The sequence below is a fragment of the Trichosurus vulpecula genome, chromosome 4 (assembly GCF_011100635.1).
Source record: "Trichosurus vulpecula isolate mTriVul1 chromosome 4, mTriVul1.pri, whole genome shotgun sequence".
Taxonomy (NCBI): Eukaryota; Metazoa; Chordata; class Mammalia; order Diprotodontia; family Phalangeridae; genus Trichosurus; species Trichosurus vulpecula.
The window spans coordinates 248498775-248570863 of record NC_050576.1 but is presented as its reverse complement, the minus strand read 5'-3'; the positions used below and the strand labels follow the sequence as shown (position 1 = coordinate 248570863).

The 72089-nt window shown below is 38.0% G+C and overlaps 1 protein-coding gene across 1 annotated transcript; it reads right to left on the bottom strand.

Moving 5' to 3' along the window:
- Positions 1-15481: 15481 nt before the first annotated feature.
- Positions 15482-44817, bottom strand: LOC118847064 (neuroligin-1). The gene is made up of 4 exons (XM_036755685.1): positions 44697-44817; positions 23456-23668; positions 17875-18664; positions 15482-17194 (listed from the first exon to the last, which is right to left on the bottom strand). Exons 1-4 carry the CDS (start codon positions 44815-44817, stop codon positions 16372-16374), a joined length of 1947 nt encoding a protein of 648 aa, XP_036611580.1. The 3' UTR covers positions 15482-16371.
- Between the last annotated feature and the right edge of the window lie 27272 nt (positions 44818-72089).

Genomic DNA, 72089 nt, shown 5'->3' with positions numbered 1-72089 from the left:
GTATCTACTGTGCAGGTGTATTACCCAGAGTTCACTGGGAAATAGCCCAAGGTGAGGCTACTGGGAGGAGTGGTTTTGACTGTAAAATGTCACTAAGTTAACTAGCTGTCAGGGATGACTGGGAATATGTAGATGGCTCTCATAAAATGTCTTGTTAGACAAAATAAATGTAAGAGAGTATACATTTGACTATATCTAGGATATACATATCAGTAAGGTCAGTAAGTAGTGAATATTGTCATGACCCAGTGCACAGCCAATTTTTAGTACACGGGAAGTAGATAGGCACAGCTGCCCACTGTATCAGGAGGAGAGATAAGTATTTTTCTAGGGCATGCTGCCCTGCTTTGCTAGAGAGAAACTGCTAGGGTCAATGTTTTGAAGCTAGGGAAAGATGTGATTTTAGACCTGGATGTGATTTTGGAATTGGGGTTCATGCACAGGCACCCAAGTAAAGGCTGTCAGAATTAGGGTCCAAGCACAAGCACCCAAGCACCCCATCAGAAGGATGAAGAAAATGGGTTTGAGAGGTGGTGTGTGGAGTGGGTAGTAGGTTAAGTACTAAGTTCAGAGTCTTGAGTTTGAATCCTGCTTTAGATTTTTACTAACTTTGTGATCATGGACTTGCAGTGTCTGTTCTTGTTTCTTCTGATCAAATGGGGATGATAATATTTGAAATACCTATCATATTTTGCAGTTTTCTTGTGAGGAAAATGTTTTGCGAACCTTAAGGACTATTTTATCAGCATTCATTATTTCGGCTGAGAAGCTTATTTTCTTTTCTTAGACTTCCTGAATGTAGCTCAATCTTTAAAAATTTCAAAATCTTTTACAATTATCCATCTGTAGAAATCACACTGAATTTTCCTGTCGATAGACAATTGTCATATCATGGCCCATCTTTCCTCTTTTTGTAATTTTTTCTTCTGATTTCCATGATTCTTTCTTCTTAAAATGTCCACTGTGATCTTATTTTTCCCCTGATAAGTCATTTCTTCTCTCCTTCTGGCAATATTATTTCTTATCTTTATAATTTTGGAGTTTAATTATAACATCTCTAGATGTATTACATCACGGATTCTTCCATGTCTTTGTCCTGTAAATTATTTCTATTTCTATTTTACCAGTTCTAGGAGGTTTTTTTGAGAACTTCCTAATGTAGTATTTTTTTCAAAGTTCTCATGGATGTCAGTAATCCCAAGATTGCTACATCATGATCACTTGTGTCTGCATGCTTTACAATAGTTTGGATTTTCAATGATTTTTGAGTTCTCATTTCTAGCTCTTTTCCTTATGTTTGAGTCCATTTTATACTGCCATAAATATTCTGTTTGTCACTTCTATGGATTTTCTGAGATTTCCTATTAGACTATTGAAGTTGATAAATTGCTTCATTAATTCCACTTTTATATTTCTCTCATCTTTTAATTCTTGCTAATTTCCTCACATGATTGTCCATTTTTCCCATGCTCTTTTCTTAGAATTGCCAATTCCCACTTAATTTAATTTAATGTGTCTTTTATCTACCTTGAAATGTTTCTTGGCATGTCTTGTAGAATTTTTTTTCTATCTTCATTGTCTCTGGTATTTTAGTCAGTCCATTTGTTCCATGGTATTCAAATAAATATTGGTGCTCATTCCTCCTGACCCCTGCCCTGGTTTGGTTATTTTGTCTACATTTTTAATTAAAAAATAGTTTGACATTTTTTAAACTAACAAGTTTTTTTTTAATTAATCTGTTCCACACACAACCCCCTCTACATTTTAAAAGTAATTTTTCCTGTTCCTTAGTATTTCACCTCTTTAAAAATTATTATGAATTTGTCAACAAATGCAGAAACTTCACTATACAAAATAATTTTACATGAAACCATGTACAGTAACCTGCAGTTTTTAAGTACATTAAATTTAAGAATGCAATTACAAAATTGCCCTATTGTTATTATTCTACAAGGTTTTTTGTTTTCTTCTGTGTATTTGAAAACAATCTATGGCTATCCTTTTTCCTCTCCCCACCTTTTGGGGGCATGTCTAGTGCTAGTAACCCTGTCCCCCAGAGAGGATATCCATTATTTAAAAAAATAACTAACTATGCTCAAGCAAAATAAATCAACACATGCTCCATACATGAATGTGTGTGCTCTATTCTATACATTCATCTTCCAAAACGGGGGAGGCATACTGCATGATTAATGTTCTGAAATTATGACTTCTTTGTTGATTAGAGTTCTAAAGTTTGTCAAAGTTGTTTTCCTTTCAATTATTTTTTTTTAATTTTGAATAATTATTGTGGTCATTGTATAAATTGTTTTCCTCATTCCTCTCATTTTGCTCTGCAACAGAATCATCTGATCATCTGCATCAGCTCATACAGGCCTTTCCATTTTTCTCTGATTAGTTATATTCATCATTCTTATGGTACCATATTATTTTATTATATTTAAATACCACAATTTGGCCAACAATTTCCTGACAGGCACTTATTTTTTTTCTAGTTCTTTGCTATAACAAAAAGTGCTGCTATAAGTATTTTGGTGCATGTGGGTACTTTCCCTCTGTCCTTGACCTTTTGGAGTCACTTGCATAGTAGAGTATCACTGAGTCAAAAGCTTTATAGACTTTCATGATTTGTAGGATATAGCTCCAAACTGTTTTCCATAATAGTTGAATGAATTCATATTTCTGCACACAACATAATTAGTGTGTTTGCCCTTCCGCAACTCCTTCAACAATCGCCATTTTCAACTTTTGTTATCTTTGCCAATCTGATGGGTGTGAAGTGGGACTTCAGAGTTATTAGTGATTTGGAGCATTCTTTCACAGGATTGCTGGTAAATCACATGTCCGTTTGTAAATAACTTTTGGCCCCCTCTCTACTGGAGAATGGCTCTTTTTCTTTCCTCTTTGGTATTGTTATTTATTATTTCTTGTGGGCTGCATGAGGAGCCTGACTTTCTCTGCTTCTCTTACTCTTGGATCAGCACTCTTCTTTGCTCATTTTTTCCCCTTTTGATATAATTTTATCCCTGGCAAGCTTTAACAGGAACCATTTTGAAGACCCGAGAAGAGCAGTTGAAGAGATGTCAATGATTTTGTTTTCTGAAAGCAAACCCTTAATCACTCACTGTTCACAGTTCTTCAATTGCTCTTAGGAAGGCCTCAAATAGCCCGGTAGGGATATTTTCATTCCTTCCTATAACAGTCGTGATACTGGAGATCCCTGAGATACATACACTCTTTTAGCAACAGCTACATACCATTTGCCAGCATAATGACACTTTTCTCTATGCCTATGCAGTTTAGCATGGAACTATCTGTTCAAAAGAAGGTAGAGGATTATCACAGGGAGTACACATGGGTAAATTAACATGTTCATGTTTCCACTCTAGAACTTTGGGAATTGTCCTTTTCCACACATATCCATTTGCTTTTTTGGCTCTACACTAGACTCCAAATCAAGGCTCTATGGAATAATATCTTGAGGTCTATTCCATTTTTTCCTTTCACAAATATCTCTGTGTATTAAATTACATGTAAGACAAACATATACTTATTGAATCTTTGAGGTGGACCTCATCAAGTCATGATGAATTTCTTTCCTCCATTAGATTTCCATTGCTACCTTTCTCTGGGCTAGAAACATTCTACTGTAATTCTGAAATCTCACTCTCTTAGGGTGTGAAGAACATAATCCCTCTGAGGGACCCTGGAGACCATCCATCCTAAGCTTCCTGTTCTAAGATTCTTAGGACCACAGTAGACTTAGAAGAAAATTCTAAGCAAGCCAAAGCAACTTACTATCAGGTTACAAAATTGAAAGAAGGGGGGAAGCTATACCCACTGTCATCTATACAAACTACCTTGTCAGTTTGATGTTGTGAAAAGAATATTGGACTTTGAGTCAGGAGAGGCTTGCATTTGTATACTGCCTCTGACACTTACCAGTTGTGTGATTCCGGGAAAATCACAACCTCTCTGTGCCTCACCTTTCACATCTTCAAAGTGGGGGTAATATTATTGCATTATCCATTTCTTAGTACTGCTATGAGGAAAGCATTTTAAAAACCTGAAAGTGCTAAAGAAATGTGAGTTTTTCTTTTTAGTCAGTAAATAAACATTTATTAAGCACCTATTTATTATCCAGAGTGGGGCCTCATGAAAGCAACACATTCAAGGGCATCTAGGAAAACTCCCCAATTACTAAGCTATGTGTAATCCATGTGTACAGAAGTCTCTTGCTCAGTTAAGTGTTGAACTGAATGGCCAATGACGTCTCTTCCAACTCTCAAATTTTCTGATTCTGTGTCATTGAAATCATAAATCAGTCAATCCGACAACAAGTATTTATTAAACATCTGCTGTGTGCCAAGCACTGTCCTTAATGCTGGGAGTACAAGTACAAAGAGTCATACAATCCCTACTCATAAGAAGCTTACATTCTAATAGGGGTGACAACAAGTACACACACATACATATGTATATTATATTCAAATTAATATTTTTTAATTTTAGATTTATGCTGTATAATATGTATACAGCATAAACATAAAATTGGTATATACAAATTAGTATCCAGAGCTAGGAATGGTCAAAAATCAAGGCACATTTTTGGGTGCTGATAAAAAAAAAGTCTTAATATCTCTCCTTCCTGAAAATTTCTTTTCCAAAATTAAAAAACCTCTTCTCCCAACACATTTCCCTAAAGTATTTTGTTGGCTCAAACCAATTTCCTTATTAACAATGAATAATGTCACAAAAGCTAAAATACATTATTTTCCTTACATAAAATTGAAATGCTTTTGCACGAACAAAATCAATGAAGCTAGAATAAAATGTGAAACTGTCTACTAGAGAAAATATCTGCATCAAAAATCAACCAACCAATCAGCAAGCATTTGTTAAATATTCCAATTACTGTGTTTGGTGCTGGGGATAATAATATAAAAGTGAAACAATCTCTGTTTTTAATAAGTTGACATTATAAATGAATTAAGATGTAACAATGAATCATGGCCAGAGAAGAGAGCTTTGGTTTAGCTAGTTATAGGCAAAGGGATTGTGATTGGAGTCATAGTATAGTAGATTGTCACAGCCTCTCTAGAAATAATGGTAATATTAATATCATTATCCTGAGCATGATGTGAAAAACATGTGAATGATAAGATGGGGTTGGGGAGGAATGGAGGACTATATAGAATAGGAAAGATGTGTTTGTAGATGGCTAGATGGGATAAAGATGGTCTTGGGAAGCTAGTTAAGAATTAATTCAGTCATCCTCTAGTCTAGGCAGTTCTACCTCAGGGTTAATTCGAGAACCGAGTGGATTTGCTAGAGATGGGGGAAGGACAGGCTCTCAAGGTCCAGTGAGGAGCATCACAAGAAGCCAGATGTGACAGGGAAGAGAGAATAAGCTGTCATAGTACGTGTCTTACTTTACTCCCTGAATGCAAATACCAACCCTCCCCTCCTGGTACCTGGTATGGGTTACTTCTTGGTATCAGTGGTAATAATAAGCCCTCCATTTACTCCCTTTCTGGTGAAGGAGAATAAAAACTTACCTCAATTCACCTCCAGAATCCAACTTTCATACTGCCTCTAACTGTAAGGGCTTTGCAAATCTGAAGGCATCATGTTTTAGTTGCCAGTAACATTTTAAAAACAAACCAACTTGACTTGTATAATTTTATTAAGGAAAATATCATTGCATCTCCTCTCCCTTCCTTTGCTCCACGGCCAAGGTGAATGCATGGTGACCTTGTAGGTCAGAGATTGCCTATTGGTATTTGCACTTATTGGAATATTGTACCAGTGGGGTTACTCTAGTAACAAATGGGAAGACCTGGCCCTTAGAACACTCTCTGATCAATGCATCCAATTGGCAGCTCATGCAAACTTGGATTTTATGTACATGGCGAACAAGTTTCTGGCCCATTATAATATCACAGGATCATAGACTGAGAGCTAAAAGGGATTTTAGAAACCATCTAGTCTAATTTCTTCATTTTACAGAAGAGGAAACTGAGGCCCAAGGTCACATAGTTACTAAGTGTAAGCTTTTCTAGTGATATTTCCACACCTCATGGGGTCATAAATTTAGGGCTGGAAGGGACTTCAGAGCCCTTCTCGTGCAATTCTCACATTCTGTTGAACAGAATTGGAAAGCGAAATTACGCGGCATCCTTTTTCTGTAATTTATTTATTTATTTTTTTGACTTGGCATTCTTACAAGTATTAACTTTCATAGGTGGGATTTGAACTCAGGTCCTCTGACTCCCAAGGTTGAACTCTTTCTCACGCTGTGTACTGCCTCCTCCAACACTGCATCACTTTGGGTCTTTTCCCCCTGTCCTTTGAAAATTAGATTGTTGGGTGAGAGTCAGTTCTATATCAAAAGCACAATTATTTCTGTTTGAAACTATCACTGTGCCTGAAGTCCAAACTGAATCTCTCTTACAGCCACATCTTACTCATGACTGTATAACAGACATTGAGGAAACATTATCCTCAGGAGAAGGGCTGCATGTGATTCAGAAACTGGGACAAATTATGTTGGCAGTATCATGTAATTGACCAAACACTGAGTTTGGAGTTAGATGACCAAATCTTGGCTCTGACACTTACAAGCTATGTCACCCTGAGAAAATCACTGACCTCTCTGGGCATCAATTTCACCTGTAAAAGTGAGCTGGTTTGAACCACATGATATTTGAGGTCCCTTTCAGCTCTAGATTCTATGACAGGCAGGAGAGAGTTACTCCTAGTAGCTACCTCAATGACTTTTTTCTCTCATTTACTGGGGGGACTTTTGATTGATTCACCTCAACTTACCTAATTAGCCTAGAGCTGGTTCTGTTGTGAAGAAAGAACCTCATAAGGTAAAGAGTTATTAGGCATCAAGTCCACCTTTGTTATTGGCATATTTTTTTTGTACCTGTTCAATAGAATTCCTAAGATTTCAGCCACAGACACTTACAAGCTAGGTGACCTTGGGCAAGTCAGTTAACCAATGTTTGCCTCAGTTTCTTCAATGGCAAAATGGTGATCATAATAGCACCTACATCCTGAGATTGTTTTAACAACTGAGATAACATCTGTACAGTGCTTAGCACAGTTCCTGGCACATAGTAACATCCTATATACGTACACACATGCATGAATATACATATGCATACATGCATTTATGAATATACATGTGCATTATATATGTACATATTTATACACACATGCACACACACATAATCTTGCTTTCTCTGAAGCTCAGGATGTGTCCTTTGGCTCAAATATATTGATTTTTTCTTTTCAAGTTTTGGAGCTGGCAGGAATCGTCAAAAATATTCTCTAGTGTCCTACTTTATAAGTGAAGAAACTGGGAATTGGGGGTGTGGAGTGACTTCCCTTAGTGAGCGAAAGGACTGGGACTGAAATTAAAATCTGAGCCCCAGGACAATGGGTTTTCTACTACACCCCTGGATTAAAAAAACAAAAAACAAAAAAAAACCCAAAACAATAATTTGGTGTCCCAGATGGCATCCAGGACAATCTGAGTCATACAAAGCTGGGGTCTTTTCCCAACCCTGTAATTAAGTTAGCATATCCTTTGCTGTGTGTCATGCAGCTGGCTAGGAATAAGTCTCTCTAGTTTACAATATCTCTCCATCTTCTGATACCCTCCTGCTCCTCCTCTTGGACTGAGCTCTCAGTGATGTCAACACTCAAAGGACCATTTTTTCAAGGAGTCTAGCCTCTTTTGGAAGACTGTTTCTTATCCCACAAATCGTTATTTCTAAGGGGATGGAGGGGATGGAATGAGAAGAAAAAGTGGATGCCATGACCGTCTGAGGAGAAGGATGCACCGCTTCTATTCTGAACTGCAGGGGGCAACAGTGAGAGTCACAGTGAGTCACACTGATTATACAAACTGCTCCATTTACTTCTAGGGTTCAAGTAGGTAGAGAGAAGCTTCCTAGTATGACTCCCAAGTGCAAGGGATAAAAGGGACAAATGCTACTTTAGTGTAAAAATTCCAGACATGAGCACTTCCTCCTTCAGACCCTGGGCATTCTGCAAAGTAAAAAGCAGCATAAAACATCAAAATATAGCAAACATTTAGTATCAGATCAATGAAACAGAAACTTGTGAAACATAAAACAGTATTTTGGAAAGTGGCGCGTCTGAGGACATGTTTCTGAATTGTCCAATATATTTACAGTTACCTAATTTTAGCCATTGTGGTGTAATGGAGAGGGTCTTTGTCCTTGGGGTCTGGGAGACCTGTATCTGACTATTACCAGTTGTGGGACCTGAGCAAGTCATTCCTCTACTCTGCCTCAGTTTCTCACCTGTAAAATGGGAACAGTAACGTTACCTATCTAAAAGTTGTTGCAATGATCAAAGGATATAATTTATTGTGCTTGGCAAGGCTTAAACACTCTATACGTTTGGGTTTTTTTTCTTATTAATGCAGTTTTTAAAAATAAATATTTTAAGTAATAAAGTACCTAGAATTAAGAATATTATTGCTCTTGAGGGCATAAGAGGAGGAATGTTTCTATAAGGGTATTTATATTTATTGTTTTCTCATTAAGGGACTATGTAAAAGACCAAATGTTTCAACTTATTTTTTAAATCACTCCAGTTTTGTTGATCTGAGTGAGGAACTCCTTCTACCAATATGGACTGACCCTTTCTCTGCAATTTATAGTCTTGTGAACTGCCTAAAGCAGAGGTGTTAAACACATGTCCCAAGTCACTCCCCAGTCTGAACCAGATTAAAATATAGTTGGGAATTATTTAATAAAATAAATAAAAACACAATAAAACATAGGTAATGTAAATATGGGGTTTTTAAACTCAATATGTGTGGTAGAGAACCTTATGTATTCTTTAGTAGCCTCTGTTCCTATTCAATTTTGACACCACTGGCTTAAGGGCATGCCAACAACATATGTCAGAGTTGAGACTTAAACCCAGGTGTTTCTGGCTCTGAGGTCAGCTCTCTATCCACTGTTCCACACTGCCTTGATTTGTCTACACTCCATATACTGTGGGAGGTGTATGTTTTTTGACATTCTTGCTTAACCGTAGGTTGTCACATGCCTTTAATATAGGAGCCTATAGCTGTGAAGAATCACTGGTTAAGAAAGTTTAGTAGAGAGTTGAGTTAGGCATAAAAATATTAAAACATTCTAGGGCTTTGCTAATACTTAGTCTTCAAGTGATTTACTTAGCTACATTTGACATAAATCAAGGGCTCAAAGGAGCCAGAAGTATCATGATTCCAATTAGACTGGATGTTCTCTTAACAAATGTAGGAGAGGAACAAGAAAAGCACAATGAAAATCTTGCCTTGGCACTGTACCTTGAACACAATAAATATTTAGTAATGTAGGTCTTAAATAACTAATTACTGTGTTTCACTGAGTTAAATTGAATTGAATGGGGGAAGCATCGATCTGTCTTTAAAAAATTAAAAAAAAAAGATCTGGGGATTTTAGTGGACCACATAATCAGGCGAAATCAGCAGTATGCTATGACAACCAAGGAGGCTAGTATCTTACGCTGGGGTTAGGAAAGTTATCATTCTTCACTCCTCTTCTATGATAAGTGCATATCTGGAATTCTGTGTTCTGTTCTTAACATGCATTTTAGGAAAGACACTAATGATCTGGTGGGCATTCCAGAGAATGGAAAATGATCTCAATTTCCTGGTATATGATCATCAATTGAAGGAACTGTGGATGTTTAATATGGAGGATAAAAATCTTTGGAGTGACAAGATTGCTAGCTTCAAGCTTTGAAAGAACTGTCATAGGAAAGATTGATTAAACTTTCTTTTTCAGCTTGGCCCAAGAGGATGGAACTAGGAGAAATGGGAAGATGTTGCGAAGAAGGCATTTTAGGTTTGATGTAAGGGAAATCTTTGTAACAATTAGAACCATCACACAAGTGGATTGGATAACCTCTGTACGTAGTGGGTTCTGTCTTATTGGAAGTCTGAAAGCAAAGATAGGATGACTATTTGACAAAAAATTTCATAAGGGCATTCTCTTCTAGGTATGGATGGTCTCTAAGGTTCCTTCCAGCTCTGAAATCCTGTGATTCTAAAACAGAATTGGCCAACTTTATCAAGGCCCAAGTTTAAAAATAGTCAACACAAGTTGAAAAACATGGTAATGTTTATTAATGATGATATTTTTTTTAAATGAAAGCCATGGATGTCCAAACACAAACTGAGTCACTTACAGTAAACTGAAGGCACACTCTCCCACATTTTTATTTATTTTTATTTTTAAAAATTTTTTACAAAAAAGTCATGACATATGCTTTGTTCTTTTCTGGTTGGTGGAAATGAGGCATCAAGAACACTAACAATCCCATTCAATACACCGTGTAACATAGATTTCAACTTTGCCAATGGCCGTTAGCAAATACTCCCTTGGTATTAATTTCATCTGCAGATTTTTTGTTCTGTTACAGTACTTATAAAGATCCCTTTAAAGCTTTAATGACTATGATTCATTTCCATGTAGAAAAATCCAGCATGTTGGCTCCAATGGCCTCAAATGCTTGCCTAGAGTTTTGTCAGTATCCTGGAATAGAAACATGGGATATTTTCTGGGAAACATGGTGCTGGGGAGCCCATGGTTTTGTTTTACTCCTCAATGAGCTGAAAGACAAGAATCATCTCATCGAGTTAAACATTTCCTTTCATAATGATTGACCATCAGTTAAAATTTGTATATATAAAAAAGGTCCTGCGTTCCCAGCTTTGTCGTGTACAGATCAGTTATCTGTGTTACTTTTCGGTGGAAGCGGGAAAAGAAGGAAACCTGTAGTCACCACCAAAAAGGCGGGGGGCAGCGGGGGGAAGAGGAACAGCAAAAATAACAACAAAGCAAAACTACCCAAACACCATCTAGTATACTTCATAGCATGGATCTGGGCTTGTCTACCATTAAATCAAGCTGAATTAAATGGGGGAAAAACCTTTCTAAAAAAAGAATTCACCTCACATTATTGGCTCTTTACAAAACCGTAATCCTCTAAGATTCTTTCTAAATTGGATTTCCATAGCATTTGCAAATACGAAATCAATTCTACAGTAGTATAAACAAAACCCAGGAAAAAGGCACTTATGCACAGCGGGAGGTTGGATAGTCAATTCAATCTTCTATGCAGCCCTTTAAAAATACCTTGTCAATTGAAGCTCATTTCTGGCCAGGTTATAAATCCAGCTAAGTTCCAGAATGAAATCAAATCAGAATGCTTAGGAAAAGGGATCAAGAGGGGGCTACTGTCCATTTTATGTCAATTGGAAACTTCTAATGAGACTTCGGATGGGCATGTGAAACACACTGTTATTATGTCAAGTGCAAAGGAAGTTGTTGGAGAAAGTCTCTCAGTTTACTGACTTAAAAAAAAAAAAACCAAACAATTGTCTCAAGGGAGAGCTTGACAAGATAATTAGATGAATGATAACAAAATCTCAGCAGGGAAGTGCCCATAAATTGAATTTATTTGGGAGCATGTTTTCACAAGTATCACCAAATTATCTAATTTTCGCTTACATTAAAAAGTGATAGCCTATAACAACTAATTACTGGAAAAGGAGGAGAAGGCCGATACTTTGAACTAATAGCACATAAGAAAACAAAATTACAAACATCAAAGAGCCGCCATGATGGTTGACAGCTTCCTATGAATTCCTTTGGCCATTTTGCCTCTAAAAATATTTCAGTGAAACTTGCCAAGGCAAAGAATTCCAGTAATTCCCATATAGCACTGTACTTAAAGATCCGATACACCAATAACATCTTCAGGTTCTTTTCACTTGGTCAGGAATATCATTCTTCATATTGGCATACATATATATATATAAATGATACACTCATTAAAGGAGGAAACATTGGAGAAGTAAGGTTTTTTTAGAGCATAAATAACAAATGATCCCATCACGTTTCCCTATAGGAAAGGCATGACATATAGATGGCTTAGTTCCTTGTTCTGCAGCTAACTTCAAAATGTGCCTCTTACATACATTGATAGAACACCTTGTCTAGCCTGGATATTTACAATCAGGAATGAGTAAAAAAACAAACAAACATGGTTTTACTCAGATTTCCCACCCTGAATTGCTAGTTCAGACTCTACAAGTTATGCATTGGGTATTTTACTGCTTTTGTATTCAAAGGACATTTGAAACCATATGTCTACCGTTGTTTCAGGATCAGAGCTGGACTTTGAATAATAATAATAAACAAAAATATAATGAACAAAAGCTAAGAAAAACATTAAAAAATGACTTCCTTATTGCCACCTGAACATTCCAAAGCAACCTCTAAAATCTTCTGGTATATTTTGGAAAATAAATGGATATAATAAAGAAAAATGAAAACAAGAGCAATATTTTACTTGACATAAATTTTGAACTCCTTTTCTAAATATCTTGTTTATCTGAACTTGAATCTTATTGAGAGGCAGCAGAGAACAATGAAGAGAGAGGTTTGTGTACCCAGATTTTGCAGAATGCTGGGTACATAGTAAGCTCTTAATAAAAGCTTTTTGACTGACTCCTGTACTTGTAGCCAGGAAGATCTGTGTTCAAATCCTGCCTCAGACATTTAGTGACTATGCGGCCCTAGGCAAATCACTTAGCTTCTCCTGGACTGTTTCCTCACCTGTATAATGAAAGAGTTGGCCTTTCATGGCCTCCAAGGATCCTTCCAGGTCAAGATACCATGGAACAGGGGAGAAACCCAGATCATAATCCACTTTTTTTTTAGTAAAAACAGATCTAAACAAATATATCTCAAATGAAAATCATTATTAAATGAATTAAAGTATAATTACTTATTTCAGTCTGTTTCATTGGAGGAAACAGCTTCAGCATTGATATCACAAATTCATTTGAATCCTAGAGAAAAGTATTCAAAATATTCCTTACTCTCCTGTTTGTGTTTCAGCTTGAAAATATTTTTAAAGTTCTGTTCAGTTGGAACACCATTTTACTGGTAGGAAACTCATGGTGGTCATTATAACAAAGTAGCTGCAGTCTTGTTCACCATACCTGCATCATGGAGATTGTTAAAAACAATTGACAAACGTATGTCGTCTTAAACTTGCACAATTATGATACTTTAGGGCAACAGAAATACAAATTCCAAAGGAAGAAAACTGTAGGACCATGCTTTGTTATTCTAATCCATTTCTTCCCATAATAAGAAAAGTAAAATAGATATCAGACATTGTACATAAATACATAGAGATTAACAGGTAACTAGATTATGAGGTATGGATATATGGCCACCATTAAAAGATAACAGAATGTGACTTTGGTTCTGCCAAAGTTACAAAAAAAACCCCACAAAATCACATTTATTTACTCAGATCTCATGTTATGGTCTTCAAAGTTTGCATTCGTTTTTATCCCTTTGTATAATGAACATTGAAAAATGCATTCTTCCTATGAATCAGTGTTTCTGATGGCAAGCAATTCTCTTGATTTGTTCACAATGATAGCTCACAGGCTAAATGCACAACCATATCAGGCAGTCATTGCATAGGGACCACTCTGGATTTTGAAGACAGTTTTTCATTGATACTGCTACTGGAAATTATCATTTAAACTTAGGGAATCATGTACACACAAAATCCTAATGGTTCATACACTTTTGGGGGGGTGGTGTGGTGGTTGAGAAAGCATTAAAAAGTAAAGGATGTGTGCAAAATGGTGGGCTTTATCTTTTAGTGTCAGTTTTAATGTTTTTCTCAGTACTCATCTACCCTCTTAGAAGGATAACATTCGATCCATTATTATATGAAAGTTTAATCGCCCTCCTAGTATGAACCAGGCCATCTCCATTCCACAAAACAGAGGCCATTTATTTCCATTCAGCCTCTTCCCAGATGACCAAAAATGGAGCCTTTATTTCACCATATTTCTAGTTAGCAATGCATTAGCTTGTTTCAATAATGAAGATCTGAACAATAGAAGACACATGCCACTGATTCTTTCTGAGGGTGATGAGTTCATCACCTTAAGCTTTTTATGAGGAATTGCATTCGATGTGCCTAGCCTCCAAGAGTATCTTCCATTGGTCTGATATGCCTTCCTTCCCTACCTATGCCTTGTTAGAATTCTTGCTTTATTCAAAGCACAGCTTGTGTGCCACCTCTTCCAAGAGTCCCTTCTTGGTGCCCTTCTCCCAGTGACTAACACTTTCTCCCCCTTGCAGTGAGTTTGTATTACTTAGCACATATTTGATATTTATTCATATGTTTACATATTGCATCTTCTGCAGATCGATGTAAGCTGTTGGAAGGTAAGGACCATTCTGTTTTAACCTTTGCATACCCAGCACCCAACCCAGGGTCTTTCTTATACACAGGAAGCACTCGCTAAATGTTTGTGGAATTGAATTGACTTGTAGGAGTCATATGGTGGTCTTTAAAAATCTGACTAGTCTAGAGAGATGACTCATTAAGCTGTCATCATTACTTTTGTTTAAAAAAAATGACAAAACAGCAAGGAACATTTTAGCTCTTTAATGAGCAAAGATTCAGGTCTCTTAGCATTGGAATAATAATCATTATCCAGATTATCTTTATTTCACTCAGTGACCAGGAACATGGCCAAGAAGTACAAAGTAATTTCCATTAAGTAGTATACAATTTGTGTGTGTGTGTGTGTGTGTGTGTGTGTGTGTGTGTAATAAGCTTTCATTCTTGAAAAAGAGTAACTGAAAAAGAAATGTTTCTGTTACTGCAGTTAGTTTGTCAGAGAAAGTTCTTTGCATTATCTTACAAACTATCAAAATTGCTAGTAATCTGAAAAAATGTAAAAAAAAATCACATAACTTTAGTCTAATAGAAATATAGTACAGGTCAGAGAGAAAGTATTTATCAGGGATGTGCTCTTAAGTCCATCTCATTTTTTTTCTTTTAATATAAATGTACATCTGATTACATATACAAACATTTGGAAAGGTCTGTGATATACTGGTACTGGTAAACAACAGGGGAATGGAGAGTTTCCTGTGATCTTAGAACAATTGCTGAAAATCACACATACGGGAATGACTAAACCCTCCAGTTTGGGTGACTCTCCTTTTGTAACCTCTCCACCTACACTGGATGCTAGCTAGAGATCTCATCAGCAAATTCTGGTGAATGGACTTTGGTGATAACGATATGAAATGTGAGGAGGGACGTGACTTTTTATCGAAATAGTATTAGTAAACATTTTGTCATGCAACATGAGTAAATCAAGAATCGAGAGCTGTAATCAGAGTGGCAATATTGGGGCATCCTTATATCATAAAATACCATTGTAAATAAATCTTTGGACACACTTCACCTTACCAAGAGGAACGAAATACAGTTTTAACCAAAGCACGGCAAATTATAAATCCTTCAACACAAGTCCCATTTGGGCAATATTTCTATAAATTATTTAGATGAAAACATAAAAGAACATTAAAAATACAGAAAGTTGTTTGTTTTCTCTCTGGGACTCATATCAGTGAGTGTTCACTCCTATCCCTATAGTTTCATCAGCTACCTTTCATAACTAACACCTTTTATTCCTGAAGCTATTCTAAATTTTTCTATTGCAATAACTTCTGCCCCCTTACAAATCTTCTTTGGATTCTGCCAATTGATGGAGGAAGCTTCTATGAAAAAAATCCAATGGGATGAGAAGAATTTTAATTGCAGCTTAATCAGCAGCACAGCCACCAAGCATATCAATGATCATGCACGTCGTGCTAAAAACCCCCAGTTTCCTTGATCCCCCACCAATTTACTGACAGCACTTATGTGAAAATGTTGACCCTGCCAGGCTTCACTTTGCTGTTTGACCAGCAGGTTTCAGCATGAGCCTTGCTCTACTAAGGCCGTTAACAGCACTGGTGTTTTGTGTACTTATCCAAATAAGTAAATATGGACTACACAAGAAAACAGTTCCAAATAAAAACTGGTGAAAATTATCTGACATTCCATTAGTGTGTCCCTTGTGCATATTTATAGATTTTTTTTGTTCTTAAATTTCAGTCATAGTTCTTTCCTGTTTGGTGTTGCACATGCCTAATTCCATTATGTAACTTAAATCTTCAAAAAATTAATACTTGAATGTGAATGAAAAAGTATCATTCAGAACAACTGCTTCAAGCAATCGAGATCAGTTTTTTTAAGTTCATTTGTGTAACTATATACAATTCATTTTTTCAAAACCTCAAAAGTTCTTGATATGTATATTCACATAATATTCCTCCTTATTTAAATAGTAAGTCTTTGTAGGTTGAAAGCCAAGCAATCCCCAGTAATTGCTTACTGTAATCCGTCAAAAAATAGAGTTTGTTTCATCTTGTCTGGCTATACCCTGGTTGTTGAATGTGAGTGGGGGTGGGGGTGGGGATGGGGCAGAGTATTGTTCTGTCCTCCAGTAAATGTATTGAACGTGTGTAAGGGCTGGATTCCTGGTATAGTGTTAGGAATCATTGTAATGGTGTTGGGGGTCATTAAGGGAACATCGTCAGGAGACCTCCTCATAGCTAGTGTGTAGTCTGGGGGACAGGCGGTCCGGAGAACCACCTCATGTGGATGGATAGACTCACATTCATGATCCAAGTCTGTGTGCTTCATTTGGAGGGACATTATCTCCTCTTCTTGTGCGTGGGTAAGGTCATTGGTTGTCGTACGTTGAGGGCTACATCTCCTATGAACATCATGTCTCCTCTTATCCTTCTTGTAGTAGAGAGCAGCAAAGGCCAAGATGTTCAGAAAGAGCAAAGATGCCCCAACTGCGATGGTCACACTCAACTCTGTGGAGTAGTCCCGTTGATCAACGGAAAATGGACTTGGTTGCTGCTTGGGATCATCTTGCTTGGCTGTAGGAAAGGCTGATGTGACAGGTACAGAATTTTTCCTTGTTGGCCTGAAGGTAATATCAGTTGAGGGCACTTTAGTTGTGGTAGAGGTATACTGAGAAATATCATTGAGATTGTGCAGATGAGGTACCAGCTCCAGCCAGAGGTTTACCTTATTGGCCCTGTAATGCTCTTTTACTCTTGGTTTTAATCCAATATGGAGATAGAGTTGATCTTTCTGTGAATACCTGGTCCATGCTACTTCTTCAAAACGATTGGGTTTTGTGTGGATAAATTTTGTGTCTTGAGGGACTGGCTGATTTGGATCACTATGGGAATTTTAAAGAGAGAGAGAGAGAGAGAGAGAGAGAGAGAGAGAGAGAGAGAGAGAGAGAGGATATGTTAAAGTAATTGAGAACTAGATTGACAATGTTTGTATTAAAAATAAACATGTTACCTCACTTCAGTGGTAACTATAAGCAAGACCTTATATACAAAGTTACAAAGTCATGGTTTCGAATTCATGTGAGTCAATTTTGGGATAAATAAGTAATAAATCAATAATTAAAATAAATCAGTCTACTATTATGTGTTAGGCACTGTAGTTTTCTATGAGAAAAACATTTCCTTTACCCATTATGATTTATTAAAAATAGTTCTGAAAAGAAAAATAAGGGCAAATGTTGATTTTGAAAATCACTGATTTTCTTTTTCCTTCCTTCTTTCTTTCCTTCCTTCCTTCCTTTCCTTCCTTCCTTCCTTTTTTCCTTCTTTCCTTTCCTTCCTTCCTTCCTTCCTTCCTTTCTTTCTTTCTTTCTTTCTTTCTGGGGAAAATGCTTCCTTCCATTTTAAAGACCAACTTTACCCTATCTTATTACATGCACAAATATAGTACCATATGAATTTTCTTTTCCCTTTGCTTAAAAGAACACTATTTGTTATTAAATATTAAGAAGTGGATGCTATCATTAAATTGAAATTTAAACTCATTCTCTTGCATGATACTTACCCAGTTTTAGCAAAATTTGTCCAATAAGTCATCACTACTGCACTCAGCATCACATCATTTTTAGAGAAATTACAAGGGAATAACTCTGTTGGACCAATCATGGGGATTCCCAATACATAAGGAACCTCATCTCCATGAGCTGCATCAGCCCAAGCTGGGACTTGATCTGTTTGGCAATGATGGTAGAAGGCATAGAAGTATGTAGGTGAACCAAAGTTTGAATGAAGGTCTGCCGTAGCCACTGCTGGTGCCACCCACTGATGATCAGTAAATAAAGCCAATAGCGTCTTGCGTCTAGTCTCAGGATTATGTCGGTCTGCCCAGTCTGTATACATAAATTTAATAGTTTCCCTCAAAACGTCTTTGCCTTCAGGATATCCATACAAATTATCCACAAAATTGGAGACAGCAAAGTCAAAATCACTAGCTGAAATCCCATCTTCACTATCTACTATGTTTTCAACAAATTTTAACCCTTCCCCTTGATTAACACCCAACATTATATCATAGTTGAGGAATTCCCCTTGTTCCATCAATATCTGAGGGTCATCTGGTATTACATCACCATCAATCACTGGTCCAAAGGCTATGTGGTATCGAGCTGGTTGGATATCTTGGTCAATAAGTTCTTTATAAGGCTTCTTCTGCAGACATTCAACTAGCTCTACAGTATCAGACATGTTGCAGCCAACTTTCGTAGCCAACATCCTGGCATATTTTGCAGGCTGGAAGCTAACAGCCCAGCTGGAGAGGGCTGTTCCACTTTGAGCTATTGCCCGTTGAAAGAGTCCTATGGGAAAATAACAAAGAGGACTGAGATGACCTTCAAACAGTTTGAATGATTATGATAAAATAATAGCAGATAAAATTGGATCCTGTCATTTGTAAGAGTCAAGAGCATATATAAAATTTGTCCTAAACCTCCAGTATCCACTCAGTAGCCATGTTGCTAGATTAAAGCTTTACTAGAGCAAAGAAAGTACATGGAGCCATTTCTAGGACATGGCAGAACAGGTGATGTCCCAGAGCCCTATTTTTTTTGAGATGGGTAAAGGGGAGGAAGTTGGACTTTGAGAGCTGTGGAGTGATCAGGAAAGTTGGAAACAGGAGGAGGAAAAGGAACAGAAGTGGTCTTTTCTGAGCAACACATTTTCCAATCTGCACAAAACTACCTTCATCAACCAAAGCCAAGGTAAAGTGAGTGGCACTGGTATTGGCTTTCTGACAACATACAACCTCTGGCCACTTGTTGCCCTTTTGGCTCCTTTTTACCCTCCTTCAAAGATCCTTTCTAGACATATTCTTACCTGTATAGGAAGGTGGTAGGGGTCTGCACCTTTGATTAGCCTTAGGGCCCCATGAGGATTCTCCCTGGTAATAACCCTGGAGGTGTAGCTAACAAAATGCTTCAGGTAGACTTTTCTCAATTACATGTCTTAAACATTCTAAGCTAAATATCTATTAGAGGAATCTGTATTGACAGAATGCTGTGACTATCTTAAAAATCAAGGCCAATGATTTCATAAAGATGATTCAACTTTCTAGTTTCTTGGGCATAAAATATAATTTTCTAGCATGAAGAATGAGAAATACCCCATATACTATTTTTGCTTACTTGAACTTGGGGTTATGAGCCATTGATTAAAGGTTACATAATCCTCAAAAATCTCTAACAGGACTTATTAAGCAGCAAGTCTTTGCTTTAAAATATAATTTAAGAGCATATGTTTTCAAGGAAAAACAAAAAAGTACATTTTACTTAATTTTCAAAGTACTACTTTCTGGTGTGGATACTTGATCTCACTTATTCACATATTCAAATGAGCTGAGAACTCTTCACGAGGATATTAAAAGATTCAAAATTAGAACCAACCTTTCAAAAATTTATTTTTCAAAACAGAAATGAATTGAATCCAAAAATATTTCTTTTAGGAAAAAAATTCATAATGTCTAACAGGAAACCATTTAAGTTTATTTAGACTTCCTCAAATCTTGAGGTATAGCCTGCCAGTGGGTGGCAATGGCCTTTCATGCCATAGGTGTTTAATAAATGTTTGCTGAATTAAGATCAAGGAGAAGGTAAGTTCCTCGAGGGCAGGTACTGCTTCTTTTTAAAGTCCCTCTTTGTATCCACCTTGCTTACCACTTATCTGACACAAGCTAGGCACTTAATAAATACTTTGTTGGATTAGAATTAAATTGAATTAACAAAGTTAATTAGTTCCAGAACAAGGCAAGGTATTGAGTAAAATTCCAGGGGACAGTTTGTTGCTTAGCAGCGGAGTTGAATGGCTCAGAGATAACTACAGTTATTCTGGTTGGGAATAAGGAACAGGAAGCAAAGCCTTCCAGATAGGGGTTTAATGATGTTAAGTGTGGATGGGAACAGTTTTGATATGGTACAGTTATGGTGTCTTAAGGACATTAGTGCAGAATATTGGATGGATTAATGTTATTTGGGGTAAGTCTCTTCTTGAACACATTTATAACTGGATCTAGATTTTGAATCAGAAAGTTCATAGATTCAGATATGCAGGGGGCCCAAGAGGTCACTTATCCATTTGATCTTACTTCCAGTTTGTACAAATGAGAAAATGAGGCTAGAGATATTAAGTGTCTTGTTCAAGATTGTAGAGGTAGGAAGTGAGAGAGGCATGATTTGAACCAGGTCTTCTCATTCCAGTCAACCTTAAAGCTGTCCAGTCCACTATACTGTGCCAAAGGAGTAACATTTAAAAGTCCAGTGTTTTACAGCATCAGCTACTCCAAAATAAGTCATTTTGTGCAAATTAATTTGTGCAAACAAAATACGAACAATTCTCAAAAAAATTAAATGTGGTAATTGCCCAAGTGCTGAAATATTCTTGAGCAATGCTAATGAGTAATTTCCAAACCCCCCTAGGTTAAGGTAGACCATTTTTTTAATATGAAAAGCTCAATAGACCACGTAGAATAAAAACTTGGATGTGGCAGCATCCAAAATTTGTGATGTCAAGTCGTTTGTTGTATTATGGGAATTGGTTTGACATAATTTTAATATGTGGAGATGTATAAATGAGAAAGTCTTATACAAAATAGGAAAACAGTCTTAAAAATGTCATTTTCAATAGAATTTCATAATAGCTTGTTTTGGGGCCCAATGATGACACTCATTTTGTAATCTCTCAATTTCATAACGGAAAGGATATGTTCCAATTGACGAAGACATGATTTGACTAGCGGTAGAATGAAACTACAGTATAGAAAATTGCTTTATAACAAGGCTGTATGTTGCTTAAATCCTATTTTTAGTTTCTGAGTATTAGGATAGTACTAAGGAATATTATAAGAATAATTTTTGTTCCATTACTGAGGTTCTAATGCCTCATAATGCCACGGGGGTATTTGAATTCTCCAGGGCAATGTCAGTAGTTTCCAAGCTCCAGAAGACTCTACCAAGCTGTAAAAGATTTGTGTACAAGTTCAGTGTTGGATGGATGTCCAAGGGCCTGCCTAACTAAGTTTGGAGAGGCTTTTCACTGGAATGGTCATGGTTGAAAGACCACCTACTAAGTCATGGAGGGAACAATTGACCAACATTTTGTGTCATCCTTGAAGTATTCAAATAATTTTGGTTCCAGACAATTAGTTCCACACAGAAGTAGGAATGTGTTGTTAACATTGAGACTGGGTTTGGATCTATTTTTTGCTCCATTCATTTCAACTCTTCTGTTTGTAATGGATTGAGTTCTCAGCTTATCTCTTCAGTTTCCTCTTTAATTCTAGCAGGCAAGTTGGGAAAAAAAAATTGAAGCCAAATAATACCAAAGGCAAGAAATAGTTCCCTCCTTTAAATGCAGTTAAACACTAGATTTAGTATGGCCTGGAATAAACAGTTTTCTCAAGAGGACATTTTCATTCTTTAGAAAGACACTATCTTATTAAAGAAACAAACATTGTAGAAATAATCCGAATTTCTAAGAAGTGCTGCCACCCCCCCATTAACATCTCAATAAAGTCAATGAGCATTTTACATAAAACATATGAACAAGTTATGGCTCAAACAATAGACAATTCACTGAATACATACATTTAGTTGATGACCAGTTACCTTGCTGTAATTCCATATGAGGAAATTTGTGGTACCACGCAAAACCAGATACTCTGTCTTCTCTCACATAAGCTTTAACTTTACCAATAAAAATGCTTTATAAGTTAAACCCAGCATTTAAGTACCTTGGTGGATCTTTGCTTCATAAATTTGTAATACAGAAGAGTTACATGACATCACATTAAAATATTCTCTTTATCTTATTCTCTCTCTGTATACATATTTATGGATGTGCATATATCTCTATGTAAAGGAATGTAATTATATATGTGCATATATACATGTATATAGTTCTACAGTGCATATACATACATATATATAGTTCTAAAGTTTGTGGTTGTATATGGATGTGTGTGTGTGTGTGTGTGTGTGTGTGTGTGTGTGTGTGTGTGAGAGAGAGAGAGAGAGAGACAGAGAGACAGAGAGAGAAACAGAGAATGATCAAGAAAGGCAGGAGAGAGACTTCACCAAGAATATTCTTCTGTGTCTTCTCTAATATTTCAAATGAGACCAACTAGATGTGAGTTGAGTTGGCAGCGATGGTAAAATGCAAAAATATTAAATAATAATGTGATTGGATTGGGAATACACCTTTATTTAAGAAGAGGAGGGTGCTGAGACCTGTTAATGAAAGGGAAAATTTCTTCATAGATATTCCATGTTCCCTGCCTTCTCCAAACTAAAAGAAGGGGAAAAAAGTAACAGCTTTGGAGTTGAAAACAGGGCAAAAAAGTATAAGATAAAATGTGTGTGGGAAAAATATCAAAAGTTCTGCTTATAACCTGGATGCTTTGACAATTTTGGATCATGCATGCAAAATAATCAAACATTCTCTTCTTGGATGATAACTGAGAACTATGTGAATTCCAACAAACTATTTAGAGCCTAATTTTGATCTTTATGCTAAAAAAAGAGAGACACTTCTGAGCATCTCAAACACTTCAATGGATCTCTCATTTTATTGATTTCAGAGTTCCCTTTTATGGTAGAGGTTGCAACCCATCCATGCCTATCCATGATTTTTGTAAATGTCCTTCCATAAGTTCACCACAAGGGGGCTATCCAATGTGCTGAAGGCCTTTAAGCATCTGTTAACCTCCATCATTTAAAATGATTCTTGCTTTCTTAAAATCTTGCCTAGGTTTACTGGATATAGTGACAAAACAGGGAACTGTCTATTCTGATTTTCCTAAAAGGCATGCTTTTCTGGGGCAAGATGTGGAAGCAGAACGATGACTAGACTTATGTCATTTGGAATCCATCTAAGAGAGTATCTTTTCCAAACTCTGCGGGAGACAGAAGAAAAGTATGACACCTGAAATTTCAACATGCATAGGAAAACTGTAGAATGTGCCCATCACAGGTCTGACTGTTAGTGAGCTGTGCTTTACACTCAGTATGAACAGAGAAATAGATACATAGCATCACAGAATACCAATGGCGGTGGCATGCAGACACCAAAATTGTCAAAATTTGCAACCGGCATAATACCTTTGGTTGAATTGCTCCAACGGTTACCTTCAGAATAATGGGATAAAGTCAGCAGATTGACACATGACCCCCCAGCGCCAGATCCAAACACGGTGATTCTCAAAGGGTCACCACCAAAGAATCCAATGTTCTCACTAGTCCATCTCAGAGCCTGTATTAGATCAAGGAGTCCATAATTCCCTTTTGCTGCTTGATCTCCAGTACTCAAGAAACCTGAAAAAAAATAAAAGGGAGAAAATTCTTAGAGCATCCCATGAAGGCCAGATTTATTTTTACTATTGTTTGTTTCTGCAACAGATTATCTATTGATAATTACAAAGTAGTGGTATAAAGTATGTTGTCAAGGAAATAAATGACCCCTCCCCTCAAAAAATCAAAGAGTCATAATTGTTTTAAGAGCTAGAAAGGACTTCAAGTTATCTATTTCAATCCTCTAAATTTTCAATATGAAGAAACTGAGACCCAGAAACTAAAAACAAAAAAAACAAAAAACAAACTTACTCGGGATTTGAATGCAAGTGCTCTGCTTCCAAATAACAATAACAATAGCTAACATTTATAAAGTGCCTACTATGTGTCAGGCACTAAGTTAAGCACTTTACACATATTATTTGATCCTTACAACAACTCTAGAGGATAGGGATACTATCATTATCTCCATTTTCCAGATGAGGAAACTTAGGCAAACTGGGGGTGTGACTCACCTAGGGTCACACAGTAAGTATCTGAGGCTGGATTTGAACTCAGGTCTATTCTGACTCCAGGCCAAAAGCTCTATCCACTGTGCCACAATGCATCATCCTTGTATTAGTTGTTGAGGTGGTGAGATTAGGAATAACTAATGGACGGTCTGTGTGATAGATTAGAATGCCTCTGACCTCAGGAGAAAGCAAGGAAGGCCTCCTCCCATCCTTTTGAGCTGGCCCCTTGTGGTGAATTTATCAGAGGAAATGGACAAAAGTACAAGGGTAGGCATGAATAGTTTTTGATATGCATCATTGCAGGCAGTGCTCATAATGAGAAGATGACTGACCCACTGGAGTTTTGGAGTATCTCTTTTGCTAATGCTTTGGAGTCAAATAATTTTGAAGACTATAGTGAATTGGGCTGCATAGATTAATTTATTTAGACTAAAAATGTTTTTTTAATGAATTAAAGTAATTGATGGAGCTAGGGAAAAGATCTAAAATGTCATATACAAATCTGCAAAACATCTCTCTTTCAGCACGAGCAAGTCCTAATGTGATAACACCATCACAGAATCACAGAATTTGTGAGTGAAAAGGGACTTCAACTGCCATTTAGACCAATCCATACATAAAAGGAATTCTAGTTCTTACTCATACAAGTGGTCAGTCAGCTTCTGCTTGAAGATCTCCAATAGGGGCCAACCCCCTACTAACACAGATTGTAACCTGTCTGCAACCCAGCATCTAAATCCTATGTGGTTGTCTGGGAAACAGAGTGCCTTGCCTAGGGTCATTTATCTAGTGAGCTTCAGAGGTGGAATTTGCACATAGGCATTCCTGACTTCAAAACTCTTAATCTGTGATGCCATACTGACTCTGAAAGGTAACAGAGAAGATCCTGAAACCTTCATAAATGAAGTCAACACCTGAAGATGGAGTCATTGAGCCAGATAATCCAGAACAGAATTTCAATTTGTCCTAATGGCTAAAGGTCCTAAAAGATTTAGCTCATTACCAAAATTCCCAAGTGGTTTTGGCTAACCACTCCCTTTGGCTGAAGGTGGGACCACAAGACAGATAATATATTTTATGGACTAAACATTCTAATCTACTTATTAATAAGTGAACATTTATTCTTATAGTAGTAGAGTCATTGATATTTATTTTCCTATGTGGTGAGGACACACCAACCATCATCCTTATCTTTCCCATGCTCCTCTCTATCCCAGGAAACTTGGACTCTGCTCCAAGGATACAAAGGTCAATAGGTGTGCTTTTACATGACGTAGGTCAGAACCAGGACTCCATTGTAATTTTCCATGTCTGTATCTTGCATAGGGACATCAACTTCCTAACATCCCCCAATAAATCCTTGGACTCTTCCTTTAGAATGCTAGGCTCTGATAGCTGAACTTTCTCCATATCTTGCCCCAAACAAGTACTCTATGTAATTTCCACAGACCTTTTCCAAACCATTTTGCTGGGAGTGTATCCTTCCATCCCACTTTCTAGGTACCCATTACATATTGTCTTCCATTATTAGAATGTAAGCTTCTTGAGGATAGAGTATTATGCTTATTTATCTTTTTATCCCTTGTATTTACCACAGTGCCTGGCATGTAATAAGTACTTAATAGTAGCTCACTTGCTTTATCATCTATCTATCTATCTACCTAACTATTTATCTTATCTATCACCTACCTATCTATTGAATGTATTTGAGGTAAAAGTTGGCATATATAATTACAGAGTCACAGAACTCTCAGTTGGGGGGAAATCTCAGAATTAAAATAATGCATAGTCCAACCTGTACCTGCCTGAGAATCCCTTCCCCTGGATCCTCAACAACAGATCCAGCCCTTGTTTGGAAATCTCAATCAAGAGAGAGCCTCTACCACATCCCAAGACATCCCTTCCCTCTTTGGGATTTGGGGATGGCTCTAATTATTTGGATTTTAAAGCTGGCTCTTTCACAACTTCTGCTTTTTGCTCCTAATTTCACCTCTGCAGCCAAGCAAATTGAGTTGAATCCCTTTTTCCTTCTATGTGGCAGCTCATCGAATACTTGAAGATAGCTGCTATCATATCCACCCTCTTTGCTCAAGCTGCAACTTTTCTTTACCCAGCTAAGCATCATCAGTTCCAACAACTTATTCACCTATGATTTGGGCTAGGGACTTTGACTGTCTTGGTTGTCCTTCTCTGGAAGCTCTCCAGAGAGCAGATTAATAATGTCCTTCAAAAATTCAGTGTCTATAATAATACCTATAATTTACATGGCACTTTAATGTTTACAATGAACTTCACAGAGGCAATCTCAATAGATCTTCACAACCACCCTAGGAGGTAGGTACTATGATTATACCCATTTTACAGAGGGGAAACTGAGGCAGATCAAGTGATTTGTCCATAATCACACAGCTCTTCTGCGTCTCAAGGAGGATATGAACTAGAGTCTTCCTGACTCAGACTCCAGCGCTCTGTCTGCTGAGCCACCTAGCTGCCACATTATCATACGTATACGATGACACTTTACTTATTCCTTTACAAAAATAAAAGCACAAAGTTTCCAAGAGCATTACGTGAAATTCACCTGGAACAATCAGGGCAGAGAGAAAATCTATGAGTCAAGATCTGTTAGGAAAAGGTCCATCACTGTGATTCATATTTACCAGTGGTTCCTTTGAATTAATTTTAGGTTAAACAATTTGTAGAACTGAGCCCTTTTCTCAGTTCTCCTCTTCCCTGGATTTTGAAGCTTTCTAATTGCAGCATGAGATGACACTGAGCCCCTCTGAGACCCAGGGGCCCGAAGGGACTTATCCAAAGCCACTTAGCTATCTGGTGCCCCAATAGGAAACAGGTTTCTAAGCTTTTATTCCAGTATCCTTTGCAATACACAGTCTTATTTCTTATACTACTGTCAGAAGCCAGTTTACAAGGTACACCTGAATATGAAGAGCTCTGATACCCTTAAGTACACTAAATTAGACACACACACACACACACACACACACACACACACACACACACACCCCTATAATCCCGTCAACTGCCTGCTTAATGACTTGTCTAAAATCTTTTATTAAACGGCTATAACAAAGTTGATTTGCCTAGGAAATTTGTGCCTCAAAGGAGATTCTTTTGTGAGCATTTGATTGTTGACAGTGATGTAAAAAAAGACTTTTTTGAAGCATGAAGTTAGAAGTAGTCAAATCTTTGAAAAATTAAAAAGAATCCTTTTTAAATTCTCCCAAGATATAGTATATGCTTGTTATCTTAAAGTGCCACCATCTCTCTCTGTCTCTGTCTGTCTCTGTCTCTCTCTCTCTCTCTCTCTCTCTCTCTCTCTGTCTCTCTCTCCTTCTCCCTGTCTCTGTCTCTGTGTGTGTGTCTCTCTGTCTCTCTCTGTCTCTGTCTGTCTTTGTCTTTATCTCTCTGTGTCTCTTTCTCTCTGTCTCTGTCTGTCTCTCTCTGTCTCTCTGTCTCTGTCTCTCTCAAAAAGAAATCTCTCTTCTAAAAAATGTTTCAAAATCCTTTAAAAGTATCCCTGGCTTTCGTCACTGTCATTTTTGGATAGAAATACCTCTCCTCTCAGCCCCCCACATCCATAATTCCTTCTCTGTAATAAAGAAAAGCAGGCTGACATAGACATGGTGTCGGATACTATGTGCAGCATTCTGCACCCCTGAACCCCCACATCTCTACAAAGAAAAGAGATTTCTAGTTCATTAGTCACCTCCAGGATGAAGGCACTGCCCTCATTTTCTAATTATTCCTAAGCCTTTAGGCGAAAGCTCACTTCACTTGGTAATATTTAAACTTGTTTCTACAATTAGGTGACTCACTGCTCTCTCTAATGGCAATCAAACATTCTACACAGCCATTATAAAGCACACCTACTAGCTAAAATATTTCCCCATTAACAGAAATGGAAAAGTGAAATCTCTTTTTAAAAAAGGCACTCCCGTATGTCATAAAATCTAAAATATATGCTATATACACCACATATTTTATAGCAACAGTCTAGACCTGGAAAGGACCCTAGAGGTCATCCAATCCAACCCCTCATGTTTTCAGATCAAGAAGCTGAGATTCAAGGATGCTTAGGGACATAACAGCATCATGTGGTGGAGAATGCGCTGTGCTTGGAGTCAGGAAGACCTAAGTTCAAATATTGCTTTATGATATTAACTAGCTCTATGACCCAGGAAAAGTCACTTAAATTCTATGTGGCTTTAATGACTCCCTCATATTTATTTACTATGTCATAGGTTACAATCAATATTGCCAGAAAGAGTTCTCACAATAGAATTTCCTTACGCTGATGAAATCACAGAGCCTTCAACTACCCCCATACATATTTCGTATGTTACATATTAATTATACTTACTATGTTTAGTATACAATGCATTGTGTTTTCTATATAACTACTCCAATTATCTGTCAGTTGGTCAATAGCCACACTCTCTCCATGCTAAATCAGTACTCAGCCCTCCCCTAAAGTTGAAAATGGACTTCAAAAGTTGCTGTGGCCCAATCAATCTACGGCCATTCTAATGATGAGCTGCTTCCAAATTGGCTGGCAGGTCCTCAGGCAGCAGGCTGTGCTGGGTCTGCATTCAAAGTCTTTCTCATATTTTCTGTGCCATGTGCTTTACTGACATAGTCTGTGAGAACCCAGAGTTGATGCAAATTACATAAACATGAAGAGAGAGAGAGAGAGAGAGAGAGAGAGAGAGAGAGAGAGAGACAGACAGACAGAGAGAGACAGAGAGACAGAGACAGAGAGAGAGAAAGGACAGACAGGGGAAAGGGCAGTATTAACATGGCATAGTAGCATGAAAGCTGGCCTCAGAGTCTGAAATGCCTAGGTTCAGTGCACTTGCTGACACATATTAGTTATGTTACCTTGGGTAAATAAAATGAGACGATAACATATATAAAATCCTTTGTAAATCTTCAAGTACTGCATAAATATTATTCTTATTATTAATTTCCCTGAGCCTCAGACTTTTCACCCATAAAATGAAGAGATTGTGCTAGATGACCCTTCCAAATCTAAAAACCCATGTTAATACGGATATGTAATTTACATATTTAACCAACATCTACTTTAAAACAAGTAATGTTATAATTTCAATTGCTGCCCTCCCATGCCTGGGATTCTCTCTCTCCTCATCTCTGCTCTCTGGATTCCTTCAAGTCCCAGCTAAAATCTCACCTTCTACAGGAAGCCTTTCACCAGTCTTTCCTAAATCTAGTACTTTCCCTTGGATAATGATTTTTTTTCAGCCAAGGAAAAAGACAAAGTTTATTAAAGGTTTTGCCATATTGGGTTGTCTTAAGAAATCTCACCATTTGTGACGCTTGTTTTCACAAGCAGGCCAGATTCAACCTACTGAGCTAGATTGAATCTGGGCCTGGATAATGATTTCTAATTTATATTGTGCATAGCTTGTTTGTAGACAGTTGTTCACATATCACTTCCCCCCTTAGATGGTGAGTTCCTTGAGGGTCAGGACTGTCTTCTGCCTCTTTTTTGTATCCCCAGCACTTAGCAGAGTGCCTGGCTAACAATAGGCACTTAATAAATTCTTGTTGACTAAGTGACTAAAACCTGTGCTCCTAAGTATACATGCCTGTCTATATGAATTTTAACTGTGACTCCTCCCATAAGCAGCCCATTGTTTTCAAATTTGAAAAGTCCATGCACTAGACTTAATACATAATTATTATTAATTATATACATTATAAAATAAGTGGTCATTTTTAGATTCATTTATTTTATACAACAGAGCACAGTGGGAATATACAGTATGTTGATACATGCACATAGACTTCACAGAATCAGATTGCAGAGATAGAAGGGCCTCTAGAAGCCAGAGAATTTAATCTTATTTTACAGGTGAAGAATCTTTGGCCTAGGAGGGATCAGTGATTTCCCCAAGGTCCAACACATAGTATATGGCAGAGCCAGAATTTGGACCCAGGCTTTTTGACTCAAATCCTTATGTTCTGATTAGTGCTAAAATTTATAGAGACAGGAAATTACACATTTTAAAGAATTCTGATTTAGTTGGTGTGGGAATTGGATCTACTATGTTCGATTATGACCCATGTATGACAGTAGATAGCCTTAGGGTTGGGTCTGAGGCCCCAAAAGGTTACTTGCCTATGTTTACATAGTTAATTAACATTGGACATGGGATTTGAAGACAGGCTAGATGGTATAGCATCCTAACTGTTATGATACAGTGATTCTGATGGAAAACTACCACAGAGTTTGAAGGAAATAATTCAGTGTGATTCTTTCCCTGTAGCCAGCACCACAGAAAGTGGTGCTGATTCATTTTTCCAAAGCAGCAGTGGTTATTCATGCCATAAAATAAGCTAGAAAATCTATTGTGTTTGTGAAAATACAGAATATTGTAATGACACCTAGGAATTTAGCAGCCAGATCTATAGCCCAAATGAGAATGTGGACAAGGTAATTCTTTATAATTCCAGGAAATAGTTGTTGAGAATCCAAGTTCTACTGTGAAAGAACCTTTGTATTTGTAGTGTGAGGAAATGGGGGTTTTCTAAACCACACTCTTCCACCTTTTCTACAAGATGAAGAAATTCAGAGAAATCAATATTTACTTCTTTATAGTAACAGGAATATTCCCACAAATACTAAGTTTGAGGTTGAATGGGGGAAGAGTAGTGCCAGTTAATACTTATAATCTGATTTCTGCCAGTTTTCTTTCCTTCCTTCTACAATGAATCATATGCAGGATGATGTGAATTTCAGCATGACCCACTGCTTCCCATTTTTGGTCAAGCATTGTCCTACCAGAATAGTACAGTGCACTAGATTTTTCTAAAATAAATAAACTCAATAAAAAGCTCAATGAAGAACACAATGAGAATCCAATATAACATCGTTTGCTCTAAAACAGATTTAGGTATGAGTCAGGTCCACTCATTGGGTTAGGTAAGAGTCTGAGGATTCCATTAGATAACACTCAGACTTCTAAGAGAAGACCATGGTACCATAGGAAGTTTCCAGCAGAACAGACAGTTGAGGCCAAGTCATTTCTTTCGGGTCTTGGTTTCCTCATCTATTAATGATGAGGTTGGACATCCAAGGCCATTCTGGGATTAGATCTATGGTACTAGGAACCTCTCAAAAATAAAATAAAATAAAAAACAGCCTCCAATTCCTGGAAGACATCCTTTCCTTACCTTCACTTATTAGAATCCAAGTGCTACCTCCTAAAAAGCCTATCTGATCTTACCAGCTTTTGGTGTCTTTCCCCATGGAAATTATTTTGCAGAAATTATGTATTTAATGGTCTATGTTTTCTGTGAAGTGAGGAGAGAATATAAGCTCCTTGAAGGCAGGAGCTATTTAATTTTTATTATATTCCCTGACTCTAGCAGAGTGTCTGGTGTATAGTCAGCATTTAATTAATGCACATTGATTTTTAAAAATTGAATGAATATTAAATGGAGCACCACACTTCCTGTGTTAATGTATACATACATTCTCTACCAGAATTACCTGAAAGTGTCTTGTGGATAACTAGATGGATTACAAACAACGAAATGTCCGACTACAGCTCATTCTATACAATGACAATTCTCGAGTTTGACTTCAATTCATCTGATTATAAAATTCAAGACCTTCATTGAAAAGGTTCCAACTGACCTAGTAATGGATAGGACAGTGACCTTTCAGTATAGGGTCAGATGAAGCACACCAAGAAAACAGTTATCTCAGTGTATAAAGCAGGATTAAAACTCGGGTCTTTACTAAGCTATATCAGATAACTATAAAATGTCAGAACATAAAGAGATTAAATAAATTAGCCTGGAACTCTAGGTCCTTGGCATAGAACATATCAGGCCAGGTCACCAGGAAATCAGGAAAGATAGATATTTGGCCCTATTTTTTTTTAGCACTGTCCTTCAGTGCACTACCAATATCACACCAAGAAATATGAGAAGTGTTGGTGAAGGTTTATTATTTTTTGTAATATTAATGACAGGCAAAATTACTGGTTGAACTCATCTTCCAAAGCAGAATATATTATTTCTTACTTTTTTAGAAAATGCAAGAGGGGAAAATACAATATTCAATATAATAGAAATATTCTTCATAGGCTGCCAAGGAAAGGGAACTGGGGATGGGCCATATGTAAACCATTCCCATTAGAGATGACTCCTAAAACTTCAGGAATTTAAAATGACAGTGAGTCCATGCAAAACCATTTTTTTTCATTTTACATCTTTTGAATATCTCTGTTTAATTTCTTGAAATATTCCACAGCACATAAAGATTATTTTCCCCCTTTTGTTCAGAGCATGTCATACATGCCACAAAGATACAGGAGAGAATTTTTCCCTTTGTACCAATGTGGTTGCCTGGAAACAGGTGACTCAGGTTGGCACTTAGAGCCAAAATGATAAATACTTCAAAACAGAGAACACCTGGAACACCAACGAGTCATCACGGAAGAAGAGAAACTTTTAATGACAGTGTTGTATTCTTTTAGGGACTTCAGGGAGGTCACTCATTTGGAAGAATAGATCTTAAATTCCAAAATAAATTTGACATGGGATATAAGATCCCAAAATTCCTTTAACCAAGAAGAAAAAACCATAACAAAAACAAAACAAGGGGTTCTTGATTCCTGGGATGCTTTGAGCTTGTGTAAACCATGGGTTCTGTGGAGGTTATCACAGAACTGGCTGAAAGGAGGTGAATGCTTTCCATTCAGTCTTAGTATCTAGAAGAAATGATCTGGAACTTGGGTCACAAACTCTGACCACCACTTTATCTGTTGGTCTATCAACCTGTGATCATAACTTTTGCCTAACTACTGTTGATGTTAGAATTCAGCTTTCGGGAAAATGAACCCTTTATATATAATTCACCAGATTCCATTATCAATGTCAAATGCATCACTCAAGGAAATTTTATATTTTTTTCTCAATTTAAAAAATCCAAACATTCAAAAAATCAAAGAAGTCTAAACCATTTACCACAGTCGACCTTATATCCAAACAACAATCCTTTCTCTAACAGATTGGACAAATTTGTTATCCATACATTGGGTAAAGACCTTAAAAGAGTGAGAATCCATAAGGACCCTATTGGGAAAGTGGGAATACGATTGGCTTGGGAATCAGAAGACTCCAGAGAGTCAGAACACTTGGTATCAAATCCTGGCTCTGATGTCTGATGAATCTAGGGCAAATGCCTTCATCTTCCTAGGCTCCAGATTCCTTTTATATAGAGCTGCAGCCCAACATTCTCTGGAGCTCATCTTGGATTATATGGCTTCTGAGATGCCTTACAGCTCAAGATATATGAGCCAATGAACATCCAGAGACAACCCATGAACTTTTTGGCAGCTTTAATTTTTAGGATGCATTTTTTTCCTTTTTGACATCAAATTGCCTCTTTACCACTACTACACATTGTCATAGGTCATAGATTTAGAAACTGGCAGGATCTTAAAAGGAACTGAAGCTCAGAAAATGTAAGGTGATCAGTGTCAGAGGTTGGCCTGGAACTCAGGTTCTTTGACTCCAAATCCGGCATTTTTGCCTCAATGCATCATATTGTATAAAGTTTCTGTATTTTATGGCCCTTTGGGGGAAAAGTATGTATGTGTATGTCACACACACACACACACACAAACACACACACACACAAATATACACACAGATACACACACAAATAAAAACACATATTCATGTGTAGTATAGAGAGGGAGTACAAATTTGTTCAGTTAATAGATTTTTAAAAATATGTATTTCATAAGTTGATGTAAGAACCCTAGATATAGAGTCAAATGATGAGGGCTCAGATCATAGTTCTGTAGTTCACCAGCTGTGTGACTTTGGGCACTTTTCACAGTGCAGGGGTTATGGGGCTGGCACCCTAGTAATCTGGAAAATCTGTGTAAAAATTTTTAGCATTCCCTTTATACCAGAGAAGAAGTCTGACTTATTATGGTATTAGGAGATAAAATATATTTATATTATATAGTACTATACATGTATTTTCCACATTTCTGGGTTTCTAAACTTTTTCTGTGTCATCTGCTGGCCTTCATGTGTCATCTGTGGCTTTTGCAGAACTCTCCCCAAATTCCCATTAAATTTCTTATGCCTACCTGCAATATATGGAAACCGATGGGGAAGGTTGTGATGTGGAAGGGATAACAGTACTTCTGAGTCTCATTTCCTCATCTGTAAAATGGAGGGGGTTGGGCTATATCAGGGCTTCTGTTTGCATTTTGACAGTGCTCCTTGGTGTTGCATGGCCTATGCATGGTACAAAGTGTGCATGCTTTGTGTTCAAGGCTGCAGTGTTGTTGCTGGATGCAACCCGGGCAAGTGCTGTTAGAAACCCCCGGGATTCATTATGCATTTGATTTTTAATTAGTTTTTGGTCATTGGGAATTTTACTGTTGTTAAATATTTTGTGACCTCATGTGGAGTTGTGACCCACAGTTTAAGAAGCTCTGGGCTAGATGACCCGTAAAGTAAGATTTATCTGTAAGACCATATAATACTAGAAAGGAAAATATTATTCTTTACTACTTGCATGATCATGTTGATTCAAATGTAGACCTTGTACTGTATAAATAACATTCATTAATTTACAAAAAAAAAAAATTCTCGACAATGGAGTCTGGACCTGAGAGTTGGAAGAATTGGGTTTAAATTCTGTCATCTACTACCTCTGTGACTTTGGGTGAATAATTTTCTCTCTTTGAAATTCAGTTCCTTCACCTGTAAAATGAGCATAATAATACTGACATGACCTATTTCCTAGGGAGATATGGAGGGTCAAATGAAATAATGAAGCATACTATGCTATTGAAATTGAAGCAATGAAGATTATCTAGGCTGCTGTTAATATGCGTGACCATTTGTTCCCCCATATATGATCATAGGTCTCAGGCTGGAGGGAATCCTAAAGATCTTCTCATCCATCCCCTTCATTTTATAGATGAGGAAACTGAGGCCCAGGGAGCTTAATTTAAAATCACAGGTGGTATGCAGGCAGGATTTGAACCCAAGTCTTCTGGCCATGGAGCCAAGAGTTATCTCCATCCCTTTCAAGCTGTTTCCATTATCAGAATCCAGCTCTGCACCTTCTCTGCATCTCATAGTTTCAGTGACTTGTCTAGAACACTGATGGTTTAAATGCCTTGTTCAGGGTCATGTAGCTAGTACATTCCTGGGGCAGTAACTGAACCTATATTTCATAATTGTGAGATCAGTTCTCTCTCCTCTATGTCATGCAAAAGATAAATAGTTTTGGGGGTGGTGAGTGGGAAGAGCACCACCAACAAACGGTATCAGGAAAGGTCTCATCTCAGGTGATACTTGAGTTGAGATATGAAGTAAGCTAAGGATTCTACAAGCACCTACTCCATGACAAATTAAACACACACACACAAACAAAACAAAAACCAAAAATGAAACAACAGGTGCCTTCAAGGAGCTTACCTTTTCTAGAGGTGTATATTGTCATTTTCTCCTGTCCAAGCCTAAACAACAACAGTGAGAACCATTGTTCAGGAAAGACAGGGATCTGCTTGGCTTTAGGAAACCACCTGGCTCCTCAAATGTACTGAAGCAAAATCTACAAGATTCATAAGAAGGAATCCCTGATCTTCATGAGCCCCCAGTCTGGTAAGGAGAATAAAACCAACAGACCATGGCATGGGAGAGGTTGGACTGCAAGGCATGGAGATGCTTCATGGAGGAGTTTCTTCTCCCCAGTTTCTTCTCAAATAGCATAATTATTTCAATGCCATTTGGTTCTTCCCCCCATGCTCCCCCAAGTTTCTTTAACCTTTAGCCTGAGCGCTGTGTGGTGCTAATATTACGGATGTGCTAACTCTTCTATAATAAGCAGTGATCAGCAAAGCGAGTACAATATCCTTTCCTTAATGAGTGTCACATCGACTTCAGCATTCACAGCGGGGCTGCCAGTGCCATAAAGTCCATTGACTGCTCCATCTGAATTTTAAGCAGTAAGCGATGACAAATATGACCAGGTTCTTTACATTCAATGGAATTTCTAGAGGCTTTTTTTTTAAAGTCATAACAAAGATCCTTCAAACTTGATTAAAACTAAGAAGACTCATATACTTTGAGATTTGGGGTTCATGATTCAGGCAATTCAATGAACATAATAAGTCCCTACTGTGTGCAGAGCATATGCTAGCCACTTAGAAAGATAATAAGCTTAGATAAATAGCATGTGCTACCTAATCCAGTTTGCACCAGGGTTCCTCCCATTCCTTGAATGCTTCTCCTCCTCACCTCCACAAATTAGCATCTCTAATCTCTTCCTATGCTCAGGTCAGGTGGCAGCCACCTCCTAGAGGAGGTCTTTCCTAGTTCCACCAACTCTGTCAGACTTCTCTATGTCCTGAAGTTTGTATATACTTTGTATGTGCTCATCCATGTACTTCTTTTCTCTTATCACAGTTCTAAAAATGCAGTCTGGGCAATGGGTAGATCTCATGGGGGTCTATGAATGTGGATAGGAAAAAACAAAAAACTTGCATCCTTATTTTCACTAAGCTCTAAGTGAAATTTGGCATCTCTTTTGATCGGGATTGTAGGCAACAAACATTTTTTTCTGAGAAGGGGTCCATGAGCTTTACCAGATTTGCCCAAGAGCCCATTTTGCTATTGAGGGAAATGAAGCTCAGAGGTGGAGTTACTTGCCTAAAGCTACAGAGGTAGTAAATGATAGTGCTAGGATCTGAACCCAGGTTCATATTCAACTCTTATTGCACTGCACCAAATAGCCTCTGAAATGACTCAGGTTTAGAGAGAACTTTTAAGATTTACCAAGAAGGTTTTACATAATTCAATTTTGCAACTTAAAAAAAAAAAACAATATTCCTGCCATGTAACATACAATGTACTTGGTAATGGCAGAAGAAAGGTAATAATGAAACAATTCTTGCCCCCAAGGAAGTTATATTCTGTTAGGACAGGCATTTTAAGCATTTTTGTTTGGCCATTTAATCTCCCAGGGCCCTAGAAAACTCTCAAAGACTGTAATTTGCAGAGGAGGAAATGATTTGAATTGATATTGGGAGTTTCCTCATTTGTATAGGGTGTTTCTTCATTATCATAACAGAGCTTTCTCATTTGTATAGTGGGTTTTCTCCCTGGGAGTTTCCTCACTGGCATAAGTTGTTTCTGCATTGAAATAGGGAGTTTGCTCATCAGGAGTGGTTTATAACCATAAAACCACATGAATTGTCTAGTAACAATAATGATGATAAGAATGAAAATTGTAATGTCCAAGAGTTCCTTATGTTGTACCAGAAGCGAATGAGACACTCCACAGAGTATAAGTTTTAAATGGAGAATTTATTAGCCGGTGGCCATTCGGGGAATTCATCCCAAATCAAAATGGCCCTGGGTTGGGGTGACATCTTGACTTATATAGGATATGGCGGGGTACAGGGTGGGGGGAAGAGGAACAAAGGTCCTGGCTGATCAAAAGATTCAGTCAGGTTATCAGGTTATCGTACAAGTGGGATAATCTCATTTACATTCCCTGGTGGAGTCACGGAGCCCCAGGGATATCTGCTAGAAAGGGTTTGTCAGGTTATCCTTCAGTGGGATGGTCCTATCTATTGACATTCCTTGATGGAGTCATGGAGTCCCAGGGGGTTTGCTAAATGCCAAAGATATCTGAGTCCATTCTTTCTGGGGGTGCTTGTCAGTAGCTAGGGGTTTCTCAGGGGTTCATAATTTTTCCCTGTATTACACTTATATCAATAAAATCCTAAGTCTAGTCATTTCAGCTATCAATAATAATAATAATAATAAATAACAATGTCTATATTAGTTACTTAGAGTGTCCAATGAAATAACGTGTTAAATTATTTTGCAAATCTTAAAGCTCTATGTAAATATCAGCTATTCTGACCTCTCAAGGACCTGTGAGTTTGACAACTTGGGAAGTCCCTTGACAAAAAGTTTTTAGAGTTGTCTGAGACAAAGAGAAGGTTAAGTGCCTTTCTTAGGGTCACACAGCCAGTGTAAGGGAATGGGCTGGAAGTCCGGGTCTTAAGCTCATAGATTTGGAGATGGAAGGGATCTCAGGCCATCTAGTCCAACCTCACTTGAAAGATGAGCTAAAATTCAGAGCAAGGATGTGACTTGTCAGGATCCCATAAATAAGAAACAAGATCACCAAGATCGGAACCTGTATCCTTCTGAGTCTAAGTCTGGTGCCCTTTCCACCACCCAAGTCCAACACATCATAGTGCCTCTCACTTTATTTTAATCATAGTTTGACATTTAATAAATATTTGTTAACAGTGAATGCATTTTCCCTCTACCCTGGTCAATAGAAGTTCATTGGTTTTTCTCCAACAATGATAATAACTCCCATGCAGTAACTCATGTCATTTGAAGATTTACAAAACAATGGCAGTGATTATTGAGCCTCATTGAAGCTATAGTTTAAATGGTGTTCTTCACAAGAAAATGAACATTTCTATGCACTAATGAATCTTAGAGTAAAACCACAGAAATCAAATTAGCTCTACCATGCATGATCTCAATGCTTACAGTTCAGGAATGAATGGGGGCAAATAAGCCCAAGCCTACTGACCCCACAAAACCAACCTCTTGGTTTCAACACTGGGTATACACTGGTCAGAAAATCAAGTCCTGAGTTTCGCTAAGTCAACTTAGGTTGAACTGAAGCCAAGTTTGTGTATTTATTCCAATACACAATGAAGAAATGACAATGTACATAATAAAGTCAATCAAAGAAGGAAGCACAACTTTTCTAAAGTGTTCTCTTAGAATATAAGCTTTCTGAGGGCGGGGTCTGTTTAATTCTGGCTTTATATCCCCAACATCCATCACACTACTAGGGAAGCAGTAGCTGCTCAAAATGTTTGTTGAATGAATGAATTTAATTTGCTTCTGGACCAAAGGAAGAGAGAGAAAGATGCTCAAGTAAGAAATGTTGAAAGCACCCAAGTCTTTTCAAGTGATATTAAGTTCTATTATGCTAAACCAAGGTCTAAAGAGCCTGGGAACTTCATTTTGTATATTTGCCAGGTTTTATTCTCCATTCATTTTAATAATATTTTCAAACTTCTCTGAAGGACTTTCCACTGGCAATTCTTAAAGGTTAGGTTGATGAACCCTATATTTGAGCCATATGGTATGGATTTCTGTACAGCTGCTAAGCATCCACAACACCCCTATGGGGCAGGAATGGGACCGGAAATGTCCTGAGGCAAACAGCTCATTTTTTCCAACTGGTGGAACTACACATGCAGCTAGCCCCAGGTAATCCTATTTACTAATGCCAAAGGGATCCAGGGTAGGGCTTAATTAGCTGTTCCATAGTGGCGCCACTGGATATTGAAAAGATGAATGAAATGATACTTTTGGCTGCATGTGAGGCCTTCTTTGCACTGTCAAAGTAGAGTGGTGAAATATAACACTGGAGATCAAGTTAGACTTGCTGCCAGAAGCCCCCAAGCTCATGGTAATGGTAACCAGAGAAGGTGCAGCTAGTGTGGGAGGCTGGATTTGGAATCAGAAACAGGATTGGAATCCTGACTTTGTTAGTTACCTCCTATGTGACCTTGGACAAATCCCTCCCCTTCTTAGACCCTTAGATCTTTATCTGTCAAACAAGGTGGTTGTACTAGATGGCCTGGAAGGTCCCTCTGAGTTCTTCATATATGATACAATATTAAAAATAAAAAAATGCAAGTGAAGATGTTAGCAAATTCCGAAGGGCTATATACAAATTATTGAGTCATTTTCCATTGTGTCCAACTCTTCATGACCCCATTTGAGGTTTTCTTGGCAAAGATACTGGAGTGGTTTGCCATTTCCTTCTCTAGCTCATTTTACAGATGAGGAAATTGAGGCAAATAGGGTTAAGTGACTTGCCCAAGGTCACACAGCTCGTACGTGTGTGAGTTCAGATTTGAATTCAGATCTTCCTGACTTCAGCCCCAGCAGTCCATCCACTGTACCACCTAACTGCCCTTATATATAAATGCAAGTTATTAAAATGTAATTAATTTAATACAAAATTGATTTGTTATTAATAAGAATTGTAATTACATATTATCTGAACTAGAATACTGGCTCTACTCCTTCCTACCTATAAAACTTTGAGTAAGGTAGTTCAACTCAACTTCCTTCAGTGAGAAATATTTAGGTCTTGTGATGTAAGACAGACATAAGTACCTCCCTATGAGTTAAATCCTAATATCAGCGTAGGTTGACAAGTGTTCCGTATCTTATAGTTCCAAAGGGTTTCTTGGGACTCAGAGAGGGCTCAGAGGTCTCTCTTCCCTAGGCTCACGTAGCCCCAGGTGAGATTTGAACCCAGTTCTTTCTGATCCTAGAACGAACTTTCTATCCAATATGTAATGCTGATTCCTCAGATGATGATAATGTAATAATAATCATTATAATAATTATTGTTGTTGTGAATGCGGGAGCTGAATTACTTTACCCTATTGGATCTTTTCCAGGCCTGGGTCTTCAAGTCCTGGGTTTCCCTAGTTGGTTTAAGTTGGTCTAAGTGGTCTTAGACCTAATGGTCTAAGTTGAAAAAGCACCTGATTCAAATCTTACCTTTGATGTTTACTCCTTGAACAAGTCACTTAACTTCATGTCATCTGTAAAATGAGGAGGCTGTACTAGATGGCCCTATGTCTATAATCTTGTAATTCTATAATTATATGAACACTAGGCCTGGAGTTTTGGAATATCTGAATTCAAATCCAACCTCAGACAATTACAAACACTGTGACTGAGCAAGTCACCTAACTTCTGTTTCCCTCAGTTTCCTCAACTGCAAAATAAAGATAATCCCACCTACCTCACCGGATTTCTGTGAGTATTAAATGAGATAACATTTGGAAAAATACTTAGCAGAGTGTCTGGCACATAGCAGGCACTGTATGATTGCTTATTTACTTCCCTCCTCTGTTCTTCTGTGACTCCAAGTGGGAAATTCATCATAGAACCTGTCCTGTGGCCCCCTTGGTGGCTGGAGGGACTGATACATGATTTACTACTTCAGTGACTAGTGGGAATTTTCAGTAGAGGTGGTTGTGAAAGGTGCCAATAATAACAGTATGGGAATCTGGGAGAAGGCCCATTCATAAGGGCCTGGATCCCCCCCCTGAGACCTTTGCCTACAGCCTTAAGTTGTTGCTGCAAAATGAATCTATCCAGCCTAGGTGGTCTTTCTGAAGTTCCATGCTGGTACCACTTTTTTGAAGCAGTATATGCATCCTCCCAGGAAGCCCCTGCCCTTGTCATCTAGGCTGTCACAAAAGGGACAGATGCTGCCAGAGGATTAGCAAGCAGCAACAAAGAGAAACCTACCTGTCTGTTAATAGGTATGAGGTTCAGAGAAAGAGACGGTACCTTCTTGGTCTGAGCCACATGGGCACAGAAATTGCTAGAACAAGATGCTTAGAGTGTAATTACTGAATGCAAATGCAAATGCAAAAGCCAACTCCAACCCATGCAGCTTTAAGGGGATACTTGGGATGAGCCAGGGAAAGCTACAGGGAGTAGATGTGATAATTGGTCTTTCTACTGCAGCACCATAAGACGTGACCTGTAAGTCACTTGTGCTTTCCATTAATATGACATCCATCCATCTATGTGAACATGCCCCCAAGCAGGAAGTCATGGGCACTCTTTGGGGGCAATGCATGAGCAGAGGAATGTTCTAGCATATTTTAGAGACTAGATTTTGCATCTGTGTCTATATTGTACTCAGCTTCTAGACTTGAGAGACCCATTGCCCTCTCTTCTTTGTGTTGGCTGCACCTCCTCACGTTATAGAAGTTTTTAGCATTTGAAGGCTACCTAATCTAATCCCTTCATTTTTTAGATGAGGAAGCTGGGGCCCAAACTGAGGCATTGTCAAGTAATGGAGAATATACTAGATCTGGAGTCAGGAAAATGTATGTCAAAATCCTACCATAGATGCTCACAACCTATGTGAAACTGGGCAAACCACTTAAACTTCATGAGTGTCAGTGTCCTTATTGATAAATCCAGGGAGTTGGATGTGATCACCTCTAAGGTCCCTTCCAGCTCTAACCCCATGATCTTTTGACCACCCAAAGTCTAATGGTAGTATCATGAGTAGAACCTAGACAAGGTTCCTGAATTCCAGTCCCAATGTTCTTTCCATTCTGTCATGGTGAAGTAGACTGAAAGTGTGTTATGAGTTCACAGTTTGTTATGGCAACCAAGAAAGTTAGTCTCCATCTTGGATTATTTTACTAGAGTCTGAGGATAAGAAGATCCCTTCATTTTCTGACCTGGTAAGAACACATCTGGAGTGTTCTGCCCAGTTCTGCGCACTGAAGTTTAGGAAGGATAAGCTGGAGAATGTCCAGATGAAAGTAATAAGGATGGTTAAGGCCCTCAAATCCAGCCATGTGAAGACAAAATGGGAGAGTTATTATCTTGGAGAAGATAACACTTAGATGGTTTTGGTGTAGCTTTAGCTTCTTCACACATTTGAAGGTCTGTGTGGTAGAAGAGGGATGAGGCTTATTCTCTTTTGACCCCAACGACAGAACTAGAAACGTGGGTAGATACTGCAGAGAGACAAATTGGGACTATAGAATCATAGATTTAGTGTTGTAAGGGAACTTAGAGACTATTGAGTTCAAACTCCCTTAGTTTACAGATCAGTAAGTTGAGGCAAAGAATTGTCTAATAGTTAAAGCTATCCCAAAGGTGAATGGGCTAACATGTGATGCAATGGAATCTTCTTCACTTGAGGTCTTCAAACAAAAATTGGATGACCAATTACTCAGCAACTTGTAGAGCAGAAACTTGTTCAGGTTGAACTAGATCAGAAATTCTTAACCTGAGGGGTCTATGCAGAGATTTCAGGGCTTCCATGAACTTGGATGGGAAAGAAAACAAACAAACCTCCATTCTTATCACTAATCTCTAACTGAAATCTAGGATTTCTCTCAATTGTGAATTGTAAAGCAATATTATTCTGAAAGGAAGTTTGTAGGCCTTAGCTTGACTGCCAGTGTGGTTCACAACACAAGAAAGGTAAAAACTCTGAATAAAGTGTTCATGGAAATCTTTCTTATAGTCAAATTGTAGGATTCATGAAAAATAGTTTTGGAATTCCCTTACTAGCTCAACCTACTTGCGAGTCCTCTTATATGCTAAGGCTTAGCCCCTGGGCTTCATTGGGCTATGGTTAGATTTTCTTTTCTTCTCTTTCTTCTTGACTTAACAAGACCTTCAGGCCATGGTGTCTTCCTGCTAAAACCTTGCAGGATTCTGATGTTAGCTGCCTCCTCCACATACCTGCCTGACCTAGATAGGGCCTTTCCCCATTTGCCACTGTTAAGTGTCTCAAAGCAATGGGAAATTGTGGCTTCATTCATGAAAACTTCTCACTTCAAGCAAGGAAGGGAATGGTGGGATCCTTAGTAGAAATGCCAGATAGCTGTTGGTCAAGTAGGCAAATGAGGCTAATTTTATTTGCTAGCTTTTACTTTCTCATCTTTTCAAGGTATCAGCATGATACAATAGAAGGAGTTCTGGGTTTAGGAAAATGAGATTTTTGTTCAAATCCTGATTTTACAATTCACTTCTAGTGTGACCTTGGACAATCTGCTTAACTTTATTCTTGCCTCAGTTTCTTCATCAATAAGAAGGTGGTTGGACTAGGAGGCCTCTATGGTCCCCATCCAACTCTAAATCTACGGCATTATGATATATGATCCTAAGTGACTGGGTTAGGGTCGTAAAGATAGTATGTGAATGAATGAAAAAAAATCAAATGAATAATAATTCCTAAATATTTCTCTACTAAATAAGAGCCTGACCCTCAAAGAGTCTATATTCTAATGGGGAGAGATACTATACACATATACATACACACATGATATATTTATTATATATATGCAAATCTGAATATATGTATAAGGCTCTATGTATATTATACATATATATGTATAGATATATAAATATGAGTGAGCTTTATATATATGTATATATATATATATTATATACATATCTATCATCTATCTATCTATCCATCCATCCATCCATCTATCCATCTATCTATCTATCTACATATGTGATTAGCCTGGGGAGTGAAGGGAGAACTTGTCTTCAGAGACATGAAGGGCTGATACCCAAAGGATGCTTGGCAGGGGTTTTCCATCTTCCATCAGGGCTGCCTAAAGGACAGTAGCCTTAGCCGCACAAATCAGCCTGAGAAGGGTGTTCTGGTTTGGCAAATTACTAGGATGAGAAGAACCACAGGTCATTTGATTGACACACTCATTCCAGAAGTAATTTGATTTGAATGCTATTTCTAGAAGAACAGGTCCATTAGGCGAGTGGCAGGGTGGGGGGAGGAAGGTAAGATTCAGCCTGGGCAGGGAAAATCCTACACACTAATAAAACTTTGGTCCTTACTTTCAAGGCTTTTAAAGTTCCCTTGGAAAACAAACCCAATCTCTCAATGGTCTGGGTTGAAGGCCTCTGTTGCCACATCTGTGTTTTGGAGGTGGGCTCGCCTGTGCAGCTAAAGCTACTGCCCTTTGGAATATGGAGAGCAGCTGGCAAGGACATTTTGAGTACCAGCCCTTCATATTCTTGAAGACGAGTTCTTCCTCTCCAGGCCAAATAACCCCAATTCTCTTAAGCACTCTTTTCAGGGTTTATTATCCAACTTATATATAAATGGACAAATAAATAATGTCGATAGATTTTGTTGGTCTAAGCCAAGATACGGTAGTTTAGTTTCAGATTTATTTGAACAAAGCTAATTATAAGAAAGCAAAATAATTATTTTTCTACAGAAAGTCATTTACATTTTGGGCTCTTGCCTATTCATCAGGCTGGAAAAGTTCCTCTCTTGTAGCTCTCTGAAGATCTGTGTCTTTAGAGACACATCCTTATCATACAATTTACATAGCACTTCAGAGTGAGCACAGGGATTTCTATCTATTGTTCCTTTGGATCCTCACTACAACCTTGTGTGGTGATCCCTGGGAGCAAGGGATGAGAGTTGAAGAGTGACAACTCAGGCCTCATGTCAAGACAATCTGCGTGTTAAAATATGAGTTATTCCAGAGGAGGATGGGCTGTACCAGATCTTAATGGATTCTCCTTCCCTTGGGATGCCACCACAGCCTTCATAGGCCTTAGTTTCTGTGAAATGACGGGGCTGGATAGGAAATCTCTGAGGTCTCTTCAAACTCTGAATTTATGATTCTAAGTGATTGATCAGAGCTGCTATTTGTCAGAGACAGGTTTTGAATCATGGTCTTCTTGCATCTACATTTAGCCCTTTATCCACTGCACTACACTGTCTTCCCACTTATGTTGCTATGATTCTGCACTGAAGTTCAATCACATGCTTATCAGATGTTAAAATAATCTGAACATGCAGGAAAAAAAAAGATAGATTCATAAATTGGAAACTGGCTTAAGGAGAAGAGAATGCTAATTGAGTTATTATGGCATAATGGATAAAGCAATACACTTAGAGTTGTGAAAACCCAAGTTCAAACCCAGCCTCAGATACTTACTAGCATTGTGACCCTTATGAAGCAGCCTCTGAGCCTCTTTTCTCATCTATAAAACTGAGAATGATGATAGCACCTACCTCTGATGGTTGTAAGGATCAAATGAGATCATTGATGAAAAATGCTTTGTAAGGGCTAAAGCCCTATAAAAGTTTGAATTATTATGATGCTGACTTTCATTCATTCCTTTACGATTATGAAAATCACCTGCTGATGCTACCTTTACAATTTTAGCCTTTTTATTAAGTACATTTAAAATTTTTCTTTAGTTCAGAATAGAGGGGGAAAAGAAAGGTCCAAAGCCCTTAATAGAAAAATTGGTTGCTATCTGGTAAAGGTACAGGTTAAAAAATAAGAATAAAACAGTATTTTTAGCTTAAATTTACCTGGAGCTGGTCTATTTCTACAGCCAGCAATAGTAGACAAGGGACGCCTTCCCTAATAAGACCAGCTTGTCAAATTCTGCCCAGAGAAACTGTGCTCCAAAGAGTCAGTGAGTCTCTGAGGAGGGGAGGAGGGATGATCAATATTTGATTATCTATATGTCCTAGGACAGAGCTGTTCCTTTCCTTTAGCAGGAGAGGAGAGGAGTTTTTAGTAAATTATTCATAGCAGAAGGTAAAGAATTTGAACGATTCAGATTCAAGGCCTGGTACCCAGTCTGCCTCTGCTGATATTACTTTCTTTGTCTTACTTAACTCCCTCCTTCCCTTTGATTGAGGCCTTGTAGATCTTTCTTTTCTTTCTTCTCTAACCTCAGTATCTTTCCAGGCTTCTGATACATCTGGGACAACTCCCCTTTCCCTCAAGGCTGCTTTTCCCTGCCTACTTAAAGTTCATCAATTCATATTTTTTGCCTCCAAAAACAATCTTATTCTTTTAGCACTCTCATCCCAGAAAATGTTTAGAACTGAAAACTTAAATCCTAGGTGTGAGACATCAAGTATGAAAGACATGATAAAAAGACAAATCTCACCTTCTGTAAGAAAATGTCCTTGTCCTCCTTAATGATCGATCACTTCCAATCTACTCTCTCTATATATTGTTTATATATATATATATATATATATGTATATATATATATATATATATATATAGTTATTTGTATGCTGTCTCCTCCCTTTCTACTGTGAACTCCTTGAGGCCACAGGCTGGTTTTTTCCGTGCTTTGTGTTCCTAGAGCTTAGCAGAGTCCTTCACATGTAGTGAGCACTTAATGAATGCTTGTTGTTTTATTTACTTGACAGGTGTTTGAATGTCTCTCCAGAACATAGCTGTTCACATTTAGGGGAACGTTGCTGCTCTAACTTTAAGGGCCCATGTCCTGGTGTCCTCTTGTGACAGAATCTCAGAACTGAGTTGGACCTCAGAGAATCCTTAATTAAACCTATCCAAGAGCATGCATCTCATATTAACATCCCTGAGAAGTGGTTATCTCTAGAGCCTGACTTGAAGATTTCTAGTGAGGTGGAAGCCAGCACTTCTTGTGGTAGCTCTATATGGATGCAAGCCCACAACCAGTAAATATGCTATATTCTTGAGCCAATGGAGTTTTAAAAAATCATTCCTTTATGGTCAATGTAGTCAATGACTTCTCTAAGCAAAGCTGGTCTGGTCTTCAGATGTCAGAGAGGCAGCCTATCACTGGAGCTGAAGTCTTTCCATCCTGGTAGGACTTATTAGGACTTCTGAAGTGTTCAAGAACCCTTAGTCACTTCTGGGGCATGAATTTCTCTGTTTGGTATTTGAACCCCTTCACAACCTGGCTGCAAACAATCTCCCTAGCTTTATTAAATAGTTTTGTCATTCATGGACTTCATGCTCTAGTTGGGTGGGTTTAATTGTCATCTCTACCTAGAAGTTTCACAGATCTATATATCCAGCCCCAGTCTCTTCCCCAAGAACCTCATTTGCATCACTAATTGACTGTTGGATATATCAGTCTGGATATTCTGGAAACATCTCAAACACATATCTAAAACTGACTTTACAAATATATGTATTTTTTTTTCTTTAGAAGCTTATGGAGGTATAGTAGTTTGGCCATTGGAATAATGAAACCTGGGTGCATCCATCCTACATTGGAAAGACGCATAGTTGTTTGTTCTTTGAAGAAAACCAGTAACCTCGTGGGCAATGTGTTGACTTGTGAGTGAATTAGATTTAAGTGAGGCAGAGTTACACAAAGTCATCAATCTCTTTCCCTTTTCCAGACTCATCAAAGCCCAGTGAGAAGACAAAATTGAGGATAACTGGCAATGGCCTGGGATGCAGTGGATGACCTTGGTGTTTTTTGTGTCTGGATAGAGAGTTCAGGGAGTACTAGCATTTCTGGTATGAGGGCTTGCTGAGCCCTTTTTGGGGCTGCTTATCCACCTTTGTAGTGTACCTGTCACCCAACTCTCACCTGTGGCTCCAAGAAGCTGCAAAATGGCCACACTGCTGTAAAACTGTCTTGGTAGATGGACTGAACCAAGTTGAGGGTAACCAAGGGGCTTCAGACCCACCTGTGAGTTAGGAAATGTCTACCTCAAGCATGCAAAGACTTCCCCTGTGGAATGGGTGGATGACAACAATTTATTCCAATAACCATGAAAGTGGCTGAAGCAGGGACTACTTAGAAAGACACAATCACAGAAAGGAAAAATGAAACATAATTACAACAACCCAAAAACTCAGTAGAAAGAAAGGGAAAATATAGACAGGTTCTCTCACTTTAAAATTACTTCATTAGCCACACTGCTATTCATCAAGGGCATTTCTAGACTAACTGCTTATGGTTTCATCTGCTTTTGTTCAAGTCAAAAGGGACTCTTTTTTCATAGAAAAGGTAAGTGGATAAAATATTTGCTCAATTCCAGCCACTAATTTCAAAGGTAAAATGAGACCAGTTGAATCCAATGGGCTAGCCCAATTCAAGGAAAACAAGCTGTCTGTTAGTATTGTTGGGGATGGACTTGTCTACTTTGATGCCAAGAAAGGGCTCTGTCTCTTGGCTGGGCAACTCATGAAAATGCATTCTGCCTTTGCTTGGAATATTCTGTACCTGATGTTCCCTTTTCAGCAAGGTGCTCAGAGTAAAGGATATCTGCCTTAATGAAAATATAGAAAATGTTGTAGCAACTTAATGTTTTAAAGTGGGAAAGTTGATAAATTAATTCAAATTTTAGAAAAATTCAACAAACATTTATTATGCACCTACTGTGTATAGGACCCTCGGGCTATTAAGAATAAAAAATGGCATAGTCCATGATTCAAGGAACTTCCATTCTAACCTGGAGGTGGGACAGGGTGGCTATAGAGATATATGGCATAAACACATATAATACAAGGAAGGGAGAGATTAAGTATAAGAAGCCCTGGAATATTTGGGGAAGGAAATCAAGTAGATCAAACTTTCATTTAAGGGAATTAGAGAATGTTCTAGAGAGGAGGGGGACACTTGAACTGATAATTGAAGGAAGAGAAGGATCCTGAAAGGCAGAAATGAGTAAGGTGCCATGTACTCCTTCTTCCACCTACCCTCTGCCCTTCTGGGAGATAGAATTTAAATGAGACATTTTAAATGGCCACCAGATGAGGAAAATTTGGCTCCATTCATTCATGGAGACCATCAACATTGGCATGGAGGGTCTGTGATATGCAGTATTAAAGTACCAGAAATTCTCACTCCTTTCAAGTATTGATAAATCTCTAAAAGGAAGTTAAAGCTGAAGCTCTAGATGTTAAGTATTGCCTCTCTATTATTTTATTCTGTCTAAAGATGGCGACACAACCTGCTTAAATATAAATGAAATGATGGTAAATAAATGCAGGTAATTTGAGTGGGACATAGGAAATGGTGTGACAGAAGTTAGGATTGGGGGATAAGCAATGGCTCCATACAGGAGAATGAATCAAGCCCAGCTTTGAAAGAACCTAGTAATGTGCACCACAAGGAGGAGGTGCACATCAGGAACATGGGAGACATTGGAACTTATTGAGGAGGGGAGGGACATGGCCAGATCTATGCTTTAGAAATGTTGCTTTGACAGCCATTCATCCCTTGTGTATGAGGCCAGCCTAGAACTGGCTTCATGAAATAATAACTCTAACAATAAACTTCCTATAAATAAGCAAAAATTTATTAGCTTCAAGTTAAGACATGAAGTTTTGGTGTTTGCCCTTTGTGGCTTTGTCTAGTCAAGGCCAGAAACACAATTTTGCATGAAAAGAGATGGTTAGACATGGAGAGTAGATTGTGGACAGTAAGGCCAGCAAGAAGATTTCAAGGCATTAACAAGCTTGGTCTGTTACAGCGAGATGAGTTTTCTAGCCCTGATGGGTTTTCAACAGCTAGAAGGATATTGTTGGGCTAGGTTCTCTGTCTTACTTCTGTGCTGTAAGTCTGGGTAGGTGAGTAATGTACCCAAGCTGGCCTGGCCGACTGCTCTCAAGTGGCAAGGGGCTGGGGAGAGAATGGAGCAAAGGTAAAAGGCCATAATGTCAAGCCTGGCACTTTAGACAAGAGGTCTCAAACATTAGGTAAGATTCTGAAGGGTTGCAACCAGGGCCATGGAAAACAAATTTGAGAGACAAGATCTCTGTGGAGAGTTGCATGTGAAGTGTTGGAAAGCTCTTACTACAGGCAAAACAAGGGATCCTAGGATCATAGCTTGTGAGCTGGAGGAGACGTTAGAGGTTACTTAGTTCAATCCCCTCATTTTATAGATGAGGAAACTGAGGCCCAGGAAATAAGTGGCTTGACCAAGGTCCACAGGTTTTTAGTATCAGGGATGGTATTTGAAGTGCCTTTGACTCTAAATATATCACCCTTTATATTGGCAATCACTGAAAGTGAGACGGGACAGAGCTTTGTCAAGGATTATCTCTCCTATCTGACATGAGGTACAGAGAATTCCCAGTAACAAAGCCAACCCAACACATTTTACTGCTAGCCTCAGGAATTTAGAGCAGTGGTCTCCAAACGTTATTGATGAGGCATCTCTATCACTATGTTGTTCTTGTTTGTTTGTTTGTTTTCTGATGGACATACTGGGGGTGAAGTAGGGTGATAGCAGTGATTTCCTGAATGATGAAATCATCTTCTACAGTGTGAATGTGGGGAAGGGGTACAACTGCTCTGCTTTACAGATGAGGAAACTGAGGTTCAGAGAGGTTTAATTACTTTGTTGTTAAGTCCTTTCACTCATGTTTGACTCTTTATGATCCCATTTGGAATTTTCTTGATAATGATACTGGAGTGCCTTGCCATTTCCTTCTCCAGCTCATTTTATAAAATGAGGCAACTGAGGCAAATAGGGTTAAGTGACTTGCCCAGGATAACACAGCTATTAACTGTCTTGAGGCCAGATTTGAACTCTGGTCTTCTTGACTTCAGGCCTGTGTTCTGTCCAGTGTGCCACCTAGTTACCCATGTTTATGTAGCTAGAAAATATCTGAAGCTTGATCTAAATTCAGGTGTTCCTCACTCCAAGCTTAGTTTTCTATCGGCTAACTATGATGCCTTCCTGTTATATATTCTTTGCATCTATAGCGTTCCATCCATTAGTCTATTTACTTGACCATGGAAAATTGAGATTCTGCCCTGTCCACCTGTTACCATTCCAAGTGACCGTTTGTTCTTTCTACTTCATAGATGCTAGAACCATCTGTGGAACATATGTTGAAAACTCTCTCTCTCTCTCCCTCTCTCTCTCTCTCTCTCACCAGTTATCCATCAGTAGAAAGCAGCTTGGTTTTAGTGTGGAGAAAATTGGCTTTGGTGTCCCAGAAGAACATGATATACATGGTATAATCCTACCTCTAGCATTTGCTAGATGTGTGCTGCTAGGCAAGACACTTACTCTCTGTGTGTCTCAGATAGCTTTTTATATATCTCTACTAAGTCACTGAGGGTTGTCATTGAAGTTATTTGATTTGAATTATTGGAAGTTCCATGCCCTGGTTAGTCCATAGATTCTTCATGTATTTGTGGTCTCTTATTTTCTTTATTCAAATTCTTCCTGGGCACTCTTTGGAATACTTAAAAAATTCTTATTTTTACAGCAAATTGTATTCCTTATTTTAGCCCCTGGGATCCTACATTATGTTGGATTTACTACAGTGGAGGCAAGTGATATTGCAACAATAAAAAGTGATTATTTTCTGAAAGAAGATAGGTAATACTTGGGATCTTTTTTTGATGATGACTTTTTGTTTTAAAATATTTCCTTTAAAAAAAACCCCAGACTGAATTCTGTATAATTACAATGATCAAGATTATTTCCAATGAAGACAATAGAAAATGTACTTGCATTCTTTCTTTTAGGAGGTGGGGTAAATTATACAGGATATGTCATATACAACTAGATTTAGTGATTGTGTTAGCTAAGTTTGCTAAGTTTTTTTTTCTTTCTTTTTTAAAGTATAAAATTCTTTGTTTTACAGGATAGCTCTCTGAAGGGGGGAAGGCTTATATTTTAAAATGAAGTTGATGCAAAAAATGTCTGTAATTTCTTTTGAATGCTTCTTTAAAAAGTCATCAATGTGTCTTGTTTTGAGATGGAGTTAAGTATCAACCTTGAGATTATGGTGCAGGGGGAAGAAAATACTTCTTCCAAGTTATAATTGCCTTAGTCATATGGAAACATTGCATTCAGAGTCAGAGGGCCAACATTCAGTTTCAGGCTCTACTATTTCTTATGGATATGATCTTGGACAAATCAACTCCCCTTTCTGGACTTCAGTTTCTTCTTCTGTAATACATGGGAATCGGACTAGATGATTTATCGTGTCTCTTCCAACTCTTTATCTACATATATTTTTATGTTTTCCTCAAAATGTAGATAGCCTTGAAATTATTAGGAATGAAACTGATTGAAACAGTCAAAGGAGAGTAAGTACCATGTAAATGTGGAAAGATTTAATAAACCTTAAGGCGCCACATACATGTGAGCTATTACCATTTGTCTTATTATTTATTAAGCAAGTGATATTGGTTTGTGGTTTCCATCTCACTCCAATAACCTCAATACCTTTTCTGGTCTCCTTTCCTTCCACCCTTGTCCAGGTGTCTAGTGCTGCTCAATATTCCTCACTGTGCTGTAGGGAGCGGTAATGTCGCATTACCTTACCTGCCATCAGAATTGGTATCAATTCCTCTGAATAATGCCAGGTGACAGGCTAGTTAATAGGACAACCTTATTTGAGCCTACCTGTTAATGGATGATAATGATTTAATGTGTTATTTAGCCTTTTCATTTTAACAAGAGTCTTTCAAAGATATAGTATCTTACCACAAAGAAGCCATTCCAAGAGAAGACATTTCAGGCAATATGGCAGGCCAGTGGGGAAATTTACTCAGAAAATGCACATTCAAAAGAGATTAGAATTTAGGCCACTTCTTATTCCCACTGTTCATATAGGTTTGGTCCTGGGTTGGTGGAGGGTAAATTAACAGAAATTGGACTGAGCTCTTAAGGAGTGAATAAGACAAAATGGACTACATCAGGAAAAATCTGGTTTAGTGAGAAGAATCTTTTGATAGTAACAGACTAAATTACATCTTTAGATCCTGCCCAGATCTGTGATTCTCTGAATTATAGTTCACATATCTGTTTATAGTTTCAAGTGCATGCTGAATTCTCTTTCCCTTCTCTATTTCATTACTATCCACCTTTAATTGTTGGAGACATAGATTGGTCACTTCATTATACTGCAAAGAGTTTATAAAATATCTTTCATAATTAACTCACTAATACAAATAGTTATTCATTCAATGAGCAACACATACTTGTGGAGTGTCTACCATGTACAGATTTTTGTGCTAGTCTTGGGGTGAGAAACAAAAACCACTAAGCCCTGAACACTTCCCTTAATCTAGGAGTGGGAAAGGATACAATTCAGAGATAATTATGAATGCAAATTGAAATAGTAGAAAGTGGTATGAAGTGCTTTTGTTCAACTTGAACCAAACAAGCAATAAACATTTAGGAATCTCCTGTTATTGGGCAGTCATTTCAATCATATCCAGCTATTCGTGACCCGTTTTGGGGTTTTTTGGCAAAGATACTGGAGTAGTTTGGAATGGCTGAACAGGTTCTTCTCTGGCTCATTTTGCAGATAGGGAACTAAGGCAAGCAAGGTTAAGTGAAATGAGCTGGTAACATCAACCCTGTTGGGTTTCATCAATAAGATCCATGGTTATTCAGAAGGGTTTGACCTTATCAACCCCTACAGTAAAAGATCAGTGAATGAAAAATGCTTATTGTCTAAATCAGTGGTATCAAACACAAATAGAAAGAATAGTCATAAATCTCTACATAAGAGTTCCTATAGTCTGCATACTGACAGTTTTGAAATATAATATTATTTGTGTTTATTGTATTTTAATTTATATTGTTAAATATTACCCAATTACGTTTTAATCTGACACTTGACTGTTGCTGCCTCTGGTTTGTGAGCCATGCTTTTGACACATGGTTTAGATTATGGTATTGAGTTGGACAGGCAGTCAATTGTGTTGGTTCATCAATACATATGGACATGATATGAAGGTAGGCAATGAATAGTGCTTGGAATTGAAAAGAAGGAAAGAAGCTGACTGGTTTGTACTTGGACTCCAGCCCATCCTTATGTTAAATTCTTAATGTTAATTACTTGTGCTTAGGATTACTGAAAATTGCTAATTATTTATACAACCAAACAATGTTATCTTCTTTTATTTTTGTTGCTGGAAATAATTATATGTGTATCTCTTTATTTTTTTTTTTGTAATTAACATTTATTTGACTGGGGGTTTTTTGCTTATTTATTTGCAGTCTAAATTGTAATTTTCTTTCTTTTATGAATAACTCTTTTTTGGGGGGAGATAGTTTAAAAAGTAATGGATTTTTTAAAAAAGAAACTTTTTCAAAGAATTCAGTACAAAATGCTTAATTTTGCTGAAATCTCTCTCTCTCTCTCTCTCTCTCTCTCTCTCTCTCTCTCTCTCTCTGTCTCTCTCTGTCTCTCTCTGTCTCTTTCTCTCTTTCTCTCCTCTCTGTTATAGGGGATAGTTCCCTAGGTAATAGAGGGGCAAAAGATATACCTAAAATGAATGTAATGTCAAAGTGAAATGTTTCAATAAAAATTAAAAACAAAAACAAAGAATTAAATACACAAAAATGACCTGAGATTTTTGCTCTTTGTTGTATTTCCATTATTGTTGTATTTCCAATATTCAGCAGCCTGCCTTCATTAGCACCAACATTTTCTTACTCGATTTTCTAAGTTTCTTTCAACAAAACCTCTGTAATTTTCCTCCCCTCCTGTTACTCCCTTTTCCAAACCCAGCCCTGTTCTCAAGCAGGCCAATCAATGGAAGCTTGTGTATTTGTCAAGAGTGATCAATCAGTGGAATCAGAGAAAATATCAATGATTCTCATCTATTGGATGAAAACCAACAGAGATGCCACGTGCAATTTTGGAGAGAAACTATTAAATGATTCAACCTCAAATAAATCTGGTGAAAAGATGTGTTTGCTGATTGCACATCTAGAAATCCAAATAGCAACAAATCCAGAATGTAGATGAAACAAGAAGAGGATGGGGTATACATTTTTTTGTTGTTTCTAGAAATATCTATAAAATAGTCACACACTGGCTCCTGCCCATTTTCCAGCCACAATTTAAATAAATACAAGATGTCAGACACTAGTTCAGGGAAAAAAGAAAAAAGAAAAAAAAAAGCTTCAATTCCACCCAAGTTAATTCCTGTGACATTTATGGCAATTTCACATTGGTATACTTCAATTAAGGAATAATAAGAGGGCAAAGTAATTTATACTCATAGATTAGATGTCGTTGGTGAAAAATTACTGATTAACTCAAAGAAGGCCCCGGGAGTACTCACCTAGCATTTTAATAGGGGTTTCTATTCTACCCCAGTTCCAATTTCTAATCAGAAACATAGCTATGCTTTCAAAATCACTTTTCCAAAGGCACAATAAACTTATTTTACCCATCTGCGACTTTACCATCTCCCAAAATGCACCATTAATCAATTCTATTCTTCTTCTTGATTTCCACAACTGTACTGACTTCCTTACCTCTTGTATTTCAATTTTCCTCATTTCATCTAAAAGTGAAGAACATTTTCTCCAATAAAAATAAGAAAAGAAGACTTCTACAAAAAAGGTGTTAATAGCACATATGACCCTAAACTACTCACATTATTTCAACAACTCTTCAAGAGAGGTGTATTTTCACCACAATGAACATGCATAACTAACTCTCCACAATGAGAAAAGTTATTTGTAGGTAGTAACAGGAGACTAGCTAGATTCTTAATTAATGTTTTCCCAAAATGGAAGTTTTAGTATTGGAAACATTATTATTATTATTTTGTGTCTTTATTTTTGTCCCAAACTTTGACCCTCATTAGATATTAGTCAATTGACAGCATATACACAACCATTACTTGACTACATATTGAATATATCAAGCAGCATAGACCAATCAAGCAATAGGCATTTATTAAGAAGCTTTCATGTGCCAGGCTGGCCAGGCTGTACTGAAAGTACAAAGACAAAACTGAAGAGTCCTTGTCCCCATGGAATGAGGACTGGATTTGGAGTCTGAGGACCAGGATTTCAATCCTGGCCCTTTTGCTTCCTACCAGCCTTGGTAAGTCACTTCAATAAGTCAACAAGCATTTATTAAATGCTTTCTGATTACCAGAAATTATATTAAACACTGGAGTTGTAAAGAAAGTAAAGTTGGCCCCAAGAAGCTGTGGTATGTGCAGTAACTACAACCTGGTAAAACTGTCTCAGCAGACAGGCTAAGCCAGGTTGAGGGTAAACCAATAAGACTCAAACCTGATGGTGACTTAGGTGGGATGTCTACCCCAAGCACTTCCCCCAGCAAAATGGGCAGATGAGAACAATTTGTTCCAGTTGCCATGAAGGTGGCTGAAGTAGGAGCTGGGGAGTACTTAGAGCTTGTTCAGACATTGAAGACTCCAAGGTAATCAATTGCGTTCTAGGCCATAGCCAGCTGCCTTGATTTTTGTTCTGCCACCGGACTTCAATGACTTTAGAGCGAAGTTAACAACTTTGCCCAACTGCTTCACTTTAATCCAGTTCACATGCAAGTCAAGACATTACCTGTGATATCACTGACCCTCTTTGAAAAAAAGAGGACAAACAAGGAGGAACTAAAAACTATGGTCCCTACTCTCAAGGAACTTATGTTCTGAAGGGGGAGCAATGTCCAAATAACTATGTACACCTCCCTTCCCTTCCTCCCTTCCCCTTCCCTTCTCTCTCTCTCTCTCTCTCTCTCTCTCTCTCTCTCTCTCTCTCTCTCTCTCTCTCTCTCTCTCTCTCTCTCTCTCTCTCTTTCTCTCTCCCTCTTTCAAAAGGTACCAGTGTGTGTGAAGAAGGGTTCCTGCAGAAGGTGGGGTTTCAGCTGAGTCTTGAAACAAGCCAGAAAAATTAGAAGTTGGAGGTGAAGAGAGAAAGCATTTCATTGTATCTCACTAGGCTACAATTTCTTCACCTTTAAAATAAGGGCCGTTGGAATAGATAATCCTAGAATCTCTTCCAGTTCTAAATTTGTGATCATTCCTTGGAGTTATCAAAGATGATGCTAAGAAAAATGTTCATTGGTAAATATAGTCTTTCAAAACCATTCCTCTCTTCCTCTCTTCTAAGTAGCGAGTGAGAGGAAAAACAAATTGGAACAGAAATAGATCTCATCTTTATTCTATTCCTGAGCAAGATATTCTAGTTTTGGCTATCTGTAAATTTGTCTTATGTGGAGATGAAAACCTATTCAGTGCAAGTAAAAATAAAGTCCAGGCAGGACCCTTCTTCCCCTACTCCAAGAATGATCAGAATAATGCTGAGTTCTCTGAATCACAGAATTCCAAGTTGGAAGACATCTCAGGAGTCATTTGATCTAACCTATGCCTAAACATGACATCCCTGACAAGATGATCATACAACGTTTGCTTGGAGACTTCCGATGACTATAATCTAATTCCTTTTGGAAGTAATCCATTTCACTCCTGGATAGATTTAAATGTTAGGGAAGTTTTTTTTTTTTCCTTAGAATTCAGGGGTTCTTAGACAACTTTGGTACTCTGATGAAACCTATGACCCCTTACAAAAGTGAGGTTTTTTAAATACATAGGATAAAGAACATAGGGTTATGAAGGACACTGATTATACTGAAAAACAAATATCAATACCTACTTATATCTATGGATGATAAATGATATACGGGTAGGCAGATGGATGATAGATACACAGATAGATAGTTCATGGACTCCTTGTAGAGAAACTCTACCTTAGATTAAGCCTAAATTTATCTCTGCCATTTCTATGCATTATTCCTAGTCTATTAGAGTCAATTAGAGGAATTATGGTCTAGTAGAAATGATATTGGCTCCAGCATCAAATTAACTTCAAATATTTTTAAAATAAAGTTTTATTGATATGTGTATTTTCATATAACCTACATTTTCAAAAAACAAAACAAACCTTCAAATCATTACCATAAGCATTGTTAAGTTCCTACTATGCATCAAGCACTGTGCTAAACATTTAAAGCGATAAAAGAAAGACTTCCTGGCCTCAAGGAATTTACATTCTACTTGGCTGAAAAATGAAAAAGGAAGAAAATGTAAAAGGAAATTATTTTTAAAATCGAGATATGGGGATAGTTTGAAAACTTACTTTTCTAGAACATTTTAATGCACCACATGATTTAATTTTGCAATCATCCAGGTACAACCTCTCCACCCCCACCACCATAATTGTCTGAATTGGATTGGGATGACTAAGTCCCACGTTCTTTGGTTCACAGGCAGCATAAAGTAGGTGGCTAAAAAGATGTATAGAATATTAAAATTTAAACACCCACATACAGAACAAAGGTGAAAGGAAGCTATATTTTAACAATGGCCCTGGTAGCACCAAGAGATTAAAAAAAAGTAAAGCAGGTAAAAATGGGCAATAAGTAGGGGATTTGCATGATTGCTAAGTGGAACAATAACTGTTAGGAGGAGAAATTTGTGAAGTAGAATTTAAGGGTTTCATTTTTCCCAGTGTGGTAAGACCAAGTTTATGCTTTTCATTTGGCTTTATAAGTAAATCAAATAGACACATGTTCCCATGCTGTGTTTTTAGTGGCTCAAGTCCCTTTCCCATTCCCATCCCCATCACCTTTCTTATCCCATCATTTAAAACTGTATTTGCAAAAGTTCCATCAATTTCAAATGAGCCCCAAAGGACGATAGAACTAAATAATAGGCGTGGAGGGTCTAACACTGAAGCGACTTAGGGGTGATTCAGATTTTTTTATGCTAATAGGTAGCCAAGGTCAGGGCATGGAGGGAATGGTAATTTTTATGGCATGGAAGAAGAGGAAACAATATTAGAATACGGGCATTATACAAGACTAGCTGAACTGGTTGGGATGGGCCTAAATTGAAGCCTTGCTAGCTGAAGAGCAGCAGGAAGACATTGTGCACTTAGGTGGGAGGGTAGAATAAGGGGAAAAGAGAAGGTGGACTAAGGCCGTGCCTACCTTAATGGAAAAGTTAGCAGCCTGTCAAGTGTTTTAGGTCTGTTATATGGAAGGTAGATTAAATTTGTTTTGAAGGCAAATTGAATTTTGCTTAGCCCAATTGTGTAAAACCAGAAGCAATGAGTTGAGGTTACAGAGAAAAAAAGTAAGGCTTGAGGGAAAGTAAACTGATCTAAAGAGTAAAGCCATCCCAAAATAGAATGACCTGCCTCTGGAGGAAGCAGATTGCAACAACAATGTTGCTAGCAGCTTCTGTGGGGGTGTAAGGCCAATAACACCAGTACACAGAAGGCTGCCTGCACAGGGTCTTCGATCTGCTTTTCTAAGGAAAGCAACCTTAAGGAGTTAACAATCTCACTTTAATCAAACATATATATATATATACACATACGCACACGCACATACATATATGTATGTATATATGTGTACATGTATATATATACATACATATACACATATATGTATACATATACATATACATAATTCACTTAGTTCAGGGGGAAAATCCAGCACCCTGAACTTCAGAGCAAATATAAACAGAAATTACAAACAGGAAAACATCAACAGATCAAATAACACAAACCAGTAGACAGGTTTGTAGCTTTCTGTCCAACATTACAGCACATAGTTACCAGGGGAGCACCAACATCTGGGTTTTCAAGCTGGGGGACTCTTAACAACTGCTGCCCAGTGACACTCCTCCAGTGAGTGAGAGCTCCAAACGAAATGCTAACCTCTGAGTTTATATACCCTTCTTAGGGCCTGAAGGCTTCACACCTAATCAGCAAAAGGGTGTGGGCCTGGGGCTTTACACCTAGCAAGACTTAATCAAAGGCACTTGATTACTTTAGCATTCTGAAAGAGAAAACAGTAAAAAAAAAAAATCCCATCCTAATTACCGTTACACAGATTCCCACTTTGGGCAAATGTTGGATGATTTATTGTTTATGGTGAAGTGAATGTTCCATTTTGGACATGGATGGTAAATTTGATAATGACTACTGAGATTCCCTTCCAAATACAGAATTCTATGATTTATATACTATATATGTGAATATACACATATGTACACATACACAAATGCACTCTGTTCTCTGCCTCCACATATATCACATCTACCTCTATATCATCTTTATCTATATTTCTATCATCTACCTCTATATCATCTAAATTTATATCTGTACCTCTACATCTATATACCTATATCTATATTTCTGTATTTAAAATCATTTATTATTTCCCTTCCTGAGTTAATATATGAAAACACCTATACATCTACATAAATCTATGTAGTCATAGAGGGAATTCTTGATCTAGATCATCTCTATGGTATCTAAGGTTCAATGATTTGTTTAAAATGTCATTATTTCTTAGTGACTATAAACTCATTGCTGTGTTGTTGTACTTGTTTTGTTTTCCCCTGCTAATCCTTAAAAGACTGAGCTGACAGAATACGCATTGCATACTTCGGTCTGAAGTAGGCAAGTTTAGAGATGGCTACTGTTAGACACAAATAGGCATATGTATATTCATATACATATGTGTGTGTGTGTACATGTATATATGCATGTATACACATGTGTATATATACACAAACACACATATATATACAAATACATGCATACGTGTGTGTATATACACATACATACACACAAATTATCTCTATATAATTCTATTTACCAGTTCTTTCTCTGGATACAGACAGTATTTTTCTTTATTTGTCCTTTATCGTTGATTTGGATATTCATAATACAAAAAATAATTTATTCGCTTAAAGTCGTTCTTAAAACAGTGTCAGTATTATTGTATATAATGTTCTCTTGGTTCTACTTATTTCACTCTTCATTATTTCATGTAAATATTTCCATATTTTTCTCAAATTATTCTCCTCATCATTTCTTATAGCACAATAGTATTCCATTCCATTCATATGCCACCACTTGTTCAGCCATTCCCCAGTTGATGGGCATCCCTGCAAATTCCAGTTCTTTGTCCCCACAAAGAGAGCTGTTATAAACATTTTAGAACGTATAGGTTCATTCCTTTATCTCTAATCATCATTGGAAATAGATCAAGTAGTGGTATTGCTGGGCCAAAGGGCATTGGTAGTTTAATAACTCTTTGGGAATACTTCCAGATTACTCTCCAAAATGGTAAATTCACCAACAATGAATGAGTGTCTGAATTTTACCACATCCCCTCCAGCATTTGTGACGTTACCATTTTATGATTGGAGCCAGTCTGGTAGCTGTAAAATAACACCTCAACAACACCTGTTGTAATCTACATTTCTCCAAACGATGATTTAGAGCATTTTTATATGACCATAAATTGTTTTGGTTTCTTCATTGGAAAACTGTCTGTTCATATCCTTTGACCACTTATCAATTGGGGAATGACTCATATTCTTATAGATTTGACGAAGTTCTTTATATATTTTAGAGATGAGACCTGTATTTGATAAACTGTGTATAAAAAAATTCCTTCTATTCTGGCTTTCCTTCTGATCTTGGTTACATTTGTTTTATGTGAACAAAACCTTTTAAATTTAGTGTAATCAAAATAATCCATTTTACACCTAACTTTGCTCTCTATCTCTTGTTTATTCATAAATTGTTCACCTACCCATAAGTCTGATAGGTGATATATTCCATGTTCTTCTAATTTTCTTGTAAAATCTCTCTTTATATCTAGGTCATGTATCCCTTTTGACCCTATCTTGGTAAGTGGTGTGAAATATTGGTCAATGCCCAATTTCTGCCACACTACTTTCCTATTTTTCCAACTTTTTTTTATCAAATAATCCCCAAATCTTATCTCCTTACTCTTGTTAAATACAAGGTTATTATATTTAATTCTGCTGTAAATTATATGTCTACTCTATTCCTTTGATTTACCTTTCTATTTTTTAACCAGTACCAGATAGTTTTGATAATTACTACCTTATATAGTTTAAGATCTGATAAAGTTTAAAACTAATTTTCATACAAATGGACACATTCTCCCATATTAATAAATGGTCAAAGAATAGGAACAAGTTATTCTCGAGAGAAAAACTCCATGCTATCAAAACCCACATAAAATGTTCCATGTTACTAATAGAAATTTAAATTAAAACAACTCTGAGGTTCCACCTTATATTCATCAAACAGGCAAAACAGGCACACTAATGGATTAAGGATGAAGCTATGAATTGATCCAAGAATTCTGGAAAGCAATTTGGAAATTTAATAAAAAAAAATCGATAAGCTGTGTATCCCCTTTCACCCAGTAATGTCACTACTAGGCCTTTACATTGAGATTAGAGAAAGAGGGCAAGATCCCTAGTGCACAAAACTATTTATAGTAGTATTATTTTTGCCAAGTGATTGACTATCAATTGAGGAATGACCAAAAACATTTGTATTATTTTCCTGGCTGAAGGCTGTGGTGGAAAGGGTATTAGATTTGGAGCCATGGGACCTGGATTTGAATCTTGGCTTTAAATCTTGGCTTCACCCTCATGTGACTTTGGGATGGTTTCTTAGCTTCCCTGTATCATAGCTTCCTCATCTGTCAATTGAGGAGTTTGGACTCAAACACCATTTAGGTTTCTTTCCATTTTATATATGTAATCCAAAGTCCTTCATTTTCTCCAACTTCTGATTTCTTTGACTTTGATTCTTTGGAATATGAACTAAGTTGAAGATTCCCCAGTCATCACATAGGAAGTCATTCAATTATCATTGAGTTCTCCATTTTTTTTGGAGGGGGAGCTATATAAAGAATGTATAAGGCTTGAAGACAAGCACACCAAAAATAGTCAGCTACCTTTACGAAGTGTAATTAATTCTTTCACTTGTGGCTAATTTTTACTAGTTCTGATCTAGGTATACTTAACATTTTAACAGATAAAACTTATTAACCCTGTTTACACCCTTAATCTGCTCTTAAATTTAGAGCAATACGTAATAAATGGAGTTTCAAAACTTGGTATTTGGAAGCATATTATCTCCCTGGGACAAACGGAGAAGAAACCACCCAGATAGCTAAAGGAATGTAATGCCAATATGAAAGGAAGCATAGATGTGTTGGACCTATATCAAGCCAGGAAGTGAAGGATAATTGTTAAATGTTCATTTTGAGCATTTAAACCTTGGAAATTAGCAAATGCTGAAATCAGAGATAAAATTTTTGAGGGTTTTCTAGACTTAAAAAAAGTGATGAAGGAAAATGTTAATAATAATACATATTAATCTGAAAAGTATGTAGCGTGCACATTTTTCTACCTGCAGAGCCAATTGGTAATCATTTATCCATAATCTCTGGATGGAAGGAACATAATCATGGTAGGAAATGGTTTGGATATTGATAGAGGATTGTTTTCTAAAGTTCGACTTTCACTTTAGCATTATTTAAAATGTTACTGGACAGCACAGGGTTATTTTCTTTTCTTTTGTTTTGGTCCATACCAATGATTTCATAGTCGTTAGGAAATTCTAATATGCCATCTCCTTCCATCAATTCACCTTCACAACTCTTCTGTTACTCTCCCCTAAACTCATGGCTAGTTTGTGTCTGACAAAGGACTTGAACCAAGGTCTTCCTGATTGTCTTTATCTGAATACACTACTCTTCCTGTTAGATAATCTCTTTAAATTACATAATACTTAGTACCTGATTTTTTATCTGTTCACCAATAGCATCCATGGCCTTACCAGTATCCTCACTTACTACAGACCTCAACCAAAGGGACTTCAGACTCTTACACGGTATGGACCTAGGATTCCATTGAGGAGAGAATTCCTTTTACCAAACTGATATGGAACCTACAGTCTTAGAGAGTTTCTTAGAGCACTGAGAGACTCGGGGTCCCACAACCAGTTGGGGGGGGTGGAGGGGAAGGGACATGAAATGAAGTCTGTCTCAAAGGCTGGTTCTCTATCTACTCCTCCATACTGCCCCATGGCCATTGATAACACTTAGATATTGTTCCCAATAGCAAACCAATGATAGGTCCGGACATCCTTAGGTTCAAGATTTCTGTGGCATAATTTCTGAATGGCAAAAATATCCCTGCAGTGATTTCTTCTTTAGCCATGACCTCTATAGTTTTCAGGATACTGCAAGTCCAGGACCTCCCACTATCTGAAAGTCAGATGGTGATCAGGAAAGCTCTGTAACCGCAGGGGAATATCTAATGGTCAACTCTTCCTTCTAAGGCCCAGTTTGTGGCTTCCATTAGCAATCAGACATTTCGCTCTCCATCCCAAACTATTTCCTAGCTGTAGTCTTAAAGAATTTCAATGCTATATAAGAGTATTCCAGTCATCAGTTCTGTAATTATCATTTAGGGAAGGTTTGGATGATCCCAGAGATAATTAACTCTCCTGGGTTGGGCTGAACCTCAGCTTTTGTTTCTTTTGAGAACACAAAGTACTGAGTAGGAGGAGAAAATTATATGGAAATGTGCGGTCCAATCTAGTCAACCTTTAATGAAACAAGAACTCAGTGTTCCCATAATCCATTTCATCCTGAGATTTGTTTTAAAGGGGAAAAAAAATTTCCCTTTAACTTTGTTACTTTTCAAATTTAGACTTCACTGGTATTGACAGAAAAGCAAATGCCTAGGAAATGAGGAAATATCTGAGGTCAAATCTCATTCCCACCCCTAACCACTGTTCCCATTCCAATTCAACTGTATTTAACTATGCCCACTTTGCTCAAATTTCCATGCAAATTGTTGAGGTCACAAAAGACATAAAGGAAAGAGGCTCTGAACTCAAGAATATTATTTTTTTTATGGGGAGAAAACAATAAGTGCACAGATAAATTAACGCACAATGCATAGAAAGTAATTTCCAGGGAGGAAAGTGTGCTGATAATTAAGGGTGGCCCCAGGGTGGCCTGGAGATCCAGCAAGGACTCACTTGGGCTATGGCAGTTTAGCTATAAAGAGATGCTATGAAGGAGACAGAAGTAGGCATAACTGTAACATGGAAGACCTTATGTGCAAAGACATTGAAGCACATGGTCAAATAAAATATAGAAAGTGTAGGAAATCAAGAGGACTGGAACGAAGATATGCTGTTGAGAAAAAAGCAAATATTAATGATGCGGTTTGGGTTGCTGGGAACCCTGAAATGTCAGGGTATAGGGCGGCATGAATGAATGAATAGGACTGGAATGAATTCAGGAACTCAAACCTTCTTCCAGTCAAATGACAAGCCAACAAGGCCAGTGAGATTCTTAGGGAATCTGCTACTGAATGGGCTTGAGACTGATGCTTATATGCAAAAGACACAGTGAAAAGATCTAGATGAGACTGAGTGGGAAATAGTCTGGGGTGAGGCAGGTTCAATAGTGAAAGGAGTGTTAGGTAGTCTAATGAGGTGATCAAGATGGGATTAAGGAGTAGTAAATAGTCTGGGGTGGGCCAAGAACCACAGTGAAAGGAATGTCAAGTAAACTAATTAGGTGATCTAGGTGGACTGGTCTGGGCCAGTTGGCTGAGGCGCCAGTGATCTGGGCTACTGAAATGTATGGGAAAATTCAGGAACTGGGTTGTTTCTAGAGATATGGTCTTTTCCTTTTAGGGGTTCAGGTCCTATAGCCCCATCCTTAACATCATATGTTTTATGTACAAGTCTGCCAGGAAAGAAAAAATAAAGATTGAACATTCATAGAAATCTGAGCATTTCTAAACTAGAGAAATATTCATTCTCTCAAATTCCTCTCATAACTTCAGATATCTCTCTACCCCAACATAACAGTTTTGAATTAACATTCCAAAACAAAAGACATTTAATCTTCCTCTAGAACTTTTCTTCCTTGGACTATTCCCCTGGAGGGTGGGAAGGAAGTCCTCTAGGCAATAATTATCTACAATTCCTGCTGAATAGAAGTTTCTCTTTGGGTGGGTCAGAGGCCAATTACTAGAGGAAATGGGAGAAACCATTCAGAGGTGCTTTTCCCCCAGTTTGGTTTTTCACCCTTAATGCAGTTTCCTTTAGAAGTCCCTTTATGCTTGACTCCTCCCACCTTCCTTAGAGGATAAGCTTGGAAATGGATTATAGAATAGACAAACACTTATTTCTTAATATTTCTGTAGGAAATGAAAAAAGGTGGGAGGCCTTTATTACATTTCCATAGCGGGGATGTGGAGGGGAGGGGAAAATAGTAAAATGAAACAAGATTGAGAGGAGTGACGCTGGTAGATCTGTACATCATTTCCCACCTGAATTCTAGATATCATGTTGTCTGGCTTCTCATCCTTGTGTGAGATTGCTTGCATTAGCCCTGAATCACACCTTATTGCCTAGCCACATTCTCCCTCCTCTTCCCTTTCTCAGATCCTTCTTTGGTGCTGTCTTTCTTCATTAGATTGTGAGCTTCTTGAGAACAGGGGCTGTCTCTTGTCTTTGTATCCTGAGCGCTTAGATACTTAATAAATCCTTATGGACTGATTGCACTTTAGAAGATTGCTATGGTAGCTGCTTGAAGGACAGATTGCGGAGTGAAGAGAATAAAAATTAGGTGCCTGCGAGTAGACGTATTTGCCCAGAATGATCAGATCACCAGAGATAAGCCACCCTTGGATGATAGGGAACATTAGACAGCGTTGTAAGATTTACAAGGTATTTTACAAATATTATCTCATTTGATCCCTACAACAACCCTAGCAGGTAGGTACTATGATTACCACCATTTTACAGATGAGGATACTGAGGCAGGCAAAGGTGACTTGCTGAGGGTCATGCAACCAACATGATTTTGAGGCTGGATTTGAACTCAGATCTCCCTAACTCCAGAACCAGAGCTCTAATTATTGCAACACCTGGCTGCCTCACACCAGTCAAATAGAAATTAGAACTTTCCTATCCCACATTAGGTCATTCAGGGCATCTTTTTCAAACTCAGCTACAAAATCAGTTAGCTAAAAGGACCTCAGATTGAAGATAATACCAAAAGGTCAAGAATAACTAGTGGGTAAACTGATATCCACTCTTTCTGACTTCCTCTCTCCAAGGAACATGGACATAGTGGGGACAGAAGAATTTAACCTCTCAGTGGTCCTTGGAAGCCCAAAGAGAGCTCTTTGAGAGTAAAAGAATATAGAGGGACATCAGAAAGCAAAAGACTATTGGCCTATTGACTATCACTGCCATCAATGTAGCCAGAAGTCTGGTGCTTTCTATGAGTCTTTCTACAAGAATAAGTAGGCTGACTAGACTTCTTTCTCTTCTTTTTTCCTGTCTTTGCATATAGAGGATCAACTAGGGAAGATGGAGCTGCAGTGTGTTAAGCTGATCAGTGTTCATAATAAATCTAGCAGCAATTTGGTGGGCCTTTGAGATCATGGGATGAGGGGAGAAAGGCACCTGCCTGACTAAAGAGGGGTGTTGGAAATGGAGCAAGTCAACTGTCTTGATCAGCAGTGGGATTGGGCCCATGAGTGGCCTCAGAACTTCTAGCCTAGGAGAGATAGGGAGACTTAGCGCCATCCCCTAAAGTATGAAGGGCTCCAGGATGAAGCTAGGGCTGTGAGTCTGTCTCAGCTGGATCTAAGGAGGACAAATTTCTGCCCTGAGTTAGAGAGGTTCATAGCAGATGGCCATCACTTTCCATTCCCAGTCATTTCTGGGGGAGATCACAGTCCTCATGTAAAAGTCAAGATGAGGGTAAACAATCTCAGTGTAAAACATGACCTATATTTTAGAAGTTATCCAACTGAAGGTGGATGAGACACTATCAGAATTCTAAAAAAGGAATAAAGAATCCAGCTGACCAGATATGGAGAAAGATCACTGTAGAGTCAAAAGATGCGGGCCCCATTTCCAGCTTTGCCAATTACTACTTGTGTGTCCTTAGACAAATCATTTAACCTCTGGGTAATAGTTTTCTCATCTATAAAAAAAAAAAGGAGTCAATAAGATAGATGCCTTCCAGCTCTATATCCCCTGAGTACTAAGGAGACTTTCCAATGTGCGTCTCATCCAACACAAATGCGGTATGAAGCAATGTGCCTCTTTCCCCTCATTCCATCTCTAAAACAGCAGATGCCCACTCCTTTCTGTACAATGAATGTACTTGAATGTCCTCATTAAGTTATTCTTATGTTCTCCCTTTGCCCTACTATACGCTCCCATTGTCTTTAGCCTCACCACCTTTGTGTCTGATACTATGGTTCCCACATTAAAGGCACTAAATATTTGATGAATGGGCTGGAACTGTTTTAGAAGGCTTCAGTTGATCTTTGTGACTTCCCTCTGAACCCTAAGTCCCTGTTTAATCAAAAGTAATCATTCAGTCAACAAGTATTTGCTGAAGATCTGCAGTGGGTTCTCTAAGAACTCCATGTCTCTCAGCTTGCAGAATTATTTTACATCTTTCTTCAGTTGCTTCATATCTTGTCTAAAAAGAAGTAGGGCTTAGATACGGGATAAAACCACAACTGGGTAAATATACTTATTCATGTGCCCTGTTGGACTGCTTAGCGTCCTCACTTCAAGGCAGCCTCGGTGAATTTGGACTAATCCTGTACCTTTGAAAAAATTGCCTTTCTTTCTTATTTGAAGGTTTTTCTCCTCACTGTTTACAAAATTTCTTGTTTGTTGATGAAATTGTTAAAGTTAATCACTGTGGCCTTCCTATTTGAAGCATAGGGTTTTTTGCTTGTCTATTTACTTTTGTTGTGGTTTTTCCCTTTTGGGTGATTGGTGGTTTCTCTTGATCAATGTTTTATTTTCCTTAAGAAGTCCTGGACATTTTTCTTATCTTAGTTCCTGGTATAATGGTGTTTAGGATTTTTTAAAAAAAATTCATTTCTTATCTTCTTCTGGGTGGCCTATGATTCTTAAGTAGAGTGTAAGCACCATGAGGGCAACAACTGCCTCATTTTTGCTTTTGTATGCTATATTTGTACCTGTTACTTAAAAAGTTGCTTGATTAAATATTTAGTGGATGGGAGGTTTACTTCTAAATTAAAACAAAACAAAACAAACAAACACACCTTGCTAATGAACTGGACAAGATATTTACTTCTTATGGACCAAATTATGGCCATTGATTATGACTTTGAACTCTAATTGCTTGTGTCACACCTGGCCTGTCATATAGTTAACAGACAAAGTGAATGGCTAGCTCAGGAGGTAGGAATTTACTTTGGTAAAAATCCAAAGAAAAAATAGGAAGAACTTCAGGGGCCTCTGTCTACATAGTTACAGGAACGAAGTGATTCATGTACAGTTCAGGGTTTTGAATCATGGCATCCCAGAGGGTAGGTATCAGACTGGCATATTTCCTGGGAGAATTTCCCAGAATTAGAAGCAAAGGCTGGATATGTTGTGCCAGATGTGGAAGGAGGCTCTAAGTGAAGATTCTAGCTCTGGCCATCTGGACAGCCTGTCCTGCCAGTAGGCAGGGTGTCCTATGAATGGATAGGAATGGTGAGAATAATTCATATTTATATAGTGCTTTAAGCTTGGAAAAACTTATTACGTATCTTATTTTATTAGGTAACGGCATGCTGGGGGTGTGCAGGGAGGACCAGCACCTCTGCTGTGTGAAGGCTTGTGGAGCCATTTTCACGGCTGTTCATCTACCTCTGCTACCCATCTCTTACCTATGGCTCCAAGAAGCTGTACCATGCACAGGGGCTATGCCCTGGTAAACCATCTCAGCAAACAGCTAAACCAGGTTGAGTGTAACTGACAGGCCTCAAACCTGTTGGGGAGTTAAGGGGATGTTTACCCCAAGCAAGTGAAGACTTTCCCTGGTGAGAAGGGTGGATGAGAACAATTTGTTCCAATGACCATGAATGCAACTGAAGCAGGTGCTGCGGAGCACTTAGAGTTTGGTCAGGCATCAGAGACACCAAGGTCATCCACCGCACCACAGTCATCTTGACTTTTGTCCTGCCACTGGACTTCCATGATTTAGTAGAAGACAGTGAGGCTGAGGACTTTGTGCAACTCTGCTTCACTTAAATCCAATTCAGGCACAAGTCAAGACACCGTTAGTGATGCCACTGGTCTTTGAAAACAATGCATTAACAAAAGTAACTATGGCTGCTATTCGTTCCATTTTACATATGAGGAAAACAGAGGCTGAGAGAGATTAATATGCCCCTGGACACACAGCTGATAAACATCAGAGACAAGATTTCACAGACCACAGAATTCTAGACTAGGAGCTGGAAGGCACCTTCAAATCACTCTAGTCCAACTTTCTTATTTTGTAGAGGCTCAGGGGTGTTAAGTCACCTGTCCAAGGGCACATGGCTTATAAGTGCCAGAAGCAGGATTTGAACCCCTGTCTTTCCAGGCCCAGAACTCTGTTCACTATAACCAGCACTCCATCTATTATCTCAAGCGGTATTAGCATCCATTGTCAATGTCAATGAGAATTTTCCCAACTCCACTTAAGTTTCTCAAAGGAAGGCAGTCAGGGAATTTACCAAATTGTTTTCCCATTCAAGAGACCCTGAGACATTAGCTTTGAAACAGAGCTCTGTCCTCTGCCTAAGCCAACTACTCCACCAGCATGTCTCAATGTACCTTTTCCTGGAACAAGTTGAAATGCTTGAGTTCATGTCTCACCATTCAATCCACTCTATAACATGACTTCTAATAAATTGCAAAATATGACCATGGTAAAGTGAGATGCTTCATCCATTCTACACCCTGCCTTACCCTCTTAATAGCCACATAGCACTTTCCAAACCAGATGTGAGTGGAAGCAGCAGGCAGAAACTCCTTCTCTCTAAGGACTCTCTGGTTTGTATGCTCTGCTTTACACATTATGGGCCTCACGGTTCAGTGATAATGAGACGGCTTGATTTTCCCATTCAGTTTGGAGGAGGTGAACCATTCCTTTGTAGCTGGAAAACGGTCAACTGCTCTTCTATGGGAGGCAGAAAAGAGTTGGGAGTGGGGAGGGAAATGGGGGTAAATTCTGAGAGATCTCCCCTCTGTGGACTCAGTATTCTCTGTTTAATGATGATGTGAAAACCAAAATAATTCCTAATAATATTTGGAAGGTATCAGGTTATAAAGTAAATTACCGATCTTAAAAACATGTGGCTCCTCATTGCTTATAACTTTGTGCAGCATGCTGTGCTGTAAAGAGTGCTGGACTTGGAAGCAGCAGAGAACTGGGTTCAAATCTTCGCTTTGACACCAGCTACTTGAGTGGGGCCACATTCACAGAATCTCAGAGTAGGAAGGGAGCACAGTGGCCATTTGGTCCAAATCATACCTGAACAAGAATCCCTTCTCCATCATGCTCAACAAATGGTCATCCAGTCTTTGCTAGAAACCCCCAGCGAGGAAGGATCTGTTACATCCCAAGATTTCTTTCTATTTTTGGAGAGCTCCCCAAATTGTCCTGTTGCAGCTTATTTATAGTTATTTGCATGTTGTCTCCACCATTAGATTGTTAGCTCCCTGTGGGCAGGGACTGTCTTGTACCTTTCTTGTGTTCTCAGCTCTTAGCACAGTGTCAGTCACATTTTGCTGTTTTTTAGTTGTTTTCAGTCATGTCTGATTCTTCTTGATTCTATTGAGGGTTTTCTTGGCAAAGGCATGGGAGTGGTTTGCCATTTCCTTCTCTAGCTCATTTTACAGATGAGGAAACTGAGGCAAACAGGCTTAAGGGACCTGCCCTGGATCATAAAGCTAGTAAGTGTCTGAGGCTGGATTTGAACTCAGGATTTGTGCCGCTTAGCTTCCCTCAAGTAGTAGATACTTAATAAGGTTTATTGTCTGATTGACTGAA

What these genes read in the sequence shown, in the direction of transcription:
- LOC118847064 (XM_036755685.1), bottom strand. Translation starts at nt 44,817, where the DNA reads ATGTCCTTGCCAGCTGCTCTCCATATTCCAAAGGGCAGTAGCTTTAGC. An exon ending in TTGGAGCAATTCAACCAAAG is followed by an intron (nt 18,665 to 23,455) that starts GTATTATGCCGG and finishes ATTTTCCCATAG; the next exon opens with GACTCTTTCAACGGGCAATA. An exon ending in ACAAATTTTGCTAAAACTGG is followed by an intron (nt 17,195 to 17,874) that starts GTAAGTATCATG and finishes AAATTCCCATAG; the next exon opens with TGATCCAAATCAGCCAGTCC.